This window comes from Hypanus sabinus, chromosome 3 (genome assembly GCF_030144855.1).
Source record: "Hypanus sabinus isolate sHypSab1 chromosome 3, sHypSab1.hap1, whole genome shotgun sequence".
Classification (NCBI taxonomy): domain Eukaryota; kingdom Metazoa; phylum Chordata; class Chondrichthyes; order Myliobatiformes; family Dasyatidae; genus Hypanus; species Hypanus sabinus.
In genome coordinates, this window is record NC_082708.1 from 116,033,176 (window position 1) to 116,103,558 (window position 70,383).

The 70,383-nt window shown below is 48.5% G+C and overlaps 1 protein-coding gene across 2 annotated transcripts; it reads left to right on the forward strand.

Moving 5' to 3' along the window:
* Positions 1 to 10,535: 10,535 nt before the first annotated feature.
* Positions 10,536 to 37,974, forward strand: LOC132391590 (hedgehog-interacting protein-like). Of its 2 annotated transcripts, XM_059964979.1 has the most exons (4): positions 10,536 to 10,687; positions 16,034 to 16,204; positions 33,300 to 33,495; positions 36,960 to 37,974. In XM_059964979.1, the coding sequence occupies exons 2-4, from the start codon at positions 16,058 to 16,060 to the stop codon at positions 37,202 to 37,204; spliced, it is 588 nt and encodes a 195-aa protein (XP_059820962.1). In that variant the 5' UTR covers positions 10,536 to 10,687; positions 16,034 to 16,057; the 3' UTR covers positions 37,205 to 37,974. The 2 variants fall into 2 exon arrangements, with proteins under 2 accessions (XP_059820962.1, XP_059820961.1); XM_059964978.1 differs by lacking the exons at positions 10,536 to 10,687; positions 16,034 to 16,204 and adding an exon at positions 23,871 to 24,460 and having other exon boundaries at positions 36,960 to 37,958.
* Positions 37,975 to 70,383: the final 32,409 nt, after the last annotated feature.

Sequence of the window (70,383 nt, forward strand, 5' to 3'; positions counted from 1 at the left end):
AATAAAGAGTTTCACATTAATATCACCTGTTCAGATATTGAAACTCTCACTTACAGATCAGCATCAATATGGTCCACATGTCATGACAAGCATAACATTGATGCCAGTTGACTGGAAGGCAAGATTTTAAAAATTAATTTACAACACGATCATCAGTGACAAGGCCAAAATCCACAGTCCCTCTGTCATTGCTCATGAGGAAAATAATGGTGGTCTAACCTCTTAGAACTTCTTAGAACTTATGAAAGTTTATTACACTAATGGTATAGACACATTGTATTCACTTATCACCCCTGCATTTTCCAAATCCAAATCAGGTTTAGCATCCCCAGCATATGTCGTGAAATCTGTTAACTTTGCGGCAATAGTCCAATGAAGTACATAATAAATATTGGGAAAAAAACTGAATTACTTTACGTATGTATATGTATATCAAATATTTAATTTAAAATAAGTAGTGCAAAATCAGAAATAAAATTTTTTATATAAAGTACTGAGGAAGTGTTCAGGGGTTCAAGGTCCATTCAGAAATCAGATGGCAGAGGGAAAGAAGCTGTTTCTGAATCGCGGAGTGTGTGCCTTCAGGCTTTTGTACCTCTTTCCTGACAGTAGCATTGAGAAGAGGGCATGTTCTTGGTGATGGACACTGCTTCCTGAGATACTGGTCTGTAAAGATGTCTTGGAGGCTAGTACTCATGATGGTGCTGACAAATCTTACAGCTTTCTGCAACTTGAAAAGGAGCTAGTGCTTTCTCGGCCTAGACGACAAAAAAACTCCTCTCGGGCTTCCAGCCAGATACAGGTATCGATTATAACCTTGATGAAAAATGACAGAGTTTGTCACTGAAATGTCAATTACAATCAATACTTGTACCCAGCTGGAAGCCTAGGAAGAGATTATTTCTGCAACTTACTTCGATCCTGTGCAGTAGCACCCCACCACCCCTCCATACCAGACAGTGATGCAGCCAGTCAGAATGCTATCAGGGCCTCTCAGCAAATAGCATTATTATATTGAAATCATTTGGAAACACTAATACTTCAATTAAAAATATTCATTAAAGAGGTTTGTTGGCATGTATATTTATATACACGAGTCACTAATTGGAATAAATGTGCAATTCGGGTGAGTTATTGGATGAAGTACAGCCAGCTCTCACCAGAATGAACAACTGCTTAGTCACTTAATGGAATCAAAACCGATGACTACAATTAATTTACTCATCTGATGGAACTCTGATAGAAAATCTGAGAGGCAAAGCATTTAGCATTTCAAAATTCTATTTGCATTCACGGCGCTTCTTATGAACCTACGGGAAAGAGAGAGAGCAACTGGCACAAATAGCAGTTAAAGAAAATGTGAGAAAATTGCATTTTGAGGCTATCAAGTGATGCACCATCAATAACTCTCAGAGACGCGAGACAAGATATAGGCTTTTATTGGCTGGAAGAAGGAACAAGCAGCAATTGACCACCACACTACATCCTGGAGACTGAGGCAGGGTCTGTACCTCCAATCGCCTTTATACCAGGGTCCGTCGGAGGAGCCACGGTCAGTGTGAGGAGCCACAGGAGCAGTCAGCAGTATCCAGACAGGTATATGTAGTTCACCACATCAAGATTCTTAAAAAAAATCCAAACCATCTCTCCAGACAATCATGCCACTACAATTTTTAAATGTTGAAATCTCATCGTATAATCATATGGTTACAAACTGGGGGAGGGTTCAAGTACAGAAGGAAAACCATGGATCTTCAAATAATATGAGCAACCGTGAGTATTCCATTAAGTCCTGCGGCCTGGTGAATAGGCCCTATATTCTGGTAGGAAAATTGTATGAGAACTTACCGTTTTTTAAGACCATTATCTGTTCACAAAACAAGCAATATTTTGCATTACCTGGTGTAACAATGAAGACAATTGTTTTGTCTTCATCTCTTGATACAAATACACAGTGATTTTGCACATTTGATTTCAATTTTTTTTCATCAACAGCATTTGATGAAAAATGTGTGATGGACAAAGCCCATGTATTTCCTGAAGGAAGTTGTTTCTAAAGCATTGAGGGGCAATGCTGCACTTCCATGCCCCTGGACACACTACCAGATCACTCCCTTCAAAACTGGAAAATTAGTTTTCGGTTCCAGGCTTGAAGGGAGCAATCTGGTAGTGTTACACATTATTTCATGCACCAATGTGAGATGTGAAGTTCTTCCACTTTGTTTAAGCTTTTATTAGTCTTAAACTCTTTTGATAAGAAGGCAGCACGCTTGGGTGCAAAGGCCACTCAGGTCCAATTAAATGTGTATTTGTTCATCCTGTATGTCTTTTTAATGATCACAAGTCACTGCTGGATACCAAGAGCATCGAGTAATGTGGAGCTATCCCTCCAGCGAGTTGCTCGATACCAATGGAGCTGGACTTATTGCATACCATTGTGTCATCGCCTGGGCGTGTTACATACCATTCTACCGAGATGGTGAAGAGTCAAAGAAAAGGTACAAGTGATTGTCTTGGGCACTTTTATTGTGATTGCAAGACCCTGCTGGACATTGGTAGCGTAGAATACTGTAAGCATTGTTCATAGATTCATCAGCAAGACTGACAGCAGGGAAAGTGTGTTGCCTCGGTTGTTGCATGGACAAGGCCCACGTACCCCGGAGTCACCTGTTGGCGGTCACTGGCGAAGGAGACGCTGGAGCTGTCCGTGTACCGCTGGGTTTCATACTGGGTTGGGGGCTGGCCCCTCCTGTCGGTACGTCCTTCCAGTGTTCACTTGGTGCTGCTCAGGGGAAGAACATGGGTCATATTAATTTTTTATCTTTATGACTGTATGTTTTTCCTGAAATCATAACCATATGTACTATTGTGATATGTGCTATGTGTAGAGTGTTGTGTGTTGCTGGTGATGTGTTTTGCACCTTGGTCCCAGAAAAACACGATTTCATTCGGTTGTATACATGCATGGTTGAATGGCAATTAAACGAAATTTGAACGTGAAGATTAAATTTACAATAAAAGCATGGTAGGATGCAGTAATGGATCTCTCTAAAGCTGCTCGGTCTCTCCAGTTGCATCTACTCTTGGGCCAGTCATGTAAAGATTGTGGCTAAAAGAACAAGCCGCCACGACATTTCTGGCACCAAATGACTCATTCCTGACACTCCGAAGCTTTATCACCAGCCTGGAGCATGATCGAATACTCACCACCTGTGTGGAAAGGTTCAATTCCAACACACACAAGCAGTTTGACATGAGCAGAGCAAAACAATTCATTCACTCTACCACAGCAGTTACTCACTAAAGCTGCTCCCAACAGCACTTCCTGAACCTACAGAAGGACACGGTTGCAGGAAGCACTCCTCTCCAAGTCACATGTCATCCTGACTTGGAAAATATATGACCATTCCTTTATTGTACTTAGTCATGGAACACCCCACCAAAGAGCATTCTGTAAGGAAAGCAGCTCACTACTGCTTTCTCAGGAGGAAATTAGGGATGGACAATACATGCTGGCCTTACCAGTGGTACCTATATCCCATCATGCATGACTGCAGTATGGGATGGTGCACTACAGGGGCAGAGATGTGGGCATTACCTAAGAACCAATTAATGAGATCAGCCTGAGACATGAAAACCTTGAATTGCCTTTACCGGCACCTCCGTGGAAGTATGAAGAGGATGTTTCAGCTGCGTTGCCACACTGGCAGGCCAGATAATGCTGGACGCATTTCCTAGTGCATCCCTAATAGTCTGTGCATGTATTCTTTTGCTTGTTACATCTCTGGCACTTAGGGCAGCAATGAAGGTCCTCCATTTCTGGCAGCACGCAGTTTCCTTCATCATGTCAGTAGCTTCCACTCAGTTTATCATCAGGAATACCGTTGCACACAGATGTGGGATTTTTCATTGCTGTTTCTGTCACAGTTTTGTTTGACCAGTCAGGGTTGTTAGCCCTGAGCTGAACCCCCAAACCCGAAGGATTGTTGGACCACTCTTGGTCGGCCTCTACCCTGTGGCCTGTTTGGCACGGGTGACCCTACCAGAGTATAAAGCTCCGACTCCAGCCAGCATTGCTCCCCAGATCACTGAGTATGCAAACCTCCAAACTGTGACAAGGTTGTGGTCTTCTTGGAGGTATGCATGCTCCCCTATTATTGTCCTCATCCACAGTTGTACTTAAGTATAAACACTAATTACGAACCAAAAGACCAGTTTACTATTACCTCTTACCTGGCTACAGCTTGATTATGTGAAGTGCCTTTCCTTTTATATAACATTCCCTTCAAACCTAACCCCTTCAGCACTGGCAACGCCACTAGCTGACCTGAGGTTCAATAGTTTGGAGTCTTGGCACAATTCATCCTCATCCATTGATCTGTAGATAATGGATATCTGAAATAAAAACTAAAAATGCTGGAAACTCTTAACATATCAGACAGCCTCTGAGGAAATAGAAACAATTAAGTTTCAGTTCAAAAGTCCTTCATAAGAGATGAGAAAATGAATTACTTTTGGGATGGAGTGAGGTGGGGAACTGCGGAGGGAGGGGTTGTTGGTGACAGAGGGAGATGGGACAACCTTACCTAATTCTGTTCTCCTGTAAACTTTTCATAATGTGCTCCCCACTCTCCCTGACTCCGTAACTAACTTAATTCAATATGTTTGTCTTCCAAAGATGCTGTTAAGTTTCCAACATTTTCTTCTTGGTTGAGGGTTGTCATTATGGGAAGCTCTCTAAAGGACAAGTATAGAGTTGATAAGGTTTAAGAGTCAGCTTATCTGATCATCACACAAATGGACTATTCATTTCCGTAAGGAATGGAGGGGCATAATCTACTTGCATTACAAGAAAACTCAGGATGGCTTTGTCTATGCCTCCTGCATGGAATGAGGCTAACCCTTTACCCAACAGAAAGGTTTTCTCCTCCAAGATGCTTACATTCCTATTTGTGCGATCAGGCAATCCTAGCCACTTTGGCTGGAAGACAAAGGGGAAGCAGTATTGTGACATGCTATAAAAGACAAGCTTTCACTGTATTTTGGTATATGTGACAGTAATGTACAGGTCCACAATCACTTATCCGAAATTCTGAAATCCAAACAGCTCCGAAAACCGAAGTTTTTTTCGCTAACGGCTGACATCACTCAGGTGTGACGTGGCAGCACTAGCAGAGGCCGCCAGACATCAGTTGCGGCTCAGCGTTCGTACTGGTTACACGTGCATTTGCTGTTCACTGATATTTTGTGTTCACTGTTGACTTCATGCTTAACTTCACTATGTAAATGTCAAAAGAGCTGCAGATACCCCTAAGGGTAACAATGAGAAAAAGAGAAAGAAGCATGTATCATTATCAATAATGCAGAAAGTGGAGTTATTGCAGAAGCTGATCATAGTGTGTCTGTGCAGCATCTTACTGAAGAATATTGTGTCGGAACTACCACTGTATATGATTTAAAGAAACAGAAAGACAAGTTACTGAAGTTTTATAGTGACAGTGACTATTCCAATAAGTCATTTACCATGTGTTTGATTCGGTTCGTTTGAAGCTGTATATTTTTTAAGTTTTATTGAATGTTTTTATTGGAAATATATGGACATCAAAGCTGATCTCTTGATGTCACCTTGCCTGCCTTTGAGAATGGGAGAATGTGACTGTTCTAGCAGAAGGCAATCCACGATGTGCATTTTGGATCTTAAAGTTCTCACTGTATCTTATCACGTCATGGTATTCCCTGCAAAACTGTTTCATACTTCAGGGTAGATCACTGCATGCAGAAAGATTTCCCTTCACCTTCTACCAACAAAGTAATTCGTCTGGACCCACACCACTTCCCTAACGGGACTCCAGCCATCAACAATACATCCCAGCTCTCACATGAGAATAACTGTACCCCCACTGCAGGTGAACAACAAAACTGTGAAGCGGTGTTCCAATTGCACAGCAAATTAATTTCAAAGTACCAGTATATATATCAAGGCGTGTGAACTATTTATAGAACAGACTATGCATGGGACAAATAGAATTTTGTTGGTCATGTGGATCGTCTTTTCCTGATTATATCTGGTAGCAGAACAAGTGACAGCCTATCATTGGTACCCATGCCCATCAAAGGTTCAGGAACAGATGGCATCTTTGCTAAAGTTTAAAAGCTCAGTGGCAAAGAGATTCACTTACAAATCCACAATTTCATTGTCTACACCAGGGAAGAGGAGGCTTGCCAGGGGTTTACAGGGATTTTGCAATCATAGCTATCTATAATAAAAAAGACAAGTCCAAACGAGGGCCCTTCTGCTCTCTCCCGTGGGGGAAGTCGTTGACAGGGTCTCCAGAATAATCTCCTCTGAGTGCTGAAGAGTTGCTTGCAAAATCAGGTTGTGGATTCCATTCATCAATAGGTACAGCTTTTTTAAAACCTTCAACCACATTATACATTTTATTCAAATTGTTTGACCGCAACTTACATCAGATGAAACCATAGAAGTGAACGTTAAGGTATTAATATGAGCATGTCACTTTGAAGTCAGACGTGAGTTAAGGCATATTGCGTCACTGAAAGAACACCTCAATGAAAGAAACTTTGAGTTTGAGTAAGCCAGAGTGCAAGCCAATGATTATGTCTGGGGATCTTTGGTACCTTCCCCAGACAATCAAAGTTCAAACTAAATGTTATTATCAAAGTACATACAGTATTTGTCACCATATACAGTCCTGAGATTCATTAGATCCTTCATTGATGGCCTGGGTACAAATCAAATGTTCATCCTCCCAAATGCCAGGGCCTCAGAAAGAAAATTCAGAATTAAATCTCATCAGGGAAGAGAAAATTTTCCCATGATTTACGCTAAATTGAAAACCTTGGGCAGGTTTCCATTATCCATGTTTAAATAGAATCTTAGGCCTCCTCTAATTATACATACCTTCTTTTTTTACAACTGACTACTCAGATTTTCCTGTATTGGCCAGATCAATGTAAAACCCTGGAATTTTTGCTTCCCAGAGTACCAAATTATCAATGACAATGTATTCCAACTAAACTTCTGATTCGATTATATTGCTGAAAATACAGAAATGAAATGCCCAATCATCAATGGTTGAAATAGAATATCTTTCTGTGACCATTCATAAAACTGCAAATAATTAATTGTAATTTACTTTGCTGAAATAAGTTGACTTATTGCAAACCACTTACCCTCTAACAATCATTTCTCTCAGGGTACCCTCAGGCTTCAGGGTACCTTGCTTCCTGTTGACTTCTGTAACTTCTGACATGGCTGATGAGGTCAATGTACTGCAAGCAAATTTCGCCTCATGAGGTTCATTAGACAGAGATGGCTTGGGGAGGGATGGAGGTGCATCTGTGGGTGGTTCAAAATAAGTTTTGTCCACCTGTGTTTATCTTAGACATTTGTGTGCATCCAATGGAGAGGTGTAAAGTTTTCAAAGCATTTCTAATTGAACCAGCTCAATTATGAATTATGAGGTAATGTTGCAGCTATATAGGACCCTGGTCCCACCCCACTTGGAGCACTGTGCTCAGTTCTGGTCACCTCACTACAGGAAGGATGTGGAAGCCACAGAGGAGATTTACAAGGATGTTGCCTGGATTGGGGAGCATGCCTTATGAGAATAGTTTGAGTGAACTTGGCCTTTACTCCTTGGAGCGACAGAGGATGAGAGGTGACCTGATAGAGGTGTACAAGATGATGAGAGGCATTGATCGTGTGGATAGTCAGAGGCTTTTTCCCAAGGCTGAAATGGTTGCCACAAGAGGACACAGGTTTAAGGTGTTGGAGAGTAGGTACAGAGGAGACGTCAGGGGTAAGCTTTTCTCTTTCCGAATCTTTTTATTATAATTATTATTCAAAAATAACACAGGTGCATCGAAGTAAAAACACTTACAATGCCTCAAAAAAAAAACTATCTTAAAGATTAGGGGTAAGTTTTTTACTCAGAGTGTGGCGAGTGCATGGAATGGGTTGCTGGTAGCGATGGTGTAGGTGGATACTATAGGGTCTTTTAAAAGACTCCTGGATAGGTACATGGAGCTTAGAAAAATAGAGGGCTATGGGTAACCTTAGTAATTTCTAAGGTACGGACAACTACCTGTTTGGCACAACATTGTGGACTGAAGGGCTGTAGGTTTTCTATGTTTCTGTCATAAGCTTGGAATTCTGGTGAGTGAGTGGAGATAGCACATTTTTCGAAAAGGCTTTGAGGATATCTTTGAATCATTTCCTTTACCCAGTTGCTAACTTCTTGCAGCGTAACAGCTTGAAGAAGTGCCTGTTTCAGGAGTTTGGAGCTGGGCATATGAATGACATGGACTGCTCAGTGAGGCCGACTGAGTGAAGTGGAGGCCATAGTGCTGAGAATGCTGGTCTGGGAAAGGATTCTGAAATTGTTATCCTATCAGTGAATTTAGATGTTTTTGTGAAAAAGTGGTACCTCTCTAGTCCATTAAGATGCCTTCTGCGGTGTAAAAAAGGCTAAGGTTCAATGCTGCTTAGCAGAACATAAGGTATTCTTTCCCCCCAGAATTCTGATACTTATTTGTGATAATTGTGATACTTAATTGTGATACTTAATTTAAAACTTTTCTTCAGAGAACTGTAATCTGTACTGGTGCATTAAAGAAATGGTGAGCTTCGTCAGTGATGTCTGCTTTCATTTCATAGTACCATGGGTGATTCAGTCAATTAATTCAGAAAAAGCCAATCAATCTAATTTATTTCCCTGAAGTTCATTCACTCTTTTGTTATTCTCCGATTCTCCTAGCAGCTAAACACAGTCGGGAAATATAGAGGAAACTTGACCCAAAGGCAGAGCAGTGGAGATGATTCAGCGGTGAAGATAGCTTCAATAATAAACTGCAAAATAACAAACCACAAGGGGCCACAAGAGAGAACAGATACCGAACACAACAGGCAACAAGGTATCTGAAGGCTAGGAGCAACTGGTTGAGGACGGCTGGTTTGATGGGTGAACAAGGACTGCAGATGAGAATTGGGTTAAAATAGGCTACAGGCGAAGAGTCAGAAACAAGTGGCAGGTGGGTGGAGACTAGAAGGTGCACTTGAAACAATTCCATGTAGCCCGAGGAATAGAAAGCAAAGTCAACCCAGATGTCAAGGTTGAAGACAAGTCCCAGGAACTCGGAGGCATCAATACTACCTACTGTACATTGTAATGCCCTTAGGAGATATGGGAAGTGGTTTATGAGTTGTAGTATCTTTTTGTGGACTTCATTATCTGGGGGAGGAGCAGCTTTGTGCAACTGGGGAATGTTGATTGAGGACCTTGGTTTCACAGGCATGAGATGCAAGAATCATTCTTTTATAAGCTTCAGTGCACAAGTTAAATATAATCTGGGACTTGGCTTCCAAATGTACGTGAATATTGATCATTTGTGTACTGCAGTTCGATGGCCGAGTCTGAGATCTAGCATACGTAGAATAGTTTCCCATTTACCTTGGAGATTAACTCTGCTCCAATGAAGAACTTCCTGAAGTACAGCAGTACAGCAAGAAAGATTAAAAAAGTAGTGCAGAGAAAATACAACCTTGCTTGACCTTATTGAGAATGGATTTGCTGCGGCCCTATTGACCACGTCTTGAAAGAAGATATTGTTGGCCAGAAAGAATGACAATCTTCAAATCAGTGAATTCAAATGAATCAAGGACAGTGGAAGCAGTCTTTGTTCTTGCCGTGTGCTTGGGGGATGGAGGCTGCCATTTTGTGAAGACACTTGATTCTCCATTTTGTGAGTTTGACATGCTGGGCTTGATTAGTGTTTTAAAGAAGACACAAAGACTCTTCAGGTAATCTGCTGGACTGGAGGTAATTTCCAAATAAGGGGTTATTTGTGATGTGTTCTTTGGTTGGCTATAACATGCAGGATTGTGAATGCCTGAGGCGATTCAAACTCATTGCTGTCTGAGAACAAAGAGCCATGAGTCAGCAACTGTCCCTTGATGGGAAGAGGATAACAAATGGATGCTGGCTTGGACCAGAGCCAATGACCAGGTGTTAAAGGCCAGACACATGACCTGCGGCCAACGACACGGGAATGATTCATTTGAATTGATAAGCAATGGATATAAAAGTGGACGCTTTGTGTGTACCGGGGATGGTAACTTCGAAGAATAACCATCTCAGATACAAGCTAGAAGAACCCTGGGTGAAGCACGTGGAGAGTGAATCAGGACCATAAGGAACAAGGAGCGCCTGGCCAGCGCAAATTCCTCTGCCCGGGTAATACCTTTGCTATTCTTTGACTATCCAGGAGAGTCAGGGATACTGAGCAGGTGTGCGCACAAGGTATTTAGTGTATAAATTCATGTATTTGTTAGTTTGAACAATAAAGGTAATTGTCAGTAAATTACCACAATATGGGGAGTGTGCTGGACACACCAGCAGTAAAGGCGGCAAAGTGTTGTTTAGAATTGCCCGAGGGAAATTGTCGGACAAGGAATTTAAGCGACTACTGAAGCCAGTAGCAGTTGCCTGCCTTATTGAGGAATTAATAGGAAATCGGCAAAAAGCCGACACTGAGAGAGGTAAGTTAGCAGACGAAAACAAAAGAATCCTAGAGGAGTTAGAAAACGAAAACAATGCTCAGGAAGGAGTTACAAATCCTCAAAGGAAATTTTACAGATTTACAGGGACAAAGAAGTATGGATTTGGTGAGTATGAATCAGTTTCAGCTGAAATGCTAGAAACTTGTTAAAGGACAGAGTAAACTGGAAAAGGAAGCTAATTTAGTCAAGGGGCAAGCAGAAGAATTAAAGAAACAGTGCAGTGATTTAAAAACAGCTATAAATGTGATACAGAAATCAGTTTCTGAAAAGAGAAGTAATATTAGTGACCATACAAAGTGTTTAAAGCAGATACAGAAGCTGCAGGACCAACTTTCTGCACAGAGGGGAATAATATGCGCTTTTGGATCTGAAAGAGGGGAGGAGAGTGAATATGTAAATTGGAACAGTTTAGCCGATGATGCGACTAGATATGGTCTTGAGAATGTCAAAGTGCTTTTTCCTGAAGATCCCCTGCCCTCATACAGTACTAAGGAATCGCCGGTGCCAACAGCACCACTAACCCCTGTAGTTACTATTCGAGAGGGGGGAGCTGGGGCAGGAAATCAAAACCAGAATATAACCTACACTACTCTGTTTGGAGTACAGCAGCTCAGAGATATTGCCAAAGATATCGGAGTTTGTGGGTTCGGAGATGATCCTCAGGAACTGTTTCAAGCCACTAATCATCAGAGAATAATACACGGTCTAGATGACGCCGAGGAAAGGAAATTGATAATGTGTTTACATCCAAATATACACTTGGCTTTGCCGGATATACAACAACAAGGTGGGGGCACAAATGAGGAATTAAAGACGGCAATATTGACGGTTATGGGTATTAACAGAGTCGATCCTGTAGAGGCGCTAGCCAAATGTTACCAGAGGAGAGGTGAACATCCCACGGCGTTTGCCTCCCGTTTATGGACGGTGTTCCAAGGAGTATATGGAACAACAGTAGATCGAGACCAGTTAGGACCAGAGCCCTTAAATAGATGGTTAAGGACATTGGTGGTTCACTCTACCAACGAATCTAAAAAGGCATTAGAAATGTTTGATCCCACTGACCCTACACATAATGAGGAATGGATACTGAGGAAAATGAGTAGAGCATGGGAAAAGGAGACATAAAGGCCAAATAAACCCGCTAATGGGAAATTGCTGTCTGTTGGAGGTAAGGCAACTGCGTGGAGTAATGAGGGTAGGGGACCCACTCCAAATATCACCCCACCACACTATCAAATGACTAGGAGAACCAGAGGAAATGAAACAGTGTCAAGAACGGGGAGACTTGGCGGTGGAGTGTTTAAATGCTATAGTTGTCAAGAGGGACACATCAAGAGAGAATGCCCAAACCTGAGAAGTGGGAGAGTAGGGCAATGAGGTGTGACCTTGGAGGGGCCAGACAGAACAAGCCCACAAAACAATGTGGTGGAGACATCGCCATCTGGGGGATTGTACCCCGAGCTTCAATGACGGTGTCAGGCCTCACCAACATGGGTGTGCGACACAAGGTGGGACGAAACTGGAAGACCTCTAGGGAATGGTTGGGTCTGAGGCCACCCTGTTACCTTTTTATGGGACACTGGAGGATCCCAAACCACTGTCAACACCACTAACGTAACTAATGCAAACTGGGAAATACAAGGTAAAATTATCTTAAGTGGATTTACAGGTCATTCACAAGTGGGACATGTGAGTGCACCCTTAGAAGTTAGAATAGGAGACATAGCATTAGAACATTCCATAGTGCTAGTTGAATTACCCCAGAAGCAGGAACATATACTGGGAAGTGATTACATGGCCAAAGCCGGACTTTGTTTTGATCCAGTTAACTGTATGATTTGGCGAATACCAACCGCGGTGTATGAATGATACAGGTCACAGACAAACTCCAGTAGGTGAATATCAGGATAGAATCTGCACCATGGGGGAAATATGGATAAAACCAGAGGAGATGAGCAAATCATTACACAAAACTTAGGGGCATTTGCACGGTACAAGCATGACTGCGGAAAGATGGCTGGCAGTGTGTGCATACAAGGTCCCGACCCAAACCACAGAAGCAATATGGATTTCCAAAGAAAGCTGAGGAAGATGTGGGTAAGGTAATACAGAGTTTGGTACAACATGGGGTACTGAGGCTGTAGCATCAACTAATAACTCACCCATATGGCCAGTGAGGAAACCAGATGGTAGTTGGAGATTGACAATAGACTATCAAGAGCTGAATAAAGTAACCCCTTTAACAGCCCCAACTGTAGCAACTAACCCAGAAACAGTAGTCAAACAGAATGAAAAAGCGCAATGGTTTACAGTTTTAGATACAAACAATGGATTTTGGTCTATCCCATTAAAAAGAGAGTGTCAGTACAAGTTTGCATTTACCTTTCAGGGACAGCAATATACATGGCAGCCCTACCACAAGGGTTCCATAATTCCCCATTTATATTTCACCAGCATTTAAAGGAAGACTTAAAGAGGTTCTCAAAGACTGAATGCTTGGTACAATATGTAGATGATTTACTCCTGCAGACAGAAACTAAGCAGGAACATTATCAGCTATTGACAGAACTGTTGCAATTATTGCATGCATTGGGACTAAAGGTAAATCCTAAAAAAAGCACAGGTAATGAAACAAGAAGTTCATTATTTGGGAATGACCTTGACACTGGGAAAAAGAGAAATTGGTAAACGAAGAGTTGGTTATGAAACTGCCTATTCCTCAAGATGTGAAAGGGCTGAGGTCCTTTCTGGGGCTAATAGGCTACTGTAGGGATCATATTGATGGCTTTTCCACTAAGGCAGCTCCTTTAATGGAATTACTGAAAAAGAGTGTGGCATGGGAATGAAAATCAGTACACACCCAGGCTATCACAGCTCTGAAGCAAGCACTGGCCATGGCGCCTGCTTTGAAAACCCCAAATCCGAATGAACCATTCTCATTGAAGGTGGCTACAACTGATAACACCCTCTCAGCAGTCCTATCACAGGAGACACATGGGAAGTTAAGACCAGTAGCGTATGCATCACGCATGCTCTCACCAGTAGAACAGGGGTATACTGTATGTGAAAAACACTTGCTAGCAGTTTTCTGGGCAGTACAACATTTCAACTACATAGTGGGACTTAATCCACTTAAGATATTGACAGAACATACCCCCATACAATTACTGTTAGATGGAAGGATTAAAGATGGCTCAGTAAGCCAAAACAGGATTGCCAGGTGGACATTGCTGTTGCAAGGGAGAAATATAACTGTAAAATGAGTAAGTGCCACCACTGTTAGCTGACAACCTGCTGTACCAAGGTGGTGAAGATGAGTGTCAGGTTCTGATAGCAAATGATCCCAAGGGACTATTTGTATCAAAACAAACAGGAGGGGGTAGAGACAAATCAGACAAAATAATGCTTGAGACCAAAGACACAAAGGAGAAGGGAAAACCCTATTTTAACATTTTTGTGGATGGCTCCTCATCAGTACAGGATGGTGAGAGGAGAACTGGGTGTGGCATTTACGTAGAGGATGAACAGGGACAGGAAAGGTATAGTATAGCTTTAAAACTACCCAAAACCATGAGCGCACAAGCAGCAGAATTGGCAGCTGTAGCATACGTGGTTAGCCACCCAGAATATTTTCCACCTGGATCAGTCATACACTCTGATAGTATGTATGTTTGTAACAGCCTTACAGAACATTTGCCTCTATGGGAAGCCAGAGGGTTTGTTTCAGTTGACGGGAAGCCACTTCCATCTGCTGCTCTGTTGCAATACATATTTGAAGAAGCAAAGGGAAAAGAATACGGAGTTGTAGAGGTGAAAGCTCACTCCAAATTGTCTCCTGAGGGGAGTAAGAAGGCTGATGAGTTAGCAAAGTGCTTTAAATGGGCAGGAATGGCAACCACAGATTGGGGAGATGGGAAGGCAGAAGGAACAACAGATTAAGGTTATGGATTTATCCAAGGAGCAGAAGAAGGATAAAGAATTTTAAAAAAATAATAGAAGGTGTAAGGTCAGAAATATATGAAGAATACAAGGGTGTACATGTTAAAGATGGAGTAGTCCTATATGAAGGAAAGTTTGTGGTTCCAGAGTTAGGAAGAAATCAGATGATCCATTGGTACCATGATTTATGGGGACACCTGGGAGCTGAAAGAACCCTGGAAAAAATCAAGGAGGTGTGTTGGTGGCCTAGGATGAAGGAGGATGTGGAACACTATGTCAAGAATTGTTTGATTTGTGCACAATATAATCCTGATGGAAATGTAAAGAATGGAGCCCTCCAACATACCAGACCAGTGGAAGGACCTTGGACTAATTTGCAAATAGATTATGTTGGACCCTTGCCACCAACCACAGGAGGGTACAAATATATCCTTGTAGTAGTAGACACTTTCACCAAATGGGTGGAAGCTTTCCCAACTAAGTCTAACACAGCCAAAGCTACTGCAAAAATCTTATTGGAAAGGGTTTTTACTCGTTGGGGATTACCTCGGATTATAGAGTCAGAGGAACACATCTTACAGCCCAGATAACGCAAGATGCCATGGCACTTTTAGGAATTAAGCAGAGATTTCATATACCCTACAGACCACAGTCTTGTGGAATTGTGGAAAGAATGAACCGAACTTGAAAAAAACATGATGGCCAAAATGGTACAACAAAATCAAACAACATGGCAAGCAGTTCTGCCTTATGTGTTGATGGTAATAAGGAATACAGTGGCATCTTCAACAGGTTACACCCCTTATAAACTCATGACTGGAAGAAACATGAAAGGTTTAGAGGAGTTATTAGGGTTAGATTTGTCAGAACCTTAAATAGATGGGATTGTGTCAGAAAAGTGGGTACAACAGTTGGTAGAGACAGTGGAAGAGGCCAATTATGTGGCAACTCATCAAATAGGAAAGAAGCAGCAGAGTAAAGCCTACTTCAGTTTTAAATCCAATGTTTGCAGGGCCCTATGAAATCATAGACAAAGCAAGTCCATCAGTGTACAGGGTGCTAACTTCTCCAGATAAAAGTGGATTCTACCACATCAACCAGTTGAAATTGGCGGGGGAGAAACAGGAAAATTATCATCATCGACATGTAACAATTGATGTACATGTTAGTCCCAATTTTGGAGACTTGACAATTGATGTACACAATAGTTCTGATTTGGAACAGTTATTCCAAGAAGATGGCAACAGATCTGACCAAGGAGGAGTTTTTTCCATTTTCTCAGTTTGAAAAACAGGGGAGATGTGTAAATAAAATAAGGAGAAATACATTGGTTGCTGCCTCTCCTGTCTTGAAACGAAATTGGGTGAGAAAAGATGGACGACTTGAGTTCAAAGATGATTGGGAGCCTAGATTGCATGGGTTGGAAAACCAGATAGGAAACATGGATTTAAAGTAATTCAAGATTGAAACTGAAAATAAGAGCAGATATTACCCTCTATGTATTTACAGATTTAATTCAACTTGAAGAGAATAATGCATTTTATGGTGATGGAATTGACCATGACTGGGGTCATGATTGGTTGTGCTTCCAAAACATTACTGCCGATGAACTTGTCAACAACAACGTCATTATATGAAGACTATTCGGTGATCAAAAGAAACTTTTCTCAATGGATACAGGTAATATGCCGCATGTGGAAGAAATGGAAGACTCGAATTTGTATTATGCTGGGGTAGATGGTTTGATGTGTGTGGATAAAACATTAAATATTCCATAGGGTACTGGGTACTTGTGATGATGATAAAGGGAGGTTTTATGTGGGTGCAGTATTCCACATTCCACATCATGGAAATAATTTAACTTACTCCCTGAAAAGGGTTCACAATGTAGGTAAATATCATGAGAATACTTGGATATCCTTAAGCAACCCACCAAAACATACTATTGTTATGAATGGTATCAGAAAAGGAATAGATTTATCGAAATGTCATTGAGGGGGGAAATCACTGGGCTTGTCCAAAAGAGATGACTAGACAAAAACTTGAGGATTGTGGATTTAATACTTATGAAAAGTGTTCATTGTCTATTTTGCCTGTGGGTAATGATTCTTTTCTGCAGTATGCACTGGTGGGACAAACATATAGCAACATCAGCTATGAATTATACCAAAGGATGGAAAGAGTTTCCTTTGGAAAGTGACAATGTTGCAATTGAGGATGTGACTTTAAATTTGACTATTGGAGGACAAACTTTGCCTAAACCAGCAGTGGAGAAGGTAGTGGAGGAAAGTCTTTCAATCCAACGAACTGATACAGATTGATATTTGTGGGACTATGTTGTAACTGAGTTGCCACCGATTCCTCATTTGACTGCAAACTGGACACGAGTGGTGAGGAGGCAAAGGAAATGATTCGTCAGTGGTCTGAACATTCAAAAGTTATTAAGACACATGCTGAGAAGGCAAATGAAATGTTGAGTGACTTAGACTTTTGGGATAAATTTTGGAATTGAGCATCAAATGTTCAAATTCATCCATGGGTGAGGATAATCTCACATGTTGCAGTAATAATTTTTTGCACACTGATGATTGTATTATTTAATGTGTATAAACGCAGAAGATGGAAGGCTGAAATTATGCAAAAGGTAGAGGGGAATGATTTTGTACTACTGAAAAAAGATGGCCAATATAAAAATTGTATGAATTTAGTAAGTAAAAGTTATAAAGTAAGTGCAGCACACCTGCTAGGGATCCATGGCAATCCAGTGGATGGTCAATAGAATAGAGGAGGATAGTGATCCTAAGATAAATCTTTGGATCAAGAGGAGGGATATTTTGGCCAGAAAGAATGACAATCTTCAAATCAGTGAATTCAAATGAATCAAGGACAGTGGAAGCAGTCTTTATTCTTGCCTAGTGTTTGGGGGATGGAGGCTGCCATTTTGTGAAGACACTCGATTCGCCATTTTGTGAGCTTGACATGCTGGGCTTGATTAGTGTTTTAAAGAAGACACAAAGACTCTTCAGGTAATCTGCTAGACTGGAGGTCATTTCCAAATAAGGGGTTATTTGTGATGTGTTCTTTGGTTGGCTATAACATGCAGGATTGTGAATGCCTGAGGCGATTCAAACTCATTGCTGTCTGAGAACAAAGAGCCATGAGTCAGCAACTGTCCCTTGATGGGAAGAGGATAACAGATGGATGCTGGATTGGACCAGAGCCAATGACCAGGTGTTAAAGGCCAGACACATGACCTGTGGCCAATGACACGGGAATACGACATTTGAATTGATAAGCAATGAATATAAAAGTGGATGCTTTGTGTGTGCCGGGGGGGGGGGGGGCAGTAACCTCGAAGAATAACCATCGCAGATACAAGTGAGAAGAACCCTATGTGAAGCATGTGGAGAGTGAATCGGGACCACGAGGAACAAGGAGCGCCTGGCCAAAGCAAATTCCTCTGCCCGGGTAATACCTTTGCTATTCTTTGACTATCCAGGAGAGTCAGGGATACTTAGCAGGTGTGCGCACAAGGTATTTAGTGTATGAATTCACATACTTGGTAGTTTGAACAATAAAGGTAATTGTCAGTAAATACAGATCTCTCTGTGCCTCACTCAGAATCGTTGGAAGAGGTAGAAGCGGTATCTCTCTCTCTTTTTCCAACAATATCAAAAGTTTTAGTGAGATGAAAAAAGTCATTGCGTTATTTGTTTGATAAACCTTATTGAATTTTTTGAAGAAGTTACGAGGAATGTTGACGAGGGTAAGGCAGTGGATGTAGTCTATATGGACTTCAGCAAAGCCTTTGACAAAGTTCCATTTGGAAGGTTAGTTAAGAAGGTTCAGTCGTTAGGTATTAATGCTGGAGTAATAAAATGGATTCAACAGTGGCTAGATGGGAGATGCCAGAGAGCAGTGGTGGATAATCGTTTATCGGGATGGAGGCCGGTGACTAGCGGGGTGCCTCAGGGATCTGTTTTGGGTCCAATGTTGTTTGTAATATACATAAATGATCTGGATGATGGGGTGGTAAATTGGATTAGTAAGTATGCCGATGATACTAAGGTAGGAGGTGTTGTGGATAATGAGGTGGATTTTCAAAGCTTGCAGGGAGAATTATGCCGGTTAGAAGAATGGGCTGAACGTTGGCAGATGGAGTTTAATGCTGAGAAGTGTGAGGTTCTACATTTTGGCAGGAATAATCCAAATAGAACATACAGAGTAAATGGTAGGGCATTGAGGAATGCAGAGGAACAGAGAGATCTAGGAATAACTGTGCATAGTTCCCTGAAAGTGGAGTCTCATGTAGATAGGGTGGTGAAGAGGGCTTTTGGAACGCTGGCCTTTATAAATCAAAGCACTGAGTACAGAAGTTGGGATGTAATGCTAAAGTTGTACAAGGCATTGGTAAGGCCAAATTTGGAATATTGTGTGCAGTTCTGGTCACCGAATTATAGGAAAGATATCAATAAATTAGAGAGAGTGCAGAGACGATTTACTAGGATGTTACCTGGGTTTCAGCAATTAAGTTACAGAGAAAGGTTGAACAAGTTAGGTCTCTATTCATTGGAGCGTAGAAGGTTGAGGGGGGGATTTGATCGAGGTATTTAAAATTTTGAGAGGGATAGATAGAGTTGACGTGAACAGGCTGTTTCCATTGAGAGTAGGGGAGATTCAAACTAGAGGACATGATTTGAGAGTTAGGGAGCAGAAGTTTAAGGGAAACACGAGGGGGTATTTCTTTACTCAAAGAGTGATAGCTGTGTGGAATGAGCTTCCTGTAGAAGTAGTAGAGGCCAGTTCAGTTGTGTCATTTAAGGTAAAATTGGATAGGTATATGGACAGGAAAGGAGTGGAGGGTTATGGGCTGAGTGCGGGTAGGTGGGACTAGGTGAGATTAAGGGTTGGGCACGGACTAGGAGGGCCAAGGTGGCCTGTTTCCGTGCTGTGATTGTTATATGGTTATATATGGTTATATATGGTTATGATTAATGCTCTTTCCTGCATTGCTTCTGGTGTTACTGTGTGGTGGAAATTATGCCCTTTGAGTCCCTACTGTATGGAACTCATGGTGCAATTTGGGGAACATCTCTTTGGTCAATGTGGGGAGGTGATTCAGGATGACCCTTACAATGAATTTCTACGAGGCAGACTGCAGGAAGACCCTTACGTGTTTACTGTATTCATTTCTGACTCCCCTTTTGAGATGGTGATGATTATGGCATCTCTGATGTTCCCTCTCACATCCTCTTCCAAGTTGTTGAAAGTGAAGTTGTGATTCAAGTTGCTCTTGACCACGTTTTAGAAACTCAGCAAGGATTCCGTTTAGTGCTGAGCTCTTGGTGATTCTCTGCTGGAATATGACCTTTCCAACCAGAATTAGTAATGAAGTTGCAGAAGACAATATGCGTACCAGGGCCATGTTTAAGGGGCTTTTTGCAGTATTCCCACCAGTCCCACTGACCGCTTCTTTCATTGATAAGCTCTCCTCTATGATTGATTCTCAGTGGGGTGAGCCCTTGGGTGTCTCCATTGTAAGTAGTGCTGTCTGAGCTGAAAAATGTAAGCCTGTCAGCGTATCATCAAGCTGCACTATCTCCTCTGCTCATTCCAACCACTACCTGTTCCTTAGCTCACAGGGTTTGGTGGACATCAGAGTTCAGGTTCCTGCAGACCTGTTTCTTTATATCTGATGTGGTGTGGTATTGATTCCAAAAATATCTTGCAATTCCAGTTGAGTATCTCCTGGATCTCCTAGCCTTTCTCATCCAACACACCTTAATGCTCCCTGGCAAAGGAGCTGACGCTTGCTAATGATGGCAGCTGTGGACATTCTGTAGATCCTGTTGTGGGCTATCAGGTCGTCTGTCAGGTATTGTCCGAGAAGTCCTTTCTGACCTTCAGTGCTCATTTTCTTGTCATATTGCAACCATTGTTAATGCTTTGAGGCCAATGTGTTGGAAATACAAACAGATTAAGCAGTGATTAACATCTGAATTAATAATACATGCAGGTGGGTAAATCTTGCTTGTTAGTTTCATTGAAAATTATTTCTGGAATTTTGCAATTGTCTGTTCTCCCATGCAGCTTTTATTTATAATTGGCCAAATTGAAACAAGAATTCGAGCAATGTGCTTGAAGCAAAGTACAGATATATTTCTTTCCATACAAGAGTAAAAACCCAGTTAAAGAAACTAATTACTGTTATTCATACTAATAGTGGAAAAGTTATTGTTGTTGAAATTTCTACGAGGTCACCATTGCCATTAACTTCAAGTCAAATAATCAGCTGGCCGTTGGGGAAAGTTACAATTGCTATTGAGTTTTATGGGGACTGAGTTATGTTAAATGTCTTAAATACAGTTCTGGCAAACGCAATAATACAGTGGCATAGATGGTCCAAGAAATTCTTACATAACCTGTTATCTGATAAGTTGTTGTATAAGCTGCATTTCAATAATGAACTAAATCTTGCTGGCATTGACTAACTGACATCGCGCTGCATTTGTCAGTCTTTATCCCATATTCCCCAGTTCACATGAGCTTAGGCTGTAACCTGTCTTAAGTCCTAACTCATAATAACAGAGCAAAAATTCTGGGGTCTTGTTAAACTGTGAGACCAATTGTGAATAGTGACTTTTAATTTACGTGAGAAAGAGACAAAGAGTATAAAAGGTTCAAATAGCAAAATAAAGAGAGAAAAAAGTGATTAGACCAAGAAAAAAAGACAGAAGGAAAATGAAAAATAGTGTTTTCACAATCTTTACCAACAATGGACTACGTATGGAAGAGAGAATAAAAAGTTTAACTTGTTCCATTTTGGAATTATCTATTGACATCACGGGAATAATTATGCTGTATATAAAAGAAAACTATGCTTTTAAACTTCTGCCCTTTCTACTGAGTTTAATGGGATACAGTATTAAGGCCTGAGTCTCTGCAGCAGGAGAACCGTAGGTTAAGATGCTATTTGTGTCAAGTTAATGACAAAGATATGCAAAAGAAACAGCAGTTTTTGGAAATATTCTGTTAATTCATGTCACATTACTTCATCTCTGGAATTTCTAGCTGATGTGGATATGAATAGCAACTTTGTTTACACGCCATTAATTGAGGCTGGTCATTGCAGGCTTTAACTCCAGCCTCCAGACAACCCCAAGCCACTTACTGCTGAAATGACAGATGCCATTTCCCTGGCCCTACACTCATCACTGGAGCACCTGAACAGTAAAGACACCCTTGCTAGACAATTGCTTACTGATTACAGCTCTGCCTTCAATTCCAAGCAAACTTATTACCAAACTCTGAGACCTGAGAGTCAGCACTCCCCTTTGCATCTGGATCATTGGCCTTCTTGACCACCAGGCTGCAGCTTCCCAGTACAGTCTGATGGAATCTTGACCTCACAATCTACCTTGTCATGATCTTGCACCTTACTATCTATATGCACTGCAATTTCTCTATAGCTGCTAAATTTTATTTTTCATTCTCCTGTAGTTTTACCTTGTCCTTCCTCAATGCCCTGTGAAATGAATTAATCTGTATGAACAATGTTTTTCACCATTTCTCAGTACGTGACAATAAAAAATCAATTCAAATTCAACAAGATCAAGTCAATAATGAAAATGTATTTTCAAATGTAGTCCCTCTACCTGAGAAGTCTCCAGACTTTACACACAATCCTTAGTATTTCTAATTATTGAAGCCCCACTGACTTGTGGGGCAAACTGCAGACATGGAAAGCCCTCTTGCTGTCATTCACTTCTCTGCTGTTGTGGGTGAAAAGACCAAGGGGCTATTGTTTATTGAGTGGGGACTACCACCCCTCAGTAAGGGGAAGTATCAGAGAAGAGGAAGTCTCTTGCTTGATGCCCCCAAGTATTGCCATGTCCATTAGTACTTGTGTTTCTTTATTCATGTATTACAGAAAAGGCACAAACTACAATGAGAGAAATGACCAAATGGACTGTTTTCCAATAAAAGTGGAAAGAAATACAGGATTAACTATAAATTATTTATTTATTTCGCGATACGCCTTCCGGCCGCGTTGCTCCAGCAACACAGCAATTAACCCATACCTAATCACAGGACAATTTACAGTGACCAATTAGCCTCAAATTTCACGACATAAGCCAGTGAAATTCAACCTGATTCTGATTTCTGTCCTACTCTGAATCTTTGGACTGCGGGAGAAAACCGGAGCACAGGCGGAAACCCCAAGCACTCCACGAGGACTCCCTTACGGAGCGGTGCTGGAATTGAGCTCCGATCTCCGGGACACCCCGAGCTGTAATAACGTCGCGCTAACCGCTAACCTACTGTGGCGCCCACTGGGTCGATCACCCAACTCTGCTCTTAAAATGTGCAGCTTTTTATGCTCAAGTAGAAAGGGCAGAGGGAACTTTGGTTTAATATTGCTTCTGAAAGATGGTCAGCATCTTAGTTCATCAAATGCCAAGATGCAGGGCTCCAGGCAATTCTCACCAAAGGTAGGAGACCAAACTCTCACTCCGGAGAGACCACATTCGGAGACGCAAGTAGGTACGAGTGATGTTGCTGATGCAAGTTTGCCCGCCAGTTTGTGCTTAATATTCAATTTAAATTGCCTCATTTGCCTAACACGGAGCCGCACGGCAGCAACCCAGGCCGAGTATCCGGATCGTATGCATCATTTTACAGGTCAGTCAAACTGAGCTGTAAATTGCGTCTCACAGATCCACCTCATTACTCCAACTCTTAATTTCTGTACTTGTACGAAAACGGTTGAACATTAACTTATAAATTCACCTGGGATCACTTCGTACGATAAGCTGTCAAAACTCTCCCGCAACTGGCAAAAAGCGAAATGGCATTAAGTAGGTACATGCAACGCAAAAATAAAGAAATGAAAACATTAAAGAATCACAGCGCAACCTCCCTCTCTTATACTTTCTTTAAGAAAATCTCTACAGCATTTGAAAAGTTTAAAGTATTCCCACCGTCCCACCGACAAAAAAACAGGTCATGGATTATTTGTACTTTAACCTTGCTGGGAGAAGTGGAAGAATCCCGCGGCAGCACTTTTATTTCGGTGTGTGTTAGTTCCACTTGCTGCTAATTTGCAGTTCTCCGCTTTACCCTGCCCTCTCCGCAGTGGGAGCCGCAGCTCGCAAGAAGGTGCGGGCGCCGAGCAGCGGCTCCCAGTCCCGCCGAGGGTGCCAGGGCCAGCGGTGGGTGCGGGCGCCCACCCACACGCACGGCGCGCTCCCGACCCCGCTGTCTTCTCCGGCGACGGCGGCGCTGGGCGCGTGCATGCGGCTGCTGGGTGGGTGGGGTTGTTGGCGGCCAAACGCACACTTACACATCATGTGGAGAGTGAAAGAAGTAGAGAGCGTGCCACCTACCTGCTAACATCCATCCGGAGAAAACATTGCACCAAACTTAGCCCGAATGCGCGCTGCTGCCGCTGCTCACTCACACCCGACAGACAGCTCGCTGCAACTACTGCATTTCAGTCTCAGCTCTGCACAGAAACATCCGTGGCAGAGAAAAAGATCCGTAGATTTGTACTTTTAATGTAGCACCTTTGGAAAAAAAAAGATAATGTGCTTTCGGAAGTTGTGATTTTTTTAAAAAAAGTAAAGCGTGAGGACGATTTAAACTTAATATATATTTCAATTTTGGAGAAAGAGAATGAAGGCGATGGTGTCTTTGAGGTTTGCCCTGGTGCTGGCGGTGGTCGCTAACTTTATTGACAGCGAGGCGAAGTTTCTTGAGAGGAGTGAGAAAGCTCCGGTGAGGAGATGCCTGGATGGGAGTACGCCGCGCCGCCTGAGGAGGAGAGAGAGGAGGCTGCTAGCCCTGGACCCCAGTGGCTATACCTGTCACAGGCTGTACAGCCGCCTGTCCTGCTGCCCCAGCTTCGGGCATTTCCATGAGTTCGTTGATCCCAAGGTAAATGCTCACACTCAGGCTGGAATAAAAATATGCACCATGCCATGCTGCAAATGATGCGTTCAACAGGTTGAGCACAGACCAGCAGCAAGCCCAGTTATAGTTATCAAAGACCTTATAGTAAGTACTGCGTGTAACAAGAGTAGATTATTACTGGCAGGGGCCGGGGTAATATGTTTCTGTTTACTTTTCTTGGGCAAGAGAAGGGGGATCCAGTCATTTTGGTGTTGACGGACAAAAATAATGTAAAATGGAAGCGTGGCAAACGTTCAGGTGTTCTTTTGCCATCTTCACACTTGCAGCTCTGTAGTTGTCAGGGATGACGAGGGACGCCTCAAAACTCGTGTTTCAGCGTTGTTGGTCTCAGCATAATAAGAAATACCCAGATTGAATCGAATTTTTATGCTAGGTTCACGGTGGATTTCACTCCATTCTCATGTAAACAGCTTCTACGAATCAACATATGCGTCTGGGTGGTTTCTACCACTTTGTTTTGTAACAAAAAGCCATATTGCATCATTTAATTTGCTCAAGTCATGCAAATAGAAAAAAATCAATAGAACAAAAAGGGGTCGACTTATCCTCCTCCCCACTAAACTGCTGCCCACACACAGAGCCCTGTTGCTTATGGCAAAAGAATAACAACACCATTGTGTTTGTTAGTTGGTTCACTAATGGGTGAAACTGGAGAACATCATTCTCCTTCAGTCCAAGCTCTGTCCAAATGTTCGCCCCTTCTGAGTGAGCATTTGTCCCACTATTTCTGTTCCCAGATCAGTAGAAGGTCTCACTGCAGGCTTTCAGTCTACTTCCCCAAATGTAACAATCTTCAAGTGAGGGTAAAATTTGCCACATTTTTGGGTGTAAATGATCTGTGTTAACAGCCTGTCAGTGTAACTGATATATTAGATAATCTTACCAGATATATTTTATATATAAGTTGACAAGCAATTATTTTCGTGTTTCTCACATCTAGCTATTGATTGTATCATGCATAATCATGTCTTAAGATGTACTTCTCTGCAGCTTTTTATCCCAATATCTTTCGAGTGTCTTGGATGGTTTGTCAGCTTGCCTCAATGCATGGCTATTTTAGGAAGAGTTTATTAGGGAATTTATCCTTCCTGATTTACAACTTTGAATGATTTCAGAGCCAAGTGAATGTTATCAAATGTGTTCCTGTTTTCTGCACAATTTGGACTTGATGCTCACTAATGACAATTATTAAACAAATGTCAAGGAGCGAAAAAAAATCTTCATCTTTAAAACAACAAATTATTCAGTCTGCTAATTGGAGCAATTCTGTGATGAAAGGAAGACCACACATGTTTTACATAAATCAATAGAAACTGAAATAATTCATGTTATGATAGTCTGTAAATATTGGTAGTTTTCAATGCATTAAGTTCAATTGCATGCAGCTCAATGTTTTTATATAAAATAGCAACAGTAAGGACAAAATAGGAATTTTAGGGGTCCTTAAACTTTTCAATCACTTATTTAGCAATCAGATAAAGAGAATGTTCTGAATGGGCAGGATGTTTTATGGGATCAGACAGACTGATAACAGATAAGCACTTTTAGATTTGAGATGTACGACTGTTGCTGCAGGTCATTCAGTGTAGGGGAATTGCAGCCAAATAGCAAGGGCTTTTCATAGATTGCGCTAAGTTCTAATTCTCCTGCAGAAACCATGTGTTGAAGACATACCAGAAGAGTTGTATTTATATGCTGAAGGAATGTTCATTCAGAAAAAGTGCATTGTGGATAATGAAATTAGTAAGTTACTCTGTTGGCCATTAGGTTTATTCATTCCATTGTGAACCATCTCACAGCCAGGTAGGATAGTCTTCTGGCAGCAAGCTTCCCCTGACCAGAATTGACAAAGTTGTGCAGTTTGCAAACTTCATCAGTGATTTTGCAGGTGGGTGGGGTGGCGGGGAAAAGAAAGTGGCAGTTGTGGGGACGTACAGAAGAGAGCCTGAGGATTTCATTTTTTATTTAACCCCCAGCTACTGTAGTTCTGTAGTCGAGCACCTACACTCCAATGGCAACAAGTCAGATTTTCTGGTGGCCAACCCATTTAATTGCACTCCCCATTCCCATTCTGACATGTTGGTCCTTGGCCTCCACTAATGTCAAGATGAGGCCACTCTTAGGTTAGGGGAGCAACAACTCGTATTCTGTCTAGCTAGCCTCTAACCTGATGACATGAGCATCAATTTCTCTAGATTCCAGTGACTTCTCCCACTGTCCCTTCTCTCGTTTTCATTTCCCACTCTGGCCCTTTCTCTTCTCCTCACCCGCTTGTCATCTCCCTCTGGTACCCCTCCTCTTTCCCTTTCTTCCATGCTCCACTCTCCTCTCCTATCAGATTCCCTCTTCTTTAAACCTTTACATTTTCCACCTATCACTTCCCAGTTTCTCACCACCCCTCCCCCACCTCCCTTCTCCCTCACCTGGCTTCACCTATCACCTGCCAGCTTGTACTCCTTCCCCTCCCCCCACCTTCTGGCCTCACCACCCACTCCCCCCCCCCCCTTCCTTTCCAGTCCACATGAAGGATCTCAGCCCAAAACATCAAATGATAAACTCTTCTTTTCAGGTGCTGCCTGACAGGCTGAGTTCCTGCAGCACTTTGCGTGTGTTACTCTGGATTTCCAGCGTCTGCAGAATCTCTTGAGTTCGTTCTATATGGTGCTCCATCTAATGGTTAGTTCTAGCATTAACATTCCTGAATTGAAATTAGGGATCTGAATGCATGAAAACTGCAATTGTGTTATTGTGTTCTGTAAAGAATAAATGCTTGAGAAAAATACGCAGAATGACCATATACTTGAAACTTACCCCTGTCACATTGTCAATTCATGAAGATAGTTCCCCAGCTGTGATGCTTATATTCTAACCAGATCCACGATGGGACGTCCTCCTGTCATAATGTAGAGCTCTCAGTACCATTAACTGTCGTTTGGCAGGGCGACAGCGGTTCACCCTAGGCGAACGGGGGTAAATTGGGGGCACGGATGCTACAATTAATTCTTGCAAATGGAAGCCAAACCTTTGGACTCCTTCAAGTTCCCTTCAGCAAATAGAACATAATGTGGTAGCAACATACAACACAGGAGCAGGATACACAAGCCCTCAAACCTGCTTTGTCATTTAATAGGATAATGGCTGATCTCAACTCTGTGTGCCTATTTATTGCCATTAACCTTTCACTCCGCTATTTATAGGGAATCTGTTTAACTCTCTTTTAAAATTTTCATAGACTCTACTTCCACAGGCTTTTCAGGAGAGAGAAAAATACTGCCTCAAAAGGGAGCCTTCCTTATTTTCAAACTGATCTCCATCATGTGTTCTCCCACAATGATAAACATCCTCCCCATGACGACCCATCGGGATCTTATACATTACAATCAAATCCTTTTGCTTCTAAACTTCAGCAGATGCAAGTCTTGCCTGTCCTATCTTTCCCCATATGTCACCTGTCCATTCCAGGTATTAGTTTAGTAAACCTTCTCTGAACTGCTTTCAGATCACTAACATCCTTCCTTAATGGAAGGACAGAACCAACAGAGAGGTATTGCCTAGTGAGGTCTCGATCATCAAGAGAATGTTGAATTCCCTTTTTTTAAACAGTTAAGTAGGGTGTCTTGTCCTGTATGGTATTAGGTTTTGTCAGAGTTCTTGGAATGCAGTCAACCAGACAACTGGAGAAGTTTCCATCACATTCCTGTTCTTATTGTAGATTGTGGCTTGGGGCTTTCTTTTTCTCAGGAAAATGTAAATATCCTTTATTAAAGAAGTTATTATGGAGCAACTTCATTAGTAAGTATTACTGATGTTGGAATTGAATATATGAGATAGCCATAGGAGGGCAATTGGACAGAAAGTAGGAAGAGGTATAAATACTTCATTTTCTAATTGACAAGCTTTAACTCACAATGTGCCTTAGGATTCAATGCTGCTGCCTTAGTTTCTTACAGATGAGTTTAGCAACATAAACCTAGTTTGCCAATAGGTTGGAATGTAAATTATTAGAAAGACCTACATAATTAAATATTATTTAATGTGAGACCAATAATGTGGTTTAGTGGCTTATAGTGTGGGGAATTGTAACTTTGTATGTTTCATATAATAGAAAAACAGAATGTTAATTAAGTGGTGTGAAAATTTCTGATGTTGACAATCAGTGAATCCTCATGCAAGAAACACAGAGCATTTACATTGAACAATTAGGAAGTTGAGTGGAATGTTAGCCTTTAATATCAGGAAGGAAGAGCCAAAAATAAGGAAGCATTGCTGCAAATGTAAAGGGCAAGTGCAAAGAGTGCATCTGGAATACAATGTAAGATGTTGGTCTGTTTGCTTACCTAAGAGTAGGTCCCAGGGAAGTTTGGTAGATTGTTTGCTGGGAAAAGCAGTTTGCCTTAAGAATAATGCAGGGGGGGGGGGGTGTAGTGTTTTACAGAAGTGTAGCTTGGCAGCATGGCAATTAGCTTAACTCTCAGTTAGCGCTTGTGACCCCGGTTCAGTTCTGCTGCTATCTGGAAGGAGTTTGTACGGTCGTCTCGTAACCATGTGGATTTCCTCCCACATTTCAAAGACATATGAGTTAGTAGGTTAATTGGTCACATGGATGCAATTGGGCAGCACAGGCATTTTGAGCAGGAAGGCTCTGTTACAGTGCTGTATCACAAAATGTTGTTAAACTAACAAGAATTTAGACGAATGAGAGCAGATCTAATTGATTCTAAATAGGGTTGACAGGAAAAGTTCAGGGGCGGATGTTTCCCTTAGCGGGGAACTCTAAGACAAGGAAGCATAATTCAGTGATTGTTGCCAATTTACAGAAGAGATTCAGCGGAATTTACTCCCTCCGACCACTGTGAATCTTTGGAATTTTCTGTTCCAGAGGGCAAATGTCCAGTTACAAGGTGCACTCAATGCTATGATAAATTGTTTTTATGAAGATTAAGAAAGGAAATCAAGGAATGTGGAGATTGGACATGACAGTAGTGATGATAATACAGATGAGATTAGTCATCATCTCAATTGAACACCAGAAGAGGCATGAGGGGGCGTGAGGCCTATGTTTACTTCTATTATTATTCATATTTTCCATTTCTCACCCTTAAAATGTTTTTAACACCTGTCTCATTTCTTCATTGTTACCCTAATGAAGACCTTCCTTTCTTTCATGATTCATATTTCTGTCTCTAGGAATCAGTTTGGTTTCCCATCAACAACAGATTGAATTAGCCTTCCATTAGAAATGAGCCCCAGGCAGTGTTTCCACTGTGATAGCATCAAATCACATTCACTGGCAATATGAAATCTCTGTTCTATCCCTCTGGTTATCTGGACCACCCATGTACCAGCCTTGTAATACTTCTTATTTATAAATGACAACCCACCTGTTCTATGCTGACTCAGTAGACTTAAATATACTGTGGTGAACACAAAGAATTAAACAATCAATGTTTAACTATACACTATAAAACCACAAAGTATAATTAGAACTGTGGAGATAGTTAATAACCTCAGCAATTAAACTTTATGCAACTTATAACGTTTATGCCAAAATTGTGCAAGAACATTAGGTTAATAGAGTTAACACTCTGCATTGTACAATCTCATATATTTTAAAGGTCAGAAGTTAACAGTACATCGTTGTCAGATAGATACACTTTGGTATTTGTCCGTACTTCTAATTTGCAATTTGATGCCTACTTGAAACTCAATAAAAACATAAATTTGTTAGTGAATTATTATTCACTGCACTCTTAACATGAATGCAAATCGCTGTTTTTTTTTCACCATCTACCATTATCAACATTAGAAAGGGAGAGCAACCAGTTAACCAAATAGCAACACATGATTAGTATTTTTGGCCATTGGAGAATTCGACGAGTTTTGTATTTGCACGAGATCTTTTGTACCATCGAACCACTATATGAGTTCCATATTCAAAATTGGCCCAGTCATGAAAAGAACGTGCTTTTGAGACAATGTTTATATCAGGAACTCTTCAGTCAATACAGACCGGCTCCACAGATTTTCTCTGGTGTCTTCAAAACTTAATATTTGAATGCATGCTTATTAACATCGCATTTCACTTATTTGCCCATTTATAAATATAGTATCCCAGGAAAGCAAGAAACTGACCATACCTCCTGATGTACTTTTATTTTGCTTGTTGAGTTCATTTTTAATGGATAGTTTCCATCATGAGCAACATCTAGTTGAGATGCTCTGATGACATAGCAATAAAAATCTGTCAGGAATGTTCTTCCGACTACTTATGGAGTGCTTTTCATTGCCATTGATGTACTTTCTGTGTTAAAGTTCCCACTCCCAAATAAACCAGATTTTTGTATTCAACATAATGTTACTAGAAGTTATGTAAATTGTTGCAATATTTTCAAAGAAAAGATGTTATATAGATGAAAATCATGTTCCCTTCATATTTCTTGAAAATATACATAAATTCAGCAACACACACAAAATGCTGGAGGAATTCAGCAGGCCAGGCAGCATCTATGGAAAAGAGTGCAGTCAACATGGCCGAAACGTCAACTACACTTTTTTCCATAGATGCTGCCTGGCCTGCTGAATTCCTCCAGCATTTTGTATGTGGTGCTCTGATTTCCAGCATCTGCAGATTTTCTCTTATACATAAATTCAGCAGCTTTTTTGGGGGTAATATCTTAACAAGTGTTTCATTGCAATCCATTTAATACACTTATTTTGATAATTTGCATCCCAAGCTATTATGAATAAGCTCCAAGAATCGTTTGCTGTATGATCATGAGTGGCTCTTGAAGTGTAAAATGAGTAAATTCTATCTAGTTGAGAGGAAAAGGGAATAAAATCCCTCTCTTTGACCAAAATGTGCATGAGGCAGTGTCTAAGTAGTTTATTCAATCAGATTGGAAATCCTTCTGTCACATGTCAAACACTTTTCAACTGCAGCCTGAGAAGATAAAGTCCGCTGTGTATATGGACAAATCCTAATGCAGTTCCCCTAATGGTGTAATGCATGAGTAATGTAATTGTGAGTTAGGGATAGAACTGAGGTGATGATTTTCCAATCTAAGTTACTTTTGAGTGTCACTTCTGAAAGAGAATGGATGGGATTCATAAATTTACCTATTAAACTGTGGACAGCTCCAGGAAAAGTCAACATATGAAACAAAATTGACAATGTTTAAAAGTTAGCTGTCAAAAATCCACACCATTAACAGAAATTTCTTTGGTGGTTTCATTCTTTGCCAATCTTTGGTGGCTCATTGTGGTGATCAAGATGACCTAGTATATCCGTAGCAGTTCCGAACTGAGATAGTTTTGAGTCCCCAAGAACATGTAAGTAGCTCTAATTATGTATTTCCATGATATAAATTGCAATGATTGACATACTTTACCAGTGTTTATTTTTAAATTCTTAGGATAATAAGCACAGAAATGTTACATTTGGTTTTATGCAACTTTTCTTAAAAAAGACTGGGATGCCTCCTTCGTCCTAATTCATGATCTTTCTGCAACTTTTGCGCAGTTATCTTATCTACACATGCATCAGACGCAAAGGGCCAGTTGCTCCATGCTGGTATTGCTGTGTGTGCATTCTTATTGTTTCCAGTGGGAGAGAACATCGAGGATATGTGATGGTGATGGCTCTATCTAACTCTTCATGGGTATATACCCTGCAGACCTCACACAGTGCAAAATGTGAAATTCGTACTGTGTCAAAGCACCACAAAATACATATATAGAGAAAATACTGGATCTAATTTCAGATAATATATATATTATTATCCAGTCTATTTTATATGTAAGCAAAAGACATTCCAGAGATAGTAAAAAATTATTCCATTCATTAGAGTTCTTGCGGCATGTTTGGTTCCATAAAAACACCTAATTGGTGTCCATGATGGTCAACAGAGAAGTGTGCTAATTGACATCTGGTTAGCAGAATTTGAAAATTTTGTTTTATTTAATGGCATACAAATAATTGTGTCCTTCAACAGAGCATAAAGCCATCTTTGATTTGTAAATGAAACTTAAATATTCAGGAAGATATGGAATTAGTTATTATTTCTGATTAACCTTCACTTTATTTTAAACACAGTTTACTTGAGGTTAGTGTCCAGGACATGTCAGTACAGTTTACATGCAATGATGGTTGTAATGATGGAGCTTCTCTCCAGAGAAAATATATAAACCAGGTTTGGATCGAGACAGTACTAAGTCAAATTGAAAAAGGCATTATGAACAAAAAGTGAAGTTTATTTCATATGATTACAAACAAATCAAAATTATCTTTGAAATCACTTTTCATTGAATGCTAAACAAAGTATTAATTAAGTTAGGATTCCAAGACAACCACGAAAATGTTATTAAGTAGTTTTAGTAACTTCAATACTTTATAAGCAAAAACATATAATCTGCCAACAGTCCCACAGTAATTACTTTCACTCCAGTAAATATATTTACATTGAATGTTAGTTAAGGGAATTTGTAATTATTGGGAACTGATGATGCATTTATAGACGTTATTATTTTCTATTAAATTTTATATATGTACCTCGGAACGTTACAGTCCAAGACATCAGTAGAACTCCCGATGAGAATTCCTACAGTGGAGTTTTGAGGTGGGAATGTACCATAATGCAAAATGTACAGTGCATATTGTCAAGTAAATTAATTTCATCTCTATTCCTGAAGGCAAGAAGGTATGGTAAAGATCTCATATGAAGCAGATGTTCTCTGCACATCTGAATGTTATTTTTTTTTAGTTCAGCTTGCTTTTGCTTACTTCTTTCTGCTGTTTGATTTTCAGATATTTTCTGCTACAAACAATACAGAATGTGCAAAGCTGCTGGAGGAGATCAAGTGCGCCCAATGTTCACCACATGCACAATATTTATTTCACTTCCCTGACCGGCAAGGAGCACCAGACAATGAACTGGCCTTTCCAGTGTTGTGCAGAGATTATTGCAAGCAGCTCTACTTTGCGTGCAGAAGTCAAATGACAGGTAATAAAGGCAACAGGATATCTGAATGAACTCCTGGAATCATATAATTCCTTGTCTATTTTGATGAATCAATGTGGGGGGTATTCACAGCAAACCCATGGTCCTCTGGTATGCTTATTGCATTGAAAGGGGGTGGTCATGGGCACCATTAAACAAACCGAAAAGCTGACTGAAAAGTCATTGCTTCAGCACTGCTGGCAGATGCTACTGCCATCCTGTTTGGAGATGTCGTAACATTCAGAAAAGGCTGCTGCCACCCCACTGGGTCTCCTTTCACAATTAAAAGATGCTTTTATGATACAGCAGAATAATAGCTGAAATAATTCCTTTTCATTTGTTCTAATAAATATACAATTTCAGATACATGGTATTTCATTTTGCATCTCATTCTCTTGATGGAAATTAGCCCTTCTGCAGCGAGACATGTATTTTTAATGGTATCTTGCCTTTTCTTAAAAGAAAAACTTCTTAAGGAGAGCTCTTAATTTTCTTTGGTGTGGTTTTACACATTTTCCAAGTTTCCTGGAAAATGAAAATATTATTATTTTATCCACCATCTACCATTTACCATAGTTCTCTCCCTACAGCTGGTTCTTACTCTTGATCACATTCCCTGCAGACTGAAAGGCTGAGGATTGGAGTGAGGGGTGGGGGGTTGGGAAGGATTGGTTACATTTTCCAAGTCGAGGCAGTCATAACAGATTAGATTTTGGTGGATATTATTCACAAACAATAAAAACAAGAGGGAATTTTTGTACTCTTTCCTACTCAAAAAATTAACTAATCCCTGACCCCAAGTGACCTTATCCTCATTTTTTTTTTACAAATTGCTATTTAACTTTTTAAAAAATTGCATTTCTACTAAGCAAAGGAGTTAATTGGAGCATCTTAAGCAGCACAGGAGCTGGTGCCACAGGAACCTTTCTCCCCAGATCAACATATGTGGTGACGAATGACAAATTTATTTTTCTACAAAGTTTGTGTATGTGTAAAACTGCTGAAGTGCATCAAGATGTCAAGTGCTTTGGGTGACCACCCAGGTTGTGTTGGAAGATAACCAGATGAAAGCATAACTTTAGCACTGGGACATGGATGGGGCTCGGGTGTGCATAAGCGAGCTAGCAGCCTGTTTTCCAGGAGAGCAAGATGATTTTCCGACGTTAGACAGATGCTTATAATCAGCATATGGCACCACTTGCTTTTGCAGAGGTCGGTGCTAATTGAAAGCTGTTGTTTTGATACCAAAGTCAGAGGACAAATTTTGTTGACAGGGTAATCATTGACAAGCAGTCTAACTATATTTATTTAAGATAGCCAATCAGAAAAATGCAAAAGAGGCTAATAAAATTATGGAAAATTATCCTACTCTTTTTTTCAAGCTAGGAAATAATTATTTATTGATTACAACTCTAGTAGTCGTGAAGTGTTTTAATTTCAAATGTTATTTGACTACATTTTAACTTACAGATAACGGTGTGATGTTTTATAAATTATTAAAAGTACGTAGACAGAAAAATAACAGGAATTTTTGTGGGAAGTATTCCCACTTACTTGATTTGTTAGTTTCTCATCCTTATGATGATCCAAAACAAAAATAATTGTAGTTAATTGTAATTTGCATGAATAATTAATATTGTTTACAGAATGTAGTTAAAAAATTTTGAAACTTTTAGCATTCTTGTCCAATTCTGTAACAGTGGGTGGCCTGGAAGTTTACTGCATCAATACAGTGATATTCTTGACCACAGAGCAGAACAATATGGTTTTTCTGTTGTTGTTCCCGAAATAAAGACTTATCAGACACAATTTTTCATATGATAAATTCCCAGAGCCAGAAAGGCGGCGGGGTGGGGGAGCAATCGGGCAAAGCAATTGGTGGGTAAGCCTCTGTGTGTTTATTGCTGTGCACTTTTTGGATCTGGAAAGTGTTTGTTCAAAATACCCTGTTGTTACTTTGAAGACAAGCAAGAGGGCAACACAATCAAAACAGAGAAATTAAAAATATTTTAAATAATATAAAATCTTATATCCAAAATAATTTAGTGTTCTCATTTTGGAATGCATTTAATAATATCCATTATGATTTAAAAATCATTTTGTTTATTTCACACATTATTACTGATAAACAGTTGGGTCAAAAATTCTAGACATAAAGTAGACACAGAGTATGCAATACTGCTTTATATTTATGTTCACTCTGTTGCTAAAAATACTGAAGAGGAAACTACTTTTTTGACTTTCAGTATATTGAAGTATAAGTATTTTCAAGCGAATTTGACAGTGTGCAGTTTAATGAAAGGTGAAATGACAAGCTAGCTGGTGCTTGAATGTGCGGCATATGCAGAACAAGAAGAGTGTTTGCACCTCTGAGACTCCAGACAGCAGACAACTGTCAATGCCGTAATGGCACGTGTAAGAGAAAGATCACAGCAACTGAGAGAATAGGATTAGAAGAGGTTTCAGAACCAGTCGTACAACTTGAAATTTGTTTAATTTATTCTGAAGAATAAATTTTAAGTTGGGGCTCAACCTCAAAAGGTGAGATGTAAACATTTGCTTCAATTATGCCCTAGATTATGGAGCTCCTTATTTTATTTGATATTCCTAAATTCTGAGATTCCCCTTTGTTGAAAGGTAAATCCGTGAATATTCCATCGATAATTTATCATTGCTTTATAACAACTAAAAAAATTGAACTGTCCATTGCGTCTCAAGGATTATCATAACTCTAAACAGTAAAATAAGGAACATTAATATTTGCATTTTATGACTGAATAAATAAATAATTTGTCATGTATTTTCCTCAGTTTGAATGTTGAGGAACTGGAAGTGATAAATAAGTGATTATTTCAACAGTTTAAAGAGTTGTATGAAAGTCACCGTATATTTTGTTGCTGGAGGGAAAAGATCTTAAATTTTTAATTTTTGACATGCCCCAATCATGCCATGGTTTTCGAGTTTCTACTCCTTGAAACCATGGATGATAATTTCTTTATATGCCAGTTCTTACTGTTATATCAGTCTGAGCAGCCCCCCCCCCCCCCCCACCCACAACTCCAGTGTAATAATGGTTGTTGATAAGAATGTGGAAACTTCATGAACTTCTATATCTTTGTTTAAAGAAACTGTATAGCACAACAAAATAAATTGATATTTTAAAGTCAGGTAAAGGCAGAAAGCGAGTAAGATTTTAGTCAATTGTGTAAAAAACATATTGTTTTAATTTGAAAGCCAATTTAACTTGCTATACAATAAATGATGTATTTGTCACTGCTTGGTGGCCACTCTACGCATATCAAGAGAATGCCAATGAGAATTATTTTCGTGTCACCTTTCAAAACACAGTCATGCACAGCTCTGTTCTCGATTCTTTAAGTTAAAAGCTTTGACGAGTTATTCTTCTTGCACATACAGGCATTTTAATCATGTAAACCCTTATAATTTGTTTAACATCTGTTTTCCAGGTCTCTTCCAAACCACTTCAGATGAGTTTTGTAACCTTTATGCAGCAAAGGACAATGGGATATGTTTCCCTGACTCTCCCAGAAAACAAGTGCAAGGACCTGATTCCAACTATTTAAACCAGATGGATGACTATTACAAAATGGAGCAGATCAACAGGTTCAATAAGATAACTACTATTTGGTTCAGAAAGACGAGTATTTGTAGTTGTGATGTTGAATCAGCTACACGTCGTGCTGCCAGATAGCTTGCTTTGTCATGGAATTTCAACAGAATTTTACACATTGTTGAAGTTCCTTAACAGTAATACTCTCTGCAGCCGTGTCCTTAAATTTGCATTTCCACGTTCGATACATCGTTCTTGCTCTCCTCAGACCAAACATTTCCATTCATTTAAAAAGCAGTTAAGAGCTTTGAATAAATTACTTCCTGGCTATATTAACCTCAGCATCTACTATTGTAATTTTATAATTTATTTAGCAGTGTGGTCTTTTGGTGACAGGGCATGCTTTACCAGTCCAGAGTTGCTCCAGGAGCCTGTTCCTACTGTTCGTAGTTGTTTTCAAAATTGGGTCCATATGTTTTCCCTGTAGGGAGGGACAGATTTCAGTGAGAGAATGAAACTGGAGAAGAAGGAAGTTTAGGCAGAAGTTAGTAGAGGAAAACTGCAGCCAGAATTCGAGAGAGAACATGGTCATAAGTCAATAGGCAGCTACTTCAGGTAGAATAAGGAAGAAACTCAATCAGAGGTAAGCAGAGGAAACTAAGATGGAAGCAAGGAGAGGAGGAATTCAACACAATCTACTAAAGGAGGAAGTTCAGCCAATGAACAAGACAGAGAGGGAATCCAGATAGAGGCAGTGAGTGAGGGAATCCAGGTAGAGGCAGTGAGAGAGGTTCAGGCAGAGGCTACGAGAGAGGGAATCCAGGCAGAGGCAGTGAGAGAGGGAATCCAGGCAGAGGCAACGAGAGAGGGAATCCAGGCAGAGGCAACGAGAGAGGGAATCCAGGCAGGGGCAGTGAGAGAGGGAATACAGGCAGAGGCAACGAGAGAGGGAATCCAGGCAGAGGCAGCGAAGGAGGGAATCCAGGCAGAGGCAGCGAGAGAGGGAATCCAGGCAGAGGCAGTGAGAGAGGTTCAGGCAGAGGCTACGAGAGAGGGAATCCAGGCAGAGGCAGTGAGAGAGGGAATCCAGGCAGAGGCAATGAGAGAGGGAATCAAGGCAGAGGCAGTGATAGAGGTTCAGGCAGAGGCAGTGCGAGAGGGAATCCAGGCAGAGGCAATCAGAGAGGGAATCCAGGCGGAGGCATCGAGAGAGGGAATCCAGGCAGAGGCAGTGAGAGAGGTTCATGTAGAGGCAGTGAGAGAGGTTTAGGCAGAGGCAGTGAGAGAGGGAATACAGGCAGAGGCAACGAGAGAGGGAATCCAGGCAGAGACAGCGAGACAGGGAATCAAGGCAGAGGCAGTGAGAGAGTTTCAGGCAGAGGCAGTGAGAGAGGGAAAACAGGCAGAGGCAGTGAGAGAGGGAATCCAGGCAGAGGCAACGAGAGAAGGAATCCAGGCAGCGGCAACGAGAGAGGTTCAGGCAGAGGCAGTGAGAGAGGGAAAACAGGCAGAGGCAGTGAGAGAGGGAATACAGGCAGAGGCAACGAGAGAGGGAATACAGGCAGAGGCAACGAGAGAGGGAATCCAGGCAGAGGCAGTGAGAGAGTTTCAGGCAGAGGCAGTGAGAGAGGGAAAACAGGCAGAGGCAGTGAGAGAGGGAATACAGGCAGAGGCAACGAGAGAGGGAATCCAGGCAGAGACAGCGAGACAGGGAATCAAGGCAGAGGCAGTGAGAGAGTTTCAGGCAGAGGCAGTGAGAGAGGTTCAGGCAGAGGCTACGAGAGAGGGAATCCAGGCAGAGGCAGTGAGAGAGGGAATCCAGGCAGAGGCAATGAGAGAGGGAATCAAGGCAGAGGCAGTGATAGAGGTTCAGGCAGAGGCAGTGAGAGAGGGAATCCAGGCAGAGGCAATCAGAGAGGGAATCCAGGCGGAGGCATCGAGAGAGGGAATCCAGGCAGAGGCAGTGAGAGAGGTTCATGTAGAGGCAGTGAGAGAGGTTTAGGCAGAGGCAGTGAGAGAGGGAATACAGGCAGAGGCAACGAGAGAGGGAATCCAGGCAGAGACAGCGAGACAGGGAATCAAGGCAGAGGCAGTGAGAGAGTTTCAGGCAGAGGCAGTGAGAGAGGGAAAACAGGCAGAGGCAGTGAGAGAGGGAATCCAGGCAGAGGCAACGAGAGAAGGAATCCAGGCAGCGGCAACGAGAGAGGTTCAGGCAGAGGCAACGAGAGAGGGAATCCATGCAGAGGCAACGAGAGGGGGAATCCAGGCAGAGGCAGTGAGAGAGGTTCAGGCAGAGGCAACAAGAGAGGGAATCCAGGCAGAGGCAGTGAGAGAGGTTCAGGCAGAGGCAACGAGAGAGGGAATCCAGGCAGAGGCAGTGAGAGAGGTTCAGGCAGAGGCAACGAGAGAGGGAATCCAGGCACAGGCAATGAGAGAGGTTCAGGCAGAGGCAATGAGAGTGGGAATCCAGGCAGAGGCAGTGAGAGAGGTTCAGGCAGAGGCAACGAGAGAGGGAATCCAGGCAGAGGCAACGAGAGAGGGAATCCAGGCAGAGGCAGTGAGGGAGGTTCAGGCAGAGGCAGTGAGAGAGCTTCAGGCAGAGGCAACGAGAGAGGGTCAGGCAGAGGCAACGAGAGAGGGAATCCAGGCAGAGACAGTCAGAGAGGGAATCCAGGCAGAGGCAGCGAGGGAGGGAATCCAGGCAGAGGCAATGAGAGAGAGAATCCAGGCAGAGGCAGTGAGAGAGGGAATCCAGGAAGACGCAACGAGAGAGGTTCAGGCACAGGCAGTGAGAGAGGGAATCCAGGCAGAGGCAGCGAGAGAGGGAATCCAGGCAGAGGCAGTGAGAGAGGGAATCAAGGCAGAGGCAGTGATAGAGGTTCAGGCAGAGGCAGTGAGAGAGGGAATCCAGGCAGAGGCAATGAGAGAGGGAATCCAGGCAGAGGCATCGAGAGAGGGAATCCAGGCAGAGGCAGTGAGAGAGGTTCATGTAGAGGCAGTGAGAGAGGTTCAGGCAGAGGCAACGAGAGAGGGAATCCATGCAGAGGCAACGAGAGGGGGAATCCAGGCAGAGGCAGTGAGAGAGGTTCAGACAGAGGCACTGAGAGAGGTTCAGGCAGAGGCAACGAGAAAGGGAATCCAGGCAGAGGCAACGAGAGAGGGAATCCAGGCAGAGGCAGTGAGGGAGGTTCAGGCAGAGGCAGTGAGAGAGCTTCAGGCAGAGGCAACGAGAGAGGGTCAGGCAGAGGCAACGAGAGAGGGAATCCAGGCAGAGACAGTCAGAGAGGGAATCCAGGCAGAGGCAGCGAGGGAGGGAATCCAGGCAGAGGCAATGAGAGAGAGAATCCAGGCAGAGGTAGTGAGAGAGGTTCATGCAGAGGCAACGAGAGAGGGAATCCAGGCAGAGGCAGTAAGAGAGGGAATCCAGGAAGACGCAACGAGAGTGGGAATCCAGGCAGAGGCAGCGAGAGAGGTTCAGGCACAGGCAGTGAGAGAGGGAATCCAGGCAGAGGCAGCGAGAGAGGGAATCCAGGCAGAGGCAATGAGAGAGGGAATCAAGGCAGAGGCAGTGATAGAGGTTCAGGCAGAGGCAGTGAGAGAGGGAATCCAGGCAGAGGCAATGAGAGAGGGAATCCAGGCAGAGGCAACGAGAGAGGGAATCCAGGCAGAGGCAACGAGAGAGGTTCAGGCAGAGGCAACGAGAGAGGGAATCCATGCAGAGGCAACGAGAGGGGGAATCCAGGCAGAGGCAGTGAGAGAGGTTCAGGCAGAGGCAACGAGAGAGGGTCAGGCAGAGACAACGAGAGAGGGAATCCAGGCAGAGACAGTCAGAGAGGGAATCCAGGCAGAGGCAGCGAGGGAGGGAATCCAGGCAGAGGCAATGAGAGAGAGAATCCAGGCAGAGGTAGTGAGAGAGGTTCATGCAGAGGCAGCGAGAGAGGGAATCCAGGCAGAGGCAGTGAGAGAGGGAATCCAGGAAGACGCAACGAGAGTGGGAATCCAGGCAGAGGCAGCGAGAGAGGTTCAGGCACAGGCAGTGAGAGAGGGAATCCAGGTAGAGGCAGCGAGAGAGGGAATCCAGGCAGAGGCAATGAGAGAGGGAATCAAGGCAGAGGCAGTGATAGAGGTTCAGGCAGAGGCAGTGAGAGAGGGAATCCAGGCAGAGGCATCGAGAGAGGGAATCCAGGCAGAGGCAGTGAGAGAGGTTCATGTAGAGGCAGTGAGAGAGGTTTAGGCAGAGGCAGTGAGAGAGGGAATACAGGCAGAGGCAACGAGAGAGGGAATCCAGGCAGAGGCAGCGAGACAGGGAATCAAGGCAGAGGCAGTGAGAGAGTTTCAGGCAGAGGCAGTAAGAGAGGTTTAGGCAGAGGCAGTGAGAGAGGGAAAACAGGCAGAGGCAGTGAGAGAGTGAATCCAGGCAGAGGCAATGAGAGAGGGATTCCAGGCAGAGGCAACGAGAGAGGTTCAGGCAGAGGCAACGAGAGAGGGAATCCATGCAGAGGCAACCAGAGGGGGAATCCAGGCAGAGGCAGTGAGAGAGGTTCAGGCAGAGGCAACGAGAGAGGGAATCCAGGCAGAGGCAGTGAGAGAGGTTCAGGCAGAGGCAACGAGAGAGGGAATCCAGGCACAGGCAATGAGAGAGGTTCAGGCAGAGGCAATGAGAGTGGGAATCCAGGCAGAGGCAGTGAGAGAGGTTCAGGCAGAGGGAACGAGAGAGGGAATCCAGGCAGAGGCAACGAGAGAGGGAATCCAGGCAGAGGCAGTGAGGGAGGTTCAGGCAGAGGCAGTGAGAGAGCTTCAGGCAGAGGCATCGAGAGAGGGTCAGGCAGAGGCAACGAGAGAGGGAATCCAGGCAGAGACAGTCAGAGAGGGAATCCAGGCAGAGGCAGCGAGAGAGGTTTAGGCAGAGGCAGCGAGGGAGGGAATCCAGGCAGAGGCAATGAGAGAGAGAATCCAGGCAGAGGCAGCGAGAGAGGGAATCCAGGCAGAGGCAGTGAGAGAGGGAATCCAGGCAGAGGCAGCGAGAGAGGGAATCCAGGCAGAGGCAATGAGAGAGGGAATCAAGGCAGAGGCAGTGATAGAGGTTCAGGCAGAGGCAGTGAGAGAGGGAATCCAGGCAGAGGCAATGAGAGAGGGAATCCAGGCAGAGGCATCGAGAGAGGGAATCCAGGCAGAGGCAGTGAGAGAGGTTCATGTAGAGGCAGTGAGAGAGGTTCAGGCAGAGGCAACGAGAGAGGGAATCCATGCAGAGGCAACGAGAGGGGGAATCCAGGCAGAGGCAGTGAGAGAGGTTCAGGCAGAGGCAACGAGAGAGGGAATCCAGGCAGAGGCAGTGAGAGAGGTTCAGGCAGAGGCAATGAGAGTGGGAATCCAGGCAGAGGCAGTGAGAGAGGTTCAGGCAGTGGCAACGAGAGAGGGAATCCAGGCAGAGGCAACGAGAGAGGGAATCCAGGCAGAGGCAGTGAGGGAGTTTCAGGCAGAGGCAGTGAGAGAGCTTCAGGCAGAGGCAACGAGAGAGGGTCAGGCAGAGGCAACGAGAGAGGGAATCCAGGCAGAGACAGTCAGAGAGGGAATCCAGGCAGAGGCAGCGAGGGAGGGAATCCAGGCAGAGGCAATGAGAGAGAGAATACAGGCAGAGGCAATGAGAGAGGGAATCCAGGAAGACGCAACGAGAGTGGGAATCCAGGCAGAGGCAGCGAGAGAGGTTCAGGCACAGGCAGTGAGAGAGGGAATCCAGGCAGAGGCAGCGAGAGAGGGAATCCAGGCAGAGGCAATGAGTGAGGGAATCAAGGCAGAGGCAGTGATAGAGGTTCAGGCAGAGGCAGTGAGAGAGGGAATCCAGGCAGAGGCAATGAGAGAGGGAATCCAGGCAGAGGCAATGAGAGAGGGAATCCAGGCAGAGGCATCGAGAGAGGGAATCCAGGCAGAGGCAGTGAGAGAGGTTCATGTAGAGGCAGTGAGAGAGGTTCATGTAGAGGCAGTGAGAGAGGGAATCAAGGCAGAGGCAGTGATAGAGGTTCAGGCAGAGGCAGTGAGAGAGGGAATCCAGGCAGAGGCAATGAGAGAGGGAATCCAGGCAGAGGCATCGAGAGAGGGAATCCAGGCAGCGGCAGTGAGAGAGGTTTAGGCAGAGGCAGTGAGAGAGGGAATACAGGCAGAGGCAGAGAGAGAGGGAATCCAGGCAGAGGCAACGAGAGAGGGAATCCAGGCAGAGGCAGTGAGAGAGTTTCAGGCAGAGGCAGTGAGAGAGGGAAAACAGGCAGAGGCATCGAGAGAGGGAATCCAGGCAGAGGCAACGAGAGCGGGAATCCAGGCAGAGGCAACGAGAGAGGTTCAGGCAGAGGCAACGAGAGAGGGAATCCATGCAGAGGCAACCAGAGGGGGAATCCAGGCAGAGGCAGTGAGAGAGGTTCAGGCAGAGGCAACGAGAGAGGGAATCCAGGCAGAGGCAGTGAGAGAGGTTCAGGCAGAGGCAACGAGAGAGGGAATCCAGGCACAGGCAATGAGAGAGGTTCAGGCAGAGGCAATGAGAGTGGGAATCCAGGCAGAGGCAGTGAGAGAGGTTCAGGCAGAGGCAACGAGAGAGGGAATCCAGGCAGAGGCAGTGAGAGAGGTTCAGGCAGAGGCAACGAGAGAGGGAATCCAGGCACAGGCAATGAGAGAGGTTCAGGCAGAGGCAATGAGAGTGGGAATCCAGGCAGAGGCAGTGAGAGAGGTTCAGGCAGACGCAACGAGAGAGGGAATCCAGGCAGAGGCAACGAGAGAGGGAATCCAGGCAGAGGCAGTGAGGGAGGTTCAGGCAGAGGCAGTAAGAGAGCTTCAGGCAGAGGCAACGAGAGAGGGTCAGGCAGAGGCAACGAGAGAGGGAATCCAGGCAGAGACAGTTAGAGAGGGAATCCAGATAGAGGCAGCGAGGGAGGGAATCCAGGCAGAGGCAATGAGAGAGAGAATCCAGGCAGAGACAGTCAGAGAGGGAATCCAGGCAGAGGCAACGAGAGAGGGAATCCAGGCAGAGGCAACGAGAGAGGGAATCCAGGCAGAGGCAGTGAGAGAGGTAATCCAGGCAGAGGCAGTGAGAGAGGTTCAGGCAGAGGCAACGAGAGAGGGAATCCAGGCAGAGGCAGTGAGAGAGGGTCAGGCAGAGGCAACGAGAGAGGGAATCCAGGCACAGCAATGAGAGAGGTTCAGGCAGAGGCAATGAGAGTGGGAATCCAGGCAGAGGCAGTGAGAGAGGTTCAGGCAGAGGCAACGAGAGAGGGAATCCAGGCAGAGGCAGTGAGAGAGGTTCAGGCAGAGGCAAAGAGAGAGGGAATCCAGGCACAGGCAATGAGAGAGGTTCAGGCAGAGGCAATGAGAGTGGGAATCCAGGCAGAGGCAGTGAGAGAGGTTCAGGCAGACGCAACGAGGGAGGGAATCCAGGCAGAGGCAACGAGAGAGGGAATCCAGGCAGAGGCAGTGAGGGAGGTTCAGGCAGAGGCAGTGAGAGAGCTTCAGGCAGAGGCAACGAGAGAGGGTCAGGCAGAGGCAACGAGAGAGGGAATCCAGGCAGAGACAGTCAGAGAGGGAATCCAGGCAGAGGGAATGAGAGAGAGAATCCAGGCAGAGGCAGTGAGAGAGGTTCATGCAGAGGCAGCGAGAGAGGGAATCCAGGCAGAGGCAGTGAGAGAGGGAATCCAGGAAGACGCAACGAGAGTGGGAATCCAGGCAGAGGCAGCGAGAGAGGTTCAGGCAGAGGCAGTGAGAGAGGGAATCCAGGCAGAGGCATCGAGAGAGGGAATCCAGGCAGAGGCAGTGAGAGAGGTTCATGTAGAGGCAGTGAGAGAGGTTCAGGCAGAGGCAACGAGAGAGGGAATCCATGCAGAGGCAACGAGAGGGGGAATCCAGGCAGAGGCAGTGAGAGAGGTTCAGGCAGAGGCAACGAGAGAGGGAATCCAGGCAGAGGCAGTGAGAGAGGTTCAGGCAGAGGCAACGAGAGAGGGAATCCAGGCACAGGCAATGAGAGAGGTTCAGGCAGAGGCAATGAGAGTGGGAATCCAGGCAGAGGCAGTGAGAGAGGTCCAGGCAGAGGCAACGAGAGAGGGAATCCAGGCAGAGGCAGTGAGGGAGGTTCAGGCAGAGGCAGTGAGAGAGCTTCAGGCAGAGGCAACGAGAGAGGGTCAGGCAGAGGCAACGAGAGAGGGAATCCAGGCAGAGACAGTCAGAGAGGGAATCCAGGCAGAGGCAGCGAGGGAGGGAATCCAGGCAGAGACAATGAGAGAGAGAATCCAGGCAGAGGTAGTGAGAGAGGTTCATGCAGAGGCAGCGAGAGAGGGAATCCAGGCAGAGGCAGTGAGAGAGGGAATCCAGGAAGACGCAACGAGAGTGGGAATCCAGGCAGAGGCAGCGAGAGAGGTTCAGGCACAGGCAGTGAGAGAGGGAATCCAGGCAGAGGCAGCGAGAGAGGGAATCCAGGCAGAGGCAATGAGAGAGGGAATCAAGGCAGAGGCAGTGAGAGAGTTTCAGGCAGAGGCAGTGAGAGAGGGAAAACAGGCAGAGGCAGTGAGAGAGGGAATCCAGGCAGAGGCAACGAGAGAGGGAATCCAGGCAGAGGCAACGAGAGAGGTTCAGGCAGAGGCAACGAGAGAGGGAATCCATGCAGAGGCAACGAGAGAGGGAATCCAGGCAGAGGCAATGAGAGAGGGAATCCAGGCAGAGGCAGTGAGAGAGGTTCAGGCAGAGGCAACGAGAGAGGGAATCCAGGCAGAGGCAGTGAGAGAGGGAATCCAGGCAGAGGCAGTGAGAGAGGTTCAGGCAGAGGCAACGAGAGAGGGAATCCATGCAGAGGCAACGAGAGAGGGAATCCAGGCAGAGGCAATGAGAGAGGGAATCCAGGCAGAGGCAGTGAGAGAGGTTCAGGCAGAGGCAACGAGAGAGGGAATCCAGGCAGAGGCAATGAGAGAGGGATTCCAGGCAGAGGCAATGAGAGAGGTTCAGGCAGAGGCAATGAGAGTGGGAATCCAGGCAGAGGCAGTGAGGGAGGTTCAGGCAGAGGCAGTGAGAGAGCTTCAGGCAGCGGCAACGAGAGAGGGTCAGGCAGAGGCAACGAGAGAGGGAATCCAGGCACAGGCAATGAGAGAGGTTCAGGCAGAGGCAATGAGAGTGGGAATCCAGGCAGAGGCAGTGAGGGAGGTTCAGGCAGAGGCAGTGAGAGAGCTTCAGGCAGCGGCAACGAGAGAGGGTCAGGCAGAGGCAACGAGAGAGGGAATCCAGGCAGAGACAGTCAGAGAGGGAATCCAGGAAGACGCAACGTGAGTGGGAATCCAGGCAGAGGCAGCGAGAGAGGTTCAGGCACAGGCAGTGAGAGAGGGAATCCAGGCAGAGGCAGCGAGAGAGGGAATCCAGGCAGAGGCAATGAGAGAGGGAATCAAGGCAGAGGCAGTGATAGAGGTTCAGGCAGAGGCAGTGAGAGAGGGAATCCAAGCAGAGGCATCGAGAGAGGGTATCCAGGCAGAGGCAGTGAGAGAGTTTCAGGCAGAGGCAGTGAGAGAGGGAATCCAGGCAGAGGCAATGAGTGAGGGAATCCAGGCAGAGGCATCGAGAGAGGGAATCCAGGCAGAGGCAGTGAGAGAGGTTCATGTAGAGGCAGTGAGAGAGGTTCAGGCAGAGGCAACGAGAGAGGGAATCCATGCAGAGGCAACGAGAGGGGGAATCCAGGCAGAGGCAGTGAGAGAGGTACAGGCAGAGGCAACGAGAGAGGGAATCCAGGCAGAGGCAGTGAGAGTGGTTCAGGCAGAGGCAATGAGAGTGGGAATCCAGGCAGAGGCAGTGAGAGAGGTTCAGGCAGAGGCAACGAGAAAGGGAATCCAGGCAGAGGCAACGAGAGAGGGAATCCAGGCAGAGGCAGTGAGGGAGGTTCAGGCAGAGGCAGTGAGAGAGCTTCAGGCAGAGGCAACGAGAGAGGGTCAGGCAGAGGCAACGAGAGAGGGAATCCAGGCAGAGACAGTCAGAGAGGGAATCCAGGCAGAGGCAGCGAGGGAGGGAATCCAGGCAGAGGCAATGAGAGAGAGAATCCAGGCAGAGGTAGTGAGAGAGGTTCATGCAGAGGCAGCGAGAGAGGGAATCCAGGCAGAGGCAGTGAGAGAGGGAATCCAGGAAGACGCAACGAGAGTGGGAATCCAGGCAGAGGCAGCGAGAGAGGTTCAGGCACAGGCAGTGAGAGAGGGAATCCAGGCAGAGGCAGCGAGAGAGGGAACCCAGGCAGAGGCAATGAGAGAGGGAATCAAGGCAGAGGCAGTGATAGAGGTTCAGGCAGTGAGAGAGGGAATCCAGGCAGAGGCAATGAGAGAGGGAATCCAGGCAGAGGCATCGAGAGAGGGAATCCAGGCAGAGGCAGTGAGAGAGGTTCATGTAGAGGCAGTGAGAGAGGTTTAGGCAGAGGCAACGAGAGAGGGAATCCATGCAGAGGCAACGAGAGAGGGAATCAAGGCAGAGGCAGTGAGAGAGTTTCAGGCAGAGGCAACGAGAGAGGGAATCCATGCAGAGGCAACGAGAGAGGGTATCCAGGCAGAAGCAGTGAGAGAGTTTCAGGCAGAGGCAGTGAGAGAGGGAAAACAGGCAGAGGCAGTGAGAGAGGTAATCCAGGCAGAGGCAACGAGAGAGGGAATCCAGGCAGACGCAACGAGAGAGGTTCAGGCAGAGGCAACGAGAGAGGGAATCCATGCAGAGGCAACCAGAGGGGGAATCCAGGCAGAGGCAGGGAGAGAGGGAATCCAGGCAGAGGCAGTGAGAGAGGGAATCCAGGCCGCGGCAATGAAAGAGGGAATCCAGGCAGAGGCAGCGAGAGAGGTTCATGTAGAGGCAGTGAGAGAGGTTTAGGCAGAGGCAACGAGAGAGGGAATCCATGCAGAGGCAACGAGAGAGGGAATCAAGGCAGAGGCAGTGAGAGAGTTTCAGGCAGAGGCAACGAGAGAGGGAATCCATGCAGAGGCAACGAGAGAGGGTATCCAGGCAGAAGCAGTGAGAGAGTTTCAGGCAGAGGCAGTGAGAGAGGGAAAACAGGCAGAGGCAGTGAGAGAGGGAATCCAGGCAGAGGCAACGAGAGAGGGAATCCAGGCAGAGGCAACGAGAGAGGTTCAGGCAGAGGCAACGAGAGAGGGAATCCATGCAGAGGCAACCAGAGGGGGAATCCAGGCAGAGGCAGTGAGAGAGGTTCAGGCAGAGGCAACGAGAGAGGGAATCCAGGCAGAGGCAGTGAGAGAGGGAATCCAGGCAGAGGCAGCGAGAGAGGTTCAGGCAGAGGCAGTGAGAGAGGGAATCCAGGCCGCGGCAATGAAAGAGGGAATCCAGGCAGAGGCAGCGAGAGAGGGAATCCAGGCAGTGACAACGAGAGAGGGAATCCAGGCAGTGAGAGAGGTTCAGGCAGAGGCAACAAGAGAGGGAATCCAGGCAGAGGCAGTGAGAGAGGGAATACAGGCAGAGGCAGTGAGAGAGGGATTCCAGGCAGAGGCAACGAATGAGGGAATCCAGGCAGAGGCAGCGAGAGAGGTTCAGGCAGAGGCAGTGAGAGAGGGAATCCAGGCCGAGGCAATGAAAGAGGGAATCCAGGCAGAGGCAGTGAGAGAGGTTCAGGCAGAGGCAGTGAGCGAGGGAATCCAGGCAGAGGTGGTGAGAGAGAGAATCCAGGCAGAGGCAACGAGAGAGGGAATCCAGGCAGAGACAGTCAGAGAGGGAATCCAGGCAGAGGCAGCGAGGGAGGGAATCCAGGCAGAGGCAGTGAGAGAGGTTCATGCAGAGGCAGCGAGAGAGAGAATCCAGGCAGAGGCAGTGAGAGAGGGAATCCAGGCAGAGGTGGTGAGAGAGAGAATCCAGGCAGAGGCAACGAGAGAGGGAATCCAGGCAGAGACAGTCAGAGATGGAATCCAGGCAGAGGCAGCGAGGGAGGGAATCCAGGCAGAGGCAGTGAGAGAGGTTCATGCAGAGGCAGCGAGAGAGGGAATCCAGGCAGAGGCAGTGAGAGAGGGAATCCAGGAAGACGCAACGAGAGTGGGAATCCAGGCAGAGGCAGCGAGAGAGGTTCAGGCACAGGCAGTGAGAGAGGGAATCCAGGCAGAGGCAGCGAGAGAGGGAATCCAGGCAGAGGCAATGAGAGAGGGAATCAAGGCAGAGGCAGTGATAGAGGTTCAGGCAGAGGCAGTGAGAGAGGGAATCCAGGCAGAGGCAACCAGAGGGGGAATCCAGGCAGAGGCAATGAGAGAGGGAATCCAGGCAGAGGCAGTGAGAGAGATTCATGTAGAGGCAGTGAGAGAGGGAATCCAGGCAGAGGCAACCAGAGGGGGAATCCAGGCAGAGGCATCGAGAGAGGGAATCCAGGCAGAGGCAGTGAGAGAGATTCATGTAGAGGCAGTGAGAGAGGTTTAGGCAGAGGCAGTGAGAGAGGGAATACAGGCAGAGGCAACGAGAGAGGGAATCCAGGCAGAGGCAGCGAGACAGGGAATCAAGGCAGAGGCAGTGAGAGAGGGAATCCAGGCAGAAGCAGTGAGAGAGTTTCAGGCAGAGGCAGTGAGAGAGGGAAAACAGGCAGAGGCAGTGAGAGAGGGAATCCAGGCAGAGGCAACGAGAGAGGGAATCCAGGCAGAGGCAACGAGAGAGGTTCAGGCAGAGGCAACGAGAGAGGGAATCCATGCAGAGGCAACCAGAGGGGGAATCCAGGCAGAGGCAGTGAGAGAGGTTCAGGCAGAGGCAACGAGAGAGGGAATCCAGGCAGAGGCAGTGAGAGAGGTTCAGGCAGAGGCAATGAGAGAGGGAATCCAGGCAGAGGCAACGAGAGAGGGAATCCAGGCAGAGGCAGTGAGTGAGGTTCAGGCAGAGGCAGTGAGAGAGCTTCAGGCAGAGGCAACAAGAGAGGGTCAGGCAGAGGCAACGAGAGAGGGAATCCAGGCAGAGACAGTCAGAGAGGGAATCCAGGCAGAGGCAGCGAGGGAGGGAATCCAGGCAGAGGCAATGAGAGAGAGAATCCAGGCAGAGGCAGTGAGAGAGGTTCATGCAGAGGCAGCGAGAGAGGGAATCCAGGCAGAGGCAGTGAGAGAGGGAATCCAGGAAGACGCAACGAGAGTGGGAATCCAGGCAGAGGCAGCGAGAGAGGTTCAGGCACAGGCAGTGAGAGAGGGAATCCAGGCAGAGGCAGCGAGAGAGGGAATCCAGGCAGAGGCAATGAGAGAGGGAATCAAGGCAGAGGCAGTGATAGAGGTTCAGGCAGAGGCAGTGAGAGAGGGAATCCAGGCAGAGGCAATGAGAGAGGGAATCCAGGCAGAGGCATCGAGAGAGGGAATCCAGGCAGAGGCAGTGAGAGAGGTTCATGTAGAGGCAGTGAGAGAGGTTCAGGCAGAGGCAACGACAGAGGGAATCCATGCAGAGGCAACGAGAGGGAGAATCCAGGCAGAGGCAGTGAGAGAGGTTCAGGCAGAGGCAACGAGAGAGGGAATCCAGGCAGAGGCAGTGAGAGCGGTTCAGGCAGAGGCAACGAGAGAGGGAATCCAGGCACAGGCAATGAGAGAGGTTCTGGCAGAGGCAATGAGAGTGGGAATCCAGGCAGAGGCAGTGAGAGAGGTTCAGGCAGAGGCAACGAGAAAGGGAATCCAGGCAGAGGCAACGAGAGAGGGAATCCAGGCAGAGGCAGTGAGGGAGGTTCAGTCAGAGGCAGTGAGAGAGCTTCAGGCAGAGGCAACGAGAGAGGGTCAGGCAGAGGCAACGAGAGAGGGAATCCAGGCAGAGACAGTCTGAGAGGGAATCCAGGCAGAGGCAGCGAGGGAGGGAATCCAGGCAGAGGCAATGAGAGAGAGAATCCAGGCAGAGGCAGTGAGAGAGGTTCAGGCAGAGGCAACGAGAAAGGGAATCCAGGCAGAGGCAACGAGAGAGGGAATCCAGGCAGAGGCAGTGAGGGAGGTTCAGTCAGAGGCAGTGAGAGTGGGAATCCAGGCAGAGGCAGTGAGAGAGGTTCAGGCAGAGGCAACGAGAAAGGGAATCCAGGCAGAGGCAACGAGAGAGGGAATCCAGGCAGAGGCAGTGAGGGAGGTTCAGTCAGAGGCAGTGAGAGAGCTTCAGGCAGAGGCAACGAGAGAGGGTCAGGCAGAGGCAACGAGAGAGGGAATCCAGGCAGAGACAGTCTGAGAGGGAATCCAGGCAGAGGCAGCGAGGGAGGGAATCCAGGCAGAGGCAATGAGAGAGAGAATCCAGGCAGAGGCAACGAGAGAGGGTCAGGCAGAGGCAACGAGAGAGGGAATCCAGGCAGAGACAGTCTGAGAGGGAATCCAGGCAGAGGCAGCGAGGGAGGGAATCCAGGCAGAGGCAATGAGAGAGAGAATCCAGGCAGAGGTAGTGAGAGAGGTTCATGCAGAGGCAGCGAGAGAGGGAATCCAGGCAGAGGCAGTGAGAGAGGGAATCCAGGAAGACGCAACGAGAGTGGGAATCCAGGCAGAGGCAGCGAGAGAGGTTCAGGCACAGGCAGTGAGAGAGGGAATCCAGGCAGAGGCAGCGAGAGAGGGAACCCAGGCAGAGGCAATGAGAGAGGGAATCAAGGCAGAGGCAGTGATAGAGGTTCAGGCAGTGAGAGAGGGAATCCAGGCAGAGGCAATGAGAGAGGGAATCCAGGCAGAGGCATCGAGAGAGGGAATCCAGGCAGAGGCAGTGAGAGAGGTTCATGTAGAGGCAGTGAGAGAGGTTTAGGCAGAGGCAACGAGAGAGGGAATCCATGCAGAGGCAACGAGAGAGGGAATCAAGGCAGAGGCAGTGAGAGAGTTTCAGGCAGAGGCAACGAGAGAGGGAATCCATGCAGAGGCAACGAGAGAGGGTATCCAGGCAGAAGCAGTGAGAGAGTTTCAGGCAGAGGCAGTGAGAGAGGGAAAACAGGCAGAGGCAGTGAGAGAGGTAATCCAGGCAGAGGCAACGAGAGAGGGAATCCAGGCAGACGCAACGAGAGAGGTTCAGGCAGAGGCAACGAGAGAGGGAATCCATGCAGAGGCAACCAGAGGGGGAATCCAGGCAGAGGCAGGGAGAGAGGGAATCCAGGCAGAGGCAGCGAGAGAGGTTCAGGCAGAGGCAGTGAGAGAGGGAATCCAGGCCGCGGCAATGAAAGAGGGAATCCAGGCAGAGGCAGCGAGAGAGGTTCATGTAGAGGCAGTGAGAGAGGTTTAGGCAGAGGCAACGAGAGAGGGAATCCATGCAGAGGCAACGAGAGAGGGAATCAAGGCAGAGGCAGTGAGAGAGTTTCAGGCAGAGGCAACGAGAGAGGGAATCCATGCAGAGGCAACGAGAGAGGGTATCCAGGCAGAAGCAGTGAGAGAGTTTCAGGCAGAGGCAGTGAGAGAGGGAAAACAGGCAGAGGCAGTGAGAGAGGGAATCCAGGCAGAGGCAACGAGAGAGGGAATCCAGGCAGAGGCAACGAGAGAGGTTCAGGCAGAGGCAACGAGAGAGGGAATCCATGCAGAGGCAACCAGAGGGGGAATCCAGGCAGAGGCAGTGAGAGAGGTTCAGGCAGAGGCAACGAGAGAGGGAATCCAGGCAGAGGCAGTGAGAGAGGGAATCCAGGCAGAGGCAGCGAGAGAGGTTCAGGCAGAGGCAGTGAGAGAGGGAATCCAGGCCGCGGCAATGAAAGAGGGAATCCAGGCAGAGGCAATGAGAGAGGGAATCAAGGCAGAGGCAGTGATAGAGGTTCAGGCAGAGGCAGTGAGAGAGGGAATCCAGGCAGAGGCAACCAGAGGGGGAATCCAGGCAGAGGCAATGAGAGAGGGAATCCAGGCAGAGGCATCGAGAGAGGGAATCCAGGCAGAGGCAGTGAGAGAGATTCATGTAGAGGCAGTGAGAGAGGTTTAGGCAGAGGCAGTGAGAGAGGGAATACAGGCAGAGGCAACGAGAGAGGGAATCCAGGCAGAGGCAGCGAGACAGGGAATCAAGGCAGAGGCAGTGAGAGAGGTTCAGGCAGAGGCAACCAGAGGGGGAATCCAGGCAGAGGCAGTGAGAGAGGTTCAGGCAGAGGCAGCGAGGGAGGGAATCCAGGCAGAGGCAGTGAGAGAGGGAATCCAGGCAGAGGCAGTGAGAGAGGGAATCCAGGCAGAGACAGTCAGAGAGGGAATCCAGGCAGAGGCAGCGAGGGAGGGAATCCAGGCTGAGGCAGTGAGAGAGGTTCATGCAGAGGCAGCGAGAGAGGGAATCCAGGCAGAGGCAGTGAGAGAGGGAATCCAGGCAGAGGTGGTGAGAGAGAGAATCCAGGCAGAGGCAACGAGAGAGGGAATCCAGGCAGAGACAGTCAGAGATGGAATCCAGGCAGAGGCAGCGAGGGAGGGAATCCAGGCAGAGGCAGTGAGAGAGGTTCATGCAGAGGCAGCGAGAGAGGGAATCCAGGCAGAGGCAGTGAGAGAGGGAATCCAGGAAGACGCAACGAGAGTGGGAATCCAGGCAGAGGCAGCGAGAGAGGTTCAGGCACAGGCAGTGAGAGAGGGAATCCAGGCAGAGGCAGCGAGAGAGGGAATCCAGGCAGAGGCAATGAGAGAGGGAATCAAGGCAGAGGCAGTGATAGAGGTTCAGGCAGAGGCAATGAGAGAGGGAATCCAGGCAGAGGCAACCAGAGGGGGAATCCAGGCAGAGGCAATGAGAGAGGGAATCCAGGCAGAGGCATCGAGAGAGGGAATCCAGGCAGAGGCAGTGAGAGAGATTCATGTAGAGGCAGTGAGAGAGGTTTAGGCAGAGGCAGTGAGAGAGGGAATACAGGCAGAGGCAACGAGAGAGGGAATCCAGGCAGAGGCAGCGAGACAGGGAATCAAGGCAGAGGCAGTGAGAGAGGGAATCCAGGCAGAAGCAGTGAGAGAGTTTCAGGCAGAGGCAGTGAGAGAGGGAAAACAGGCAGAGGCAGTGAGAGAGGGAATCCAGGCAGAGGCAACGAGAGAGGGAATCCAGGCAGAGGCAACGAGAGAGGTTCAGGCAGAGGCAACGAGAGAGGGAATCCATGCAGAGGCAACCAGAGGGGGAATCCAGGCAGAGGCAGTGAGAGAGGTTCAGGCAGAGGCAACGAGAGAGGGAATCCAGGCAGAGGCAGTGAGAGAGGTTCAGGCAGAGGCAATGAGAGAGGGAATCCAGGCAGAGGCAGCGAGAGAGGGAACCCAGGCAGAGGCAATGAGAGAGGGAATCAAGGCAGAGGCAGTGATAGAGGTTCAGGCAGTGAGAGAGGGAATCCAGGCAGAGGCAATGAGAGAGGGAATCCAGGCAGAGGCATCGAGAGAGGGAATCCAGGCAGAGGCAGTGAGAGAGGTTCATGTAGAGGCAGTGAGAGAGGTTTAGGCAGAGGCAACGAGAGAGGGAATCCATGCAGAGGCAACGAGAGAGGGAATCAAGGCAGAGGCAGTGAGAGAGTTTCAGGCAGAGGCAACGAGAGAGGGAATCCATGCAGAGGCAACGAGAGAGGGTATCCAGGCAGAAGCAGTGAGAGAGTTTCAGGCAGAGGCAGTGAGAGAGGGAAAACAGGCAGAGGCAGTGAGAGAGGTAATCCAGGCAGAGGCAACGAGAGAGGGAATCCAGGCAGACGCAACGAGAGAGGTTCAGGCAGAGGCAACGAGAGAGGGAATCCATGCAGAGGCAACCAGAGGGGGAATCCAGGCAGAGGCAGGGAGAGAGGGAATCCAGGCAGAGGCAGCGAGAGAGGTTCAGGCAGAGGCAGTGAGAGAGGGAATCCAGGCCGCGGCAATGAAAGAGGGAATCCAGGCAGAGGCAGCGAGAGAGGTTCATGTAGAGGCAGTGAGAGAGGTTTAGGCAGAGGCAACGAGAGAGGGAATCCATGCAGAGGCAACGAGAGAGGGAATCAAGGCAGAGGCAGTGAGAGAGTTTCAGGCAGAGGCAACGAGAGAGGGAATCCATGCAGAGGCAACGAGAGAGGGTATCCAGGCAGAAGCAGTGAGAGAGTTTCAGGCAGAGGCAGTGAGAGAGGGAAAACAGGCAGAGGCAGTGAGAGAGGGAATCCAGGCAGAGGCAACGAGAGAGGGAATCCAGGCAGAGGCAACGAGAGAGGTTCAGGCAGAGGCAACGAGAGAGGGAATCCATGCAGAGGCAACCAGAGGGGGAATCCAGGCAGAGGCAGTGAGAGAGGTTCAGGCAGAGGCAACGAGAGAGGGAATCCAGGCAGAGGCAGTGAGAGAGGGAATCCAGGCAGAGGCAGCGAGAGAGGTTCAGGCAGAGGCAGTGAGAGAGGGAATCCAGGCCGCGGCAATGAAAGAGGGAATCCAGGCAGAGGCAATGAGAGAGGGAATCAAGGCAGAGGCAGTGATAGAGGTTCAGGCAGAGGCAGTGAGAGAGGGAATCCAGGCAGAGGCAACCAGAGGGGGAATCCAGGCAGAGGCAATGAGAGAGGGAATCCAGGCAGAGGCATCGAGAGAGGGAATCCAGGCAGAGGCAGTGAGAGAGATTCATGTAGAGGCAGTGAGAGAGGTTTAGGCAGAGGCAGTGAGAGAGGGAATACAGGCAGAGGCAACGAGAGAGGGAATCCAGGCAGAGGCAGCGAGACAGGGAATCAAGGCAGAGGCAGTGAGAGAGGTTCAGGCAGAGGCAACCAGAGGGGGAATCCAGGCAGAGGCAGTGAGAGAGGTTCAGGCAGAGGCAACGAGAGAGGGAATCCAGGCAGAGGCAGTGAGAGAGGGAATCCAGGCAGAGGCAGCGAGAGAGTTTCAGGCAGAGGCAGTGAGAGAGGGAATCCAGGCAGAGACAGTCAGAGAGGGAATCCAGGCAGAGGCAGCGAGGGAGGGAATCCAGGCAGAGGCAGTGAGAGAGGTTCATGCAGAGGCAGCGAGAGAGGGAATCCAGGCAGAGGCAGTGAGAGAGGGAATCCAGGCAGAGGTGGTGAGAGAGAGAATCCAGGCAGAGGCAACGAGAGAGGGAATCCAGGCAGAGACAGTCAGAGATGGAATCCAGGCAGAGGCAGCGAGGGAGGGAATCCAGGCAGAGGCAGTGAGAGAGGTTCATGCAGAGGCAGCGAGAGAGGGAATCCAGGCAGAGGCAGTGAGAGAGGGAATCCAGGAAGACGCAACGAGAGTGGGAATCCAGGCAGAGGCAGCGAGAGAGGTTCAGGCACAGGCAGTGAGAGAGGGAATCCAGGCAGAGGCAGCGAGAGAGGGAATCCAGGCAGAGGCAATGAGAGAGGGAATCAAGGCAGAGGCAGTGATAGAGGTTCAGGCAGAGGCAGTGAGAGAGGGAATCCAGGCAGAGGCAACCAGAGGGGGAATCCAGGCAGAGGCAATGAGAGAGGGAATCCAGGCAGAGGCATCGAGAGAGGGAATCCAGGCAGAGGCAGTGAGAGAGATTCATGTAGAGGCAGTGAGAGAGGTTTAGGCAGAGGCAGTGAGAGAGGGAATACAGGCAGAGGCAACGAGAGAGGGAATCCAGGCAGAGGCAGCGAGACAGGGAATCAAGGCAGAGGCAGTGAGAGAGGGAATCCAGGCAGAAGCAGTGAGAGAGTTTCAGGCAGAGGCAGTGAGAGAGGGAAAACAGGCAGAGGCAGTGAGAGAGGGAATCCAGGCAGAGGCAACGAGAGAGGGAATCCAGGCAGAGGCAACGAGAGAGGTTCAGGCAGAGGCAACGAGAGAGGGAATCCATGCAGAGGCAACCAGAGGGGGAATCCAGGCAGAGGCAGTGAGAGAGGTTCAGGCAGAGGCAACGAGAGAGGGAATCCAGGCAGAGGCAGTGAGAGAGGTTCAGGCAGAGGCAATGAGAGAGGGAATCCAGGCAGAGGCAACGAGAGAGGGAATCCAGGCAGAGGCAGTTAGGGAGGTTCAGGCAGAGGCAGTGAGAGAGCTTCAGGCAGAGGCAACAAGAGAGGGAATCCAGGCAGAGACAGTCAGAGAGGGAATCCAGGCAGAGGCAGCGAGGGAGGGAATCCAGGCAGAGGCAATGAGAGAGAGAATCCAGGCAGAGGCAGTGAGAGAGGTTCATGCAGAGGCAGCGAGAGAGGGAATCCAGGCAGAGGCAGTGAGAGAGGGAATCCAGGAAGACGCAACGAGAGTGGGAATCCAGGCAGAGGCAGCGAGAGAGGTTCAGGCACAGGCAGTGAGAGAGGGAATCCAGGCAGAGGCAGCGAGAGAGGGAATCCAGGCAGAGGCAATGAGAGAGGGAATCAAGGCAGAGGCAGTGATAGAGGTTCAGGCAGAGGCAGTGAGAGAGGGAATCCAGGCAGAGGCAATGAGAGAGGGAATCCAGGCAGAGGCATCGAGAGAGGGAATCCAGGCAGAGGCAGTGAGAGAGGTTCATGTAGAGGCAGTGAGAGAGGTTCAGGCAGAGGCAACGAGAGAGGGAATCCATGCAGAGGCAACGAGAGGGGGAATCCAGGCAGAGGCAGTGAGAGAGGTTCAGGCAGAGGCAACGAGAGAGGGAATCCAGGCAGAGGCAGTGAGAGCGGTTCAGGCAGAGGCAACGAGAGAGGGAATCCAGGCACAGGCAATGAGAGAGGTTCTGGCAGAGGCAATGAGAGTGGGAATCCAGGCAGAGGCAGTGAGAGAGGTTCAGGCAGAGGCAACGAGAAAGGGAATCCAGGCAGAGGCAACGAGAGAGGGAATCCAGGCAGAGGCAGTGAGGGAGGTTCAGTCAGAGGCAGTGAGAGAGCTTCAGGCAGAGGCAACGAGAGAGGGTCAGGCAGAGGCAACGAGAGAGGGAATCCAGGCAGAGACAGTCTGAGAGGGAATCCAGGCAGAGGCAGCGAGGGAGGGAATCCAGGCAGAGGCAATGAGAGAGAGAATCCAGGCAGAGGCAGTGAGAGAGGTTCAGGCAGAGGCAACGAGAAAGGGAATCCAGGCAGAGGCAACGAGAGAGGGAATCCAGGCAGAGGCAGTGAGGGAGGTTCAGTCAGAGGCAGTGAGAGAGCTTCAGGCAGAGGCAACGAGAGAGGGTCAGGCAGAGGCAACGAGAGAGGGAATCCAGGCAGAGACAGTCTGAGAGGGAATCCAGGCAGAGGCAGCGAGGGAGGGAATCCAGGCAGAGGCAATGAGAGAGAGAATCCAGGCAGAGGTAGTGAGAGAGGTTCATGCAGAGGCAGCGAGAGAGGGAATCCAGGCAGAGGCAGTGAGAGAGGGAATCCAGGAAGACGCAACGAGAGTGGGAATCCAGGCAGAGGCAGCGAGAGAGGTTCAGGCACAGGCAGTGAGAGAGGGAATCCAGGCAGAGGCAGCGAGAGAGGGAACCCAGGCAGAGGCAATGAGAGAGGGAATCAAGGCAGAGGCAGTGATAGAGGTTCAGGCAGTGAGAGAGGGAATCCAGGCAGAGGCAATGAGAGAGGGAATCCAGGCAGAGGCATCGAGAGAGGGAATCCAGGCAGAGGCAGTGAGAGAGGTTCATGTAGAGGCAGTGAGAGAGGTTTAGGCAGAGGCAACGAGAGAGGGAATCCATGCAGAGGCAACGAGAGAGGGAATCAAGGCAGAGGCAGTGAGAGAGTTTCAGGCAGAGGCAACGAGAGAGGGAATCCATGCAGAGGCAACGAGAGAGGGTATCCAGGCAGAAGCAGTGAGAGAGTTTCAGGCAGAGGCAGTGAGAGAGGGAAAACAGGCAGAGGCAGTGAGAGAGGTAATCCAGGCAGAGGCAACGAGAGAGGGAATCCAGGCAGACGCAACGAGAGAGGTTCAGGCAGAGGCAACGAGAGAGGGAATCCATGCAGAGGCAACCAGAGGGGGAATCCAGGCAGAGGCAGGGAGAGAGGGAATCCAGGCAGAGGCAGCGAGAGAGGTTCAGGCAGAGGCAGTGAGAGAGGGAATCCAGGCCGCGGCAATGAAAGAGGGAATCCAGGCAGAGGCAGCGAGAGAGGTTCATGTAGAGGCAGTGAGAGAGGTTTAGGCAGAGGCAACGAGAGAGGGAATCCATGCAGAGGCAACGAGAGAGGGAATCAAGGCAGAGGCAGTGAGAGAGTTTCAGGCAGAGGCAACGAGAGAGGGAATCCATGCAGAGGCAACGAGAGAGGGTATCCAGGCAGAAGCAGTGAGAGAGTTTCAGGCAGAGGCAGTGAGAGAGGGAAAACAGGCAGAGGCAGTGAGAGAGGGAATCCAGGCAGAGGCAACGAGAGAGGGAATCCAGGCAGAGGCAACGAGAGAGGTTCAGGCAGAGGCAACGAGAGAGGGAATCCATGCAGAGGCAACCAGAGGGGGAATCCAGGCAGAGGCAGTGAGAGAGGTTCAGGCAGAGGCAACGAGAGAGGGAATCCAGGCAGAGGCAGTGAGAGAGGGAATCCAGGCAGAGGCAGCGAGAGAGGTTCAGGCAGAGGCAGTGAGAGAGGGAATCCAGGCCGCGGCAATGAAAGAGGGAATCCAGGCAGAGGCAGCGAGAGAGGGAATCCAGGCAGTGACAACGAGAGAGGGAATCCAGGCAGTGAGAGAGGTTCAGGCAGAGGCAACAAGAGAGGGAATCCAGGCAGAGGCAGTGAGAGAGGGAATACAGGCAGAGGCAGTGAGAGAGGGATTCCAGGCAGAGGCAACGAATGAGGGAATCCAGGCAGAGGCAGCGAGAGAGGTTCAGGCAGAGGCAGTGAGAGAGGGAATCCAGGCCGAGGCAATGAAAGAGGGAATCCAGGCAGAGGCAGTGAGAGAGGTTCAGGCAGAGGCAGTGAGCGAGGGAATCCAGGCAGAGGTGTTGAGAGAGAGAATCCAGGCAGAGGCAACGAGAGAGGGAATCCAGGCAGAGACAGTCAGAGAGGGAATCCAGGCAGAGGCAGCGAGGGAGGGAATCCAGGCAGAGGCAGTGAGAGAGGTTCATGCAGAGGCAGCGAGAGAGGGAATCCAGGCAGAGGCAGTGAGAGAGGGAATCCAGGCAGAGGTGGTGAGAGAGAGAATCCAGGCAGAGGCAACGAGAGAGGGAATCCAGGCAGAGACAGTCAGAGATGGAATCCAGGCAGAGGCAGCGAGGGAGGGAATCCAGGCAGAGGCAGTGAGAGAGGTTCATGCAGAGGCAGCGAGAGAGGGAATCCAGGCAGAGGCAGTGAGAGAGGGAATCCAGGAAGACGCAACGAGAGTGGGAATCCAGGCAGAGGCAGCGAGAGAGGTTCAGGCACAGGCAGTGAGAGAGGGAATCCAGGCAGAGGCAGCGAGAGAGGGAATCCAGGCAGAGGCAATGAGAGAGGGAATCAAGGCAGAGGCAGTGATAGAGGTTCAGGCAGAGGCAGTGAGAGAGGGAATCCAGGCAGAGGCAACCAGAGGGGGAATCCAGGCAGAGGCAATGAGAGAGGGAATCCAGGCAGAGGCATCGAGAGAGGGAATCCAGGCAGAGGCAGTGAGAGAGATTCATGTAGAGGCAGTGAGAGAGGTTTAGGCAGAGGCAGTGAGAGAGGGAATACAGGCAGAGGCAACGAGAGAGGGAATCCAGGCAGAGGCAGCGAGACAGGGAATCAAGGCAGAGGCAGTGAGAGAGGGAATCCAGGCAGAAGCAGTGAGAGAGTTTCAGGCAGAGGCAGTGAGAGAGGGAAAACAGGCAGAGGCAGTGAGAGAGGGAATCCAGGCAGAGGCAACGAGAGAGGGAATCCAGGCAGAGGCAACGAGAGAGGTTCAGGCAGAGGCAACGAGAGAGGGAATCCATGCAGAGGCAACCAGAGGGGGAATCCAGGCAGAGGCAGTGAGAGAGGTTCAGGCAGAGGCAACGAGAGAGGGAATCCAGGCAGAGGCAGTGAGAGAGGTTCAGGCAGAGGCAATGAGAGAGGGAATCCAGGCAGAGGCAACGAGAGAGGGAATCCAGGCAGAGGCAGTGAGGGAGGTTCAGGCAGAGGCAGTGAGAGAGCTTCAGGCAGAGGCAACAAGAGAGGGTCAGGCAGAGGCAACGAGAGAGGGAATCCAGGCAGAGACAGTCAGAGAGGGAATCCAGGCAGAGGCAGCGAGGGAGGGAATCCAGGCAGAGGCAATGAGAGAGAGAATCCAGGCAGAGGCAGTGAGAGAGGTTCATGCAGAGGCAGCGAGAGAGGGAATCCAGGCAGAGGCAGTGAGAGAGGGAATCCAGGAAGACGCAACGAGAGTGGGAATCCAGGCAGAGGCAGCGAGAGAGGTTCAGGCACAGGCAGTGAGAGAGGGAATCCAGGCAGAGGCAGCGAGAGAGGGAATCCAGGCAGAGGCAATGAGAGAGGGAATCAAGGCAGAGGCAGTGATAGAGGTTCAGGCAGAGGCAGTGAGAGAGGGAATCCAGGCAGAGGCAATGAGAGAGGGAATCCAGGCAGAGGCATCGAGAGAGGGAATCCAGGCAGAGGCAGTGAGAGAGGTTCATGTAGAGGCAGTGAGAGAGGTTCAGGCAGAGGCAACGAGAGAGGGAATCCATGCAGAGGCAACGAGAGGGGGAATCCAGGCAGAGGCAGTGAGAGAGGTTCAGGCAGAGGCAACGAGAGAGGGAATCCAGGCAGAGGCAGTGAGAGCGGTTCAGGCAGAGGCAACGAGAGAGGGAATCCAGGCACAGGCAATGAGAGAGGTTCTGGCAGAGGCAATGAGAGTGGGAATCCAGGCAGAGGCAGTGAGAGAGGTTCAGGCAGAGGCAACGAGAAAGGGAATCCAGGCAGAGGCAACGAGAGAGGGAATCCAGGCAGAGGCAGTGAGGGAGGTTCAGTCAGAGGCAGTGAGAGAGCTTCAGGCAGAGGCAACGAGAGAGGGTCAGGCAGAGGCAACGAGAGAGGGAATCCAGGCAGAGACAGTCTGAGAGGGAATCCAGGCAGAGGCAGCGAGGGAGGGAATCCAGGCAGAGGCAATGAGAGAGAGAATCCAGGCAGAGGCAGTGAGAGAGGTTCAGGCAGAGGCAACGAGAAAGGGAATCCAGGCAGAGGCAACGAGAGAGGGAATCCAGGCAGAGGCAGTGAGGGAGGTTCAGTCAGAGGCAGTGAGAGAGCTTCAGGCAGAGGCAACGAGAGAGGGTCAGGCAGAGGCAACGAGAGAGGGAATCCAGGCAGAGACAGTCTGAGAGGGAATCCAGGCAGAGGCAGCGATGGAGGGAATCCAGGCAGAGGCAATGAGAGAGAGAATCCAGGCAGAGGCAGTGAGAGAGGTTCATGCAGAGGCAGCGAGAGAGGGAATCCAGGCAGAGGAAGTGAGAGAGGGAATCCAGGAAGACGCAACGAGAGTGGGAATCCAGGCAGAGGCAGCGAGAGAGGTTCAGGCACAGGCAGTGAGAGAGGGAATCCAGACAGAGGCAGCGAGAGAGGAAATCCAGGCAGAGGCAATGAGAGAGGGAATCAAGGCAGAGGCAGTGTGAGAGTGGGAATCCAGGCAGAGGCAGTGAGAGAGGTTCATGTAGAGGCAGCGAGAGAGGTTCAGGCAGAGGCAGTGAGAGAGGGAATCCAGGCAGAGGCAATGAGATAGGGAATCCAGGCAGAGGCATCGAGAGAGGGAATCCAGGCAGAGGCATCGAGAGAGGGAATCCAGGCAGAGGCAGTGAGAGAGGTTCATGTAGAGGCAGTGAGAGAGGTTTAGGCAGAGGCAACGAGAGAGGGTATCCAGGCAGAAGCAGTGAGAGAGTTTCAGGCAGAGGCAGTGAGAGAGGGAAAACAGGCAGAGGCAGTGAGAGAGGGAATCCAGGCAGAGGCAACGAGAGAGGGAATCCAGGCAGAGGCAGTGAGAGAGGTTCAGGCAGAGGCAGTGAGATAGGTTCAGGCAGAGGCAACCAGAGGGGGAATCCAGGCAGAGGCAGTGAGAGTGGTTCAGGCAGAGGCAACGAGAGAGGGAATCCAGGCAAAGGCAATGAGAGAGGTTCAGGCAGAGGCAACGAGAGAGGGAATCCAGGCAGAGAGAGTCAGAGAGGGAATCCAGGCAGAGGCAGCAAGGGAGGGAATCCAGGCAGAGGTAATGAGAGAGGGAATCCAGGCAGAGGCAGTGAGAGAGGTTCATGCAGAGGCAGCGAGAGAGTGAATCCAGGCAGTCAGAGAGGGTCAGGCAGAGGCAACAAGAGAGGGAATCCAGGCAGAGGCAGTGAGAGAGGGAATACAGGCAGAGGCAGTGAGAGAGGGAATCCAGGCAGAGGCAACGAAAGAGGGAATCCAGGCAGAGGCAGTGAGAGAGGGTTTCCAGGAAGAGGCACACGCAGAGGCAACGGGAGGTTCATGCAGAGGCACCGAGAGAGGGAATCCAGGCAGAGGCAGTGAGAGAGGGAATCCAGGAAGAGGCAACGAGAGTGGGAATCCAGGCCGAGGCAGGGAGAGAGGGAATCCAGGCAGAGGCAGCGAGAGAGGTTCAGGCAGAGGCAGTGAGAGAGGGAATCCAGGCCGCGGCAATGAAAGAGGGAATCCAGGCAGAGGCAGCGAGAGAGGGAATCCAGGCAGTGACAACGAGAGAGGGAATCCAGGCAGTGAGAGAGGTTCAGGCAGAGGCAGTGAGAGAGGTTCAGGCAGAGGCAACAAGAGAGGGAATCCAGGCAGAGGCAGTGAGAGAGGGAATACAGGCAGAGGCAGTGAGAGAGGGATTCCAGGCAGAGGCAACGAATGAGGGAATCCAGGCAGAGGCAGCGAGAGAGGTTCAGGCAGAGGCAGTGAGAGAGGGAATCCAGGCCGAGGCAATGAAAGAGGGAATACAGGCAGAGGCAGTGAGAGAGGGATTCCAGGCAGAGGCAACGAGAGAGGGAATCCAGGCAGAGACAGTCAGAGATGGAATCCAGGCAGAGGCAGCGAGGGAGGGAATCCAGGCAGAGGCAGTGAGAGAGGTTCATGCAGAGGCAGCGAGAGAGGGAATCCAGGCAGAGGCAGTGAGAGACGGAATCCAGGAAGACGCAACGAGAGTGGGAATCCAGGCAGAGGCAGCGAGAGAGGTTCAGGCACAGGCAGTGAGAGAGGGAATCCAGGCAGAGGCAGCGAGAGAGGGAATCCAGGCAGAGGCAATGAGAGAGGGAATCAAGGCAGAGGCAGTGATAGAGGTTCAGGCAGAGGCAGTGAGAGAGGGAATCCAGGCAGAGGCAACCAGAGGGGGAATCCAGGCAGAGGCAATGAGAGAGGGAATCCCGGCAGAGGCATCGAGAGAGGGAATCCAGGCAGAGGCAGTGAGAGAGATTCATGTAGAGGCAGTGAGAGAGGTTTAGGCAGAGGCAGTGAGAGAGGGAATACAGGCAGAGGCAACGAGAGAGGGAATCCAGGCAGAGGCAGCGAGACAGGGAATCAAGGCAGAGGCAGTGAGAGAGGGAATCCAGGCAGAAGCAGTGAGAGAGTTTCAGGCAGAGGCAGTGAGAGAGGGAAAACAGGCAGAGGCAGTGAGAGAGGGAATCCAGGCAGAGGCAACGAGAGAGGGAATCCAGGCAGAGGCAACGAGAGAGGTTCAGGCAGAGGCAACGAGAGAGGGAATCCATGCAGAGGCAACCAGAGGGGGAATCCAGGCAGAGGCAGTGAGAGAGGTTCAGGCAGAGGCAACGAGAGAGGGAATCCAGGCAGAGGCAGTGAGAGAGGTTCAGGCAGAGGCAATGAGAGAGGGAATCCAGGCAGAGGCAACGAGAGAGGGAATCCAGGCAGAGGCAGTGAGGGAGGTTCAGGCAGAGGCAGTGAGAGAGCTTCAGGCAGAGGCAACAAGAGAGGGTCAGGCAGAGGCAACGAGAGAGGGAATCCAGGCAGAGACAGTCAGAGAGGGAATCCAGGCAGAGGCAGCGAGGGAGGGAATCCAGGCAGAGGCAATGAGAGAGAGAATCCAGGCAGAGGCAGTGAGAGAGGTTCATGCAGAGGCAGCGAGAGAGGGAATCCAGGCAGAGGCAGTGAGAGAGGGAATCCAGGAAGACGCAACGAGAGTGGGAATCCAGGCAGAGGCAGCGAGAGAGGTTCAGGCACAGGCAGTGAGAGAGGGAATCCAGGCAGAGGCAGCGAGAGAGGGAATCCAGGCAGAGGCAATGAGAGAGGGAATCAAGGCAGAGGCAGTGATAGAGGTTCAGGCAGAGGCAGTGAGAGAGGGAATCCAGGCAGAGGCAATGAGAGAGGGAATCCAGGCAGAGGCATCGAGAGAGGGAATCCAGGCAGAGGCAGTGAGAGAGGTTCATGTAGAGGCAGTGAGAGAGGTTCAGGCAGAGGCAACGAGAGAGGGAATCCATGCAGAGGCAACGAGAGGGGGAATCCAGGCAGAGGCAGTGAGAGAGGTTCAGGCAGAGGCAACGAGAGAGGGAATCCAGGCAGAGGCAGTGAGAGCGGTTCAGGCAGAGGCAACGAGAGAGGGAATCCAGGCACAGGCAATGAGAGAGGTTCTGGCAGAGGCAATGAGAGTGGGAATCCAGGCAGAGGCAGTGAGAGAGGTTCAGGCAGAGGCAACGAGAAAGGGAATCCAGGCAGAGGCAACGAGAGAGGGAATCCAGGCAGAGGCAGTGAGGGAGGTTCAGTCAGAGGCAGTGAGAGAGCTTCAGGCAGAGGCAACGAGAGAGGGTCAGGCAGAGGCAACGAGAGAGGGAATCCAGGCAGAGACAGTCTGAGAGGGAATCCAGGCAGAGGCAGCGAGGGAGGGAATCCAGGCAGAGGCAATGAGAGAGAGAATACAGGCAGAGGCAGTGAGAGAGGTTCAGGCAGAGGCAACGAGAAAGGGAATCCAGGCAGAGGCAACGAGAGAGGGAATCCAGGCAGAGGCAGTGAGGGAGGTTCAGTCAGAGGCAGTGAGAGAGCTTCAGGCAGAGGCAACGAGAGAGGGTCAGGCAGAGGCAACGAGAGAGGGAATCCAGGCAGAGACAGTCTGAGAGGGAATCCAGGCAGAGGCAGCGAGGGAGGGAATCCAGGCAGAGGCAATGAGAGAGAGAATCCAGGCAGAGGCAGTGAGAGAGGTTCATGCAGAGGCAGCGAGAGAGGGAATCCAGGCAGAGGAAGTGAGAGAGGGAATCCAGGAAGACGCAACGAGAGTGGGAATCCAGGCAGAGGCAGCGAGAGAGGTTCAGGCACAGGCAGTGAGAGAGGGAATCCAGGCAGAGGCAGCGAGAGAGGAAATCCAGGCAGAGGCAATGAGAGAGGGAATCAAGGCAGAGGCAGTGAGAGAGGGAATCCAGGCAGAGGCAGTGAGAGAGGTTCATGTAGAGGCAGCGAGAGAGGTTCAGGCAGAGGCAGTGAGAGAGGGAATCCAGGCAGAGGCAATGAGAGAGGGAATCCAGGCAGAGGCATCGAGAGAGGGAATCCAGGCAGAGGCATCGAGAGAGGGAATCCAGGCAGAGGCAGTGAGAGAGGTTCATGTAGAGGCAGTGAGAGAGGTTTAGGCAGAGGCAACGAGAGAGGGAATCCATGCAGAGGCAACGAGAGATGGTATCCAGGCAGAAGCAGTGAGAGAGTTTCAGGCAGAGGCAGTGAGAGAGGGAAAACAGGCAGAGGCAGTGAGAGAGGGAATCCAGGCAGAGGCAACGAAAGAGGGAATCCAGGCAGAGGCAGTGAGAGAGGTTCAGGCAGAGGCAGTGAGATAGGTTCAGGCAGAGGCAACCAGAGGGGGAATCCAGGCAGAGGCAGTGAGAGAGGTTCAGGCAGAGGCAACGAGAGAGGGAATCCAGGCAAAGGCAATGAGAGAGGTTCAGGCAGAGGCAACGAGAGAGGGAATCCAGGCAGAGAGAGTCAGAGAGGGAATCCAGGCAGAGGCAGCGAGGGAGGGAATCCAGGCAGAGGTAATGAGAGAGGGAATCCAGGCAGAGGCAGTGAGAGAGGTTCATGCAGAGGCAGCGAGAGAGGGAATCCAGGCAGTCAGAGAGGGTCAGGCAGAGGCAACAAGAGAGGGAATCCAGGCAGAGGCAGTGAGAGAGGGAATACAGGCAGAGGCAGTGAGAGAGGGAATCCAGGCAGAGGCAACGAATGAGGGAATCCAGGCAGAGGCAGTGAGAGAGGGATTCCAGGAAGAGGCACACGCAGAGGCAACGGGAGGTTCATGCAGAGGCACCGAGAGAGGGAATCCAGGCAGAGGCAGTGAGAGAGGGAATCCAGGAAGAGGCAACGAGAGTGGGAATCCAGGCCGAGGCAGCGAGAGAGGGAATCCAGGCAGAGGCAGCGAGAGAGGTTCAGGCAGAGGCAGTGAGAGAGGGAATCCAGGCCGCAGCAATGAAAGAGGGAATCCAGGCAGAGGCAGTGAGAGAGTTTCAGGCAGAGGCAGTGAGAGAGGGAAAACAGGCAGAGGCAGTGAGAGAGGGAATCCAGGCAGAGGCAACGAGAGAGGGAATCCAGGCAGAGGCAACGAGAGAGGTTCAGGCAGAGGCAACGAGAGAGGGAATCCATGCAGAGGCAACCAGAGGGGGAATCCAGGCAGAGGCAGTGAGAGAGGTTCAGGCAGAGGCAACGAGAGAGGGAATCCAGGCAGAGGCAGTGAGAGAGGTTCAGGCAGAGGCAATGAGAGAGGGAATCCAGGCAGAGGCAACGAGAGAGGGAATCCAGGCAGAGGCAGTGAGGGAGGTTCAGGCAGAGGCAGTGAGAGAGGTTCATGCAGAGGCAGCGAGAGAGGGAATCCAGGCAGAGGCAGTGAGAGAGGGAATCCAGGAAGACGCAACGAGAGTGGGAATCCAGGCAGAGGCAGTGAGAGAGGTTCATGTAGAGGCAGTGAGAGAGGTTTAGGCAGAGGCAACGAGAGAGGGAATCCATGCAGAGGCAACGAGAGATGGTATCCAGGCAGAAGCAGTGAGAGAGTTTCAGGCAGAGGCAGTGAGAGAGGGAAAACAGGCAGAGGCAGTGAGAGAGGGAATCCAGGCAGAGGCAACGAAAGAGGGAATCCAGGCAGAGGCAGTGAGAGAGGTTCAGGCAGAGGCAGTGAGATAGGTTCAGGCAGAGGCAACCAGAGGGGGAATCCAGGCAGAGGCAGTGAGAGAGGTTCAGGCAGAGGCAACGAGAGAGGGAATCCAGGCAAAGGCAATGAGAGAGGTTCAGGCAGAGGCAACGAGAGAGGGAATCCAGGCAGAGAGAGTCAGAGAGGGAATCCAGGCAGAGGCAGCGAGGGAGGGAATCCAGGCAGAGGTAATGAGAGAGGGAATCCAGGCAGAGGCAGTGAGAGAGGTTCATGCAGAGGCAGCGAGAGAGGGAATCCAGGCAGTCAGAGAGGGTCAGGCAGAGGCAACAAGAGAGGGAATCCAGGCAGAGGCAGTGAGAGAGGGAATACAGGCAGAGGCAGTGAGAGAGGGAATCCAGGCAGAGGCAACGAATGAGGGAATCCAGGCAGAGGCAGTGAGAGAGGGATTCCAGGAAGAGGCACACGCAGAGGCAACGGGAGGTTCATGCAGAGGCACCGAGAGAGGGAATCCAGGCAGAGGCAGTGAGAGAGGGAATCCAGGAAGAGGCAACGAGAGTGGGAATCCAGGCCGAGGCAGCGAGAGAGGGAATCCAGGCAGAGGCAGCGAGAGAGGTTCAGGCAGAGGCAGTGAGAGAGGGAATCCAGGCCGCAGCAATGAAAGAGGGAATCCAGGCAGAGGCAGTGAGAGAGTTTCAGGCAGAGGCAGTGAGAGAGGGAAAACAGGCAGAGGCAGTGAGAGAGGGAATCCAGGCAGAGGCAACGAGAGAGGGAATCCAGGCAGAGGCAACGAGAGAGGTTCAGGCAGAGGCAACGAGAGAGGGAATCCATGCAGAGGCAACCAGAGGGGGAATCCAGGCAGAGGCAGTGAGAGAGGTTCAGGCAGAGGCAACGAGAGAGGGAATCCAGGCAGAGGCAGTGAGAGAGGTTCAGGCAGAGGCAATGAGAGAGGGAATCCAGGCAGAGGCAACGAGAGAGGGAATCCAGGCAGAGGCAGTGAGGGAGGTTCAGGCAGAGGCAGTGAGAGAGGTTCATGCAGAGGCAGCGAGAGAGGGAATCCAGGCAGAGGCAGTGAGAGAGGGAATCCAGGAAGACGCAACGAGAGTGGGAATCCAGGCAGAGGCAGCGAGAGAGGTTCAGGCACAGGCAGTGAGAGAGGGAATCCAGGCAGAGGCAGCGAGAGAGGGAATCCAGGCAGAGGCAATGAGAGAGGGAATCAAGGCAGAGGCAGTGATAGAGGTTCAGGCAGAGGCAGTGAGAGAGGGAATCCAGGCAGAGGCATCGAGAGAGGGAATCCAGGCAGAGGCAGTGAGAGAGGTTCATGTAGAGGCAGTGAGAGAGGTTCAGGCAGAGGCAACGAGAGAGGGAATCCATGCAGAGGCAACGAGAGGGGGAATCCAGGCAGAGGCAGTGAGAGAGGTTCAGGCAGAGGCAACGAGAGAGGGAATCCAGGCAGAGGCAGTGAGAGCGGTTCAGGCAGAGGCAACGAGAGAGGGAATCCAGGCACAGGCAATGAGAGAGGTTCTGGCAGAGGCAATGAGAGTGGGAATCCAGGCAGAGGCAGTGAGAGAGGTTCAGGCAGAGGCAACGAGAAAGGGAATCCAGGCAGAGGCAACGAGAGAGGGAATCCAGGCAGAGGCAGTGAGGGAGGTTCAGTCAGAGGCAGTGAGAGAGCTTCAGGCAGAGGCAACGAGAGAGGGTCAGGCAGAGGCAACGAGAGAGGGAATCCAGGCAGAGACAGTCTGAGAGGGAATCCAGGCAGAGGCAGCGAGGGAGGGAATCCAGGCAGAGGCAATGAGAGAGAGAATCCAGGCAGAGGCAGTGAGAGAGGTTCAGGCAGAGGCAACGAGAAAGGGAATCCAGGCAGAGGCAACGAGAGAGGGAATCCAGGCAGAGGCAGTGAGGGAGGTTCAGTCAGAGGCAGTGAGAGAGCTTCAGGCAGAGGCAACGAGAGAGGGTCAGGCAGAGGCAACGAGAGAGGGAATCCAGGCAGAGACAGTCTGAGAGGGAATCCAGGCAGAGGCAGCGAGGGAGGGAATCCAGGCAGAGGCAATGAGAGAGAGAATCCAGGCAGAGGCAGTGAGAGAGGTTCATGCAGAGGCAGCGAGAGAGGGAATCCAGGCAGAGGAAGTGAGAGAGGGAATCCAGGAAGACGCAACGAGAGTGGGAATCCAGGCAGAGGCAGCGAGAGAGGTTCAGGCACAGGCAGTGAGAGAGGGAATCCAGGCAGAGGCAGCGAGAGAGGAAATCCAGGCAGAGGCAATGAGAGAGGGAATCAAGGCAGAGGCAGTGAGAGAGGGAATCCAGGCAGAGGCAGTGAGAGAGGTTCATGTAGAGGCAGTGAGAGAGGTTCAGGCAGAGGCAGTGAGAGAGGTTCATGCAGAGGCAGCGAGAGAGGGAATCCAGGCAGAGGCAGTGAGAGAGGGAATCCAGGAAGACGCAACGAGAGTGGGAATCCAGGCAGAGGCAGCGAGAGAGGTTCAGGCACAGGCAGTGAGAGAGGGAATCCAGGCAGAGGCAGCGAGAGAGGGAATCCAGGCAGAGGCAATGAGAGAGGGAATCAAGGCAGAGGCAGTGATAGAGGTTCAGGCAGAGGCAGTGAGAGAGGGAATCCAGGCAGAGGCAATGAGAGAGGGAATCCAGGCAGAGGCATCGAGAGAGGGAATCCAGGCAGAGGCA

Bases quoted from the DNA above. Each gene is read 5' to 3' on its own strand.
- LOC132391590 (XM_059964978.1), top strand. From the start codon at position 24,200: ATGAAGGCGATGGTGTCTTTGAGGTTTGCCCTGGTGCTGGCGGTGGTC. The intron at 24,461-33,299 runs GTAAATGCTCAC...TTTGATTTTCAG, and splicing joins ATGAGTTCGTTGATCCCAAG to ATATTTTCTGCTACAAACAA. The intron at 33,496-36,959 runs GTAATAAAGGCA...TCTGTTTTCCAG, and splicing joins GTGCAGAAGTCAAATGACAG to GTCTCTTCCAAACCACTTCA.